Consider the following 66,067-nt stretch of genomic DNA (forward strand, 5'->3'; position numbering starts at 1 on the left):
CTGATGCATTGTATTCCTCTCTGAATTTCCACCTGATTGCGTCACGGCCAGGATTGTACAAACAATATTACCAATTCTCTATCGGATAAATTCTCCTTTCTCCATCTTATTTCCTTGTCCTCATTGTATGCCCTGGCTACTACAAAAAATATCTATATTTCCCATATTGTTTGCCTGCTCTCCCTGTGGCCAGAAGCAGCCTTGTCCAACATTGTTAAGCTTCCTCACTTTGAAAAATGCACCCTGCTTTGCATTCTTGCACCTCCTTTGTCGATCTGGTGAGAAATCTCTGAATTATTCCTTCGTCTCGGATTCCATCTTTTCCCCAAATCCTGTGGCTGAGATCCAGATGGCTCTGGATCTGCTCTTTAGCTTCTGGGACAGCATTGGAGCAGAGCTCAGTCACTCTTCAGCTTCAGGGACAGCATTGGAGCAGAGCTCAGTCACTCTTTAGCTTCTGGGACAGCATTGGAGCAGAGCTCAGTCACTCTTCAGCTTCAGGGACAGCATTGGAGCAGAGCTCAGTCACTCTTCAGCTTCAGGGACAGCATTGGAGCAGAGCTCAGTCACTCTTCAGCTTCAGGGACAGCATTGGAGCAGAGCTCAGTCACTCTTTAGCTTCTGGGACAGCATTGGAGCAGAGCTCAGTCACTCTTCAGCTTCAGGGACAGCATTGGAGCAGAGCTCAGTCACTCTTTAGCTTCTGGGACAGCATTGGAGCAGAGCTCAGTCACTCTTCAGCTTCAGGGACAGCATTGGAGCAGAGCTCAGTCACTCTTCAGCTTCTGGGACAGCATTGGAGCAGAGCTCAGTCACTCTTCAGCTTCTGGGACAGCATTGGAGCAGAGCTCAGTCACTCTTTAGCTTCTGGGACAGCATTGGAGCAGAGCTCAGTCACTCTTCAGCTTCTGAGACAGCATTGGAGCAGAGCTCAGTCACTCTTCAGCTTCAGGGACAGCATTGGAGCAGAGCTCAGTCACTCTTTAGCTTCTGGGACAGCATTGCTGCAGAGCTCAGTCACTCTTTAGCTTCTGGGACAGCATTGGAGCAGAGCTCAGTCACTCTTCAGCTTCTGAGACAGCATTGGAGCAGAGCTCAGTCACTCTTCAGCTTCTGGGACAGCATTGGAGCAGAGCTCAGTCACTCTTTAGCTTCTGAGACAGCATTGGAGCAGAGCTCAGTCACTCTTTAGCTTCTGAGACAGCATTGGAGCAGAGCTCAGTCACTCTTTAGCTTCTGAGACAGCATTGGAGCAGAGCTCAGTCACTCTTTAGCTTCTGGGACAGCATTGGAGCAGAGCTCAGTCACTCTTTAGCTTCTGAGACAGCATTGGAGCAGAGCTCAGTCACTCTTCAGCTTCTGGGACAGCATTGGAGCAGAGCTCAGTCACTCTTCAGCTTCTGAGACAGCATTGGAGCAGAGCTCAGTCACTCTTCAGCTTCAGGGACAGCATTGGAGCAGAGCTCAGTCACTCTTCAGCTTCTGGGACAGCATTGGAGCAGAGCTCAGTCACTCTTCAGCTTCTGGGACAGCATTGGAGCAGAGCTCAGTCACTCTTCAGCTTCTGGGACAGCATTGCAGAAGAGCTCAGTCACTCTCTGTCTCAGATCATCCTCCAGTCCTGTGGCACCATCTTAAACTCCACTAGCTGTGATATCTCTCGGCTTCATGTACTTTGTCAAACAATTCTGTTGTATGTCATCTTTGTCAAAAAATCTTTCATTGTATTCTGATTATGAGTTATACATTTTGACTATCCACCAGGTTGCTCTGAATAACAATTAATGGTGATGTATCTGATAATATTTAGCCATTCAAATGTCGTTTTACAGGTCTTCATTGCTCTCAGGTTCTCTGGCCTGAAAGTTCCCATCTTCTGTTTCTCCTAGAGCGGACAGCGGTCCCTCGACAGAGAACAACACGGTCTGTGAACGTGTGGTAGATGTTATTGTCTCTGGCCTAAAGTAATATGATTCTGTCCCAGGCGTGATAATTCCACCCAGCAGTCCTGGTTCTGGTAAAACTCCCAATTCTGCAGCAGCCACTGTCTAGCACAGTGTACACTCTCAGAAATAAAGGTGCAAAAAGTGCCTTGTCACTGGGGCGATACCTTGGTGTCGGTATATAGAAGAGTACCCCTAGCCAGTGTAGGGGTCCTCGCACGCGACTCCAAATTATGTAGGGTCCTCGCACGGGCCGCCAAATAACGCAGGGATTTTACTCTCTACGAAACCGGGGCGCCAGTTAAACGTTGTGTAGCAGTATAACTGCAAAAAGTAATCAGTCTCATAAAATTACTATTATCAGAAATATCTAACCACAAATGTAGTATTTTAATTAATAATTAAAATAACCAATATTAATGATTAAACGATAACCTGAAGGTTGGAAGTTCTTCGAAAGACTGCTTTAACTCAGCTCTCATGTCTATGCGATTCCAAAACGGACACCGGGGTTTAATAAAATATATTTATTAAACAAACATACAAACACATAACAGATAAACTAACGAGAATTTAGTTGGGTAAATTAGTAGATTAAGTTAGGGCGTGTATGTGTGTGTGTGTGGGCGCGCGCGAGCGTGCGTGTCGCTTGAACAAAGGAAAGGTGGGAGTAGCTAGCTTGAGTAAGCTAGAGTCTGGGTATGGTAATGAGTTAGAGTTAGCTGTGAGATGGGACTACTTGAGTAGTTTTACTCTATATATGCGCAAAAGAAGGCGAATCAATTCACGTACATATATATGTAGCTAACCAAACACATTACAATAGTAGGATGGTAAATATTGAAACACAGATTCACAAAAACAGTTAAGACTAAACTAAACACTGGCTATGCCTGAATGTTTGTTCTCTTACTGAGTCCATACGCATTGGATCCAAAAGACGTGCTGTCCTTATGGTGCTGTGAATGCGTGTCCTGGAGAGATGCGCAGGCTGGGGCGTCTTAGCCGCGCGCTGTCGTCTGGTCCGCTCGGTTGCTGGAAGGATGTTCGTTGGTCCCTTTTCCGGGTGGAAAAGTTCGTTGCTGTTGTTCTTTGGTGAGCTTTGCAGGGGTAAACTGATGTAGCGTTCCGCGTAGGTACCGCGAGGTAACTGGGTGTGTCCGTAGGCCTGGTAGTGCGCTGTGCAGCATTCAGCCTCTGTCCGAGTCTCGGAGCAGATGAGCTGAAGCGAATGGCCACAAAGGGTGCGTCGAAGAGAAGAAACAGAAGAGGCAGAAGAAGCAGAAGAGAGATCCCAAGAACGTGTCTTGCTCTTATACGGGACCGTTTATTGCTCCCGCCATTACGGGATTGGCTGAACCAAGTCAGACGTCATTCGTGGTGGACGTCGCGGAATTTTCCTGTGGGAATGTGGAAGTTGTAGTCCCTACACCAGCAATATATAATTAATTTGTACCTTTTTTGATTGGAAAACAAATTTCAGGGTCAATTTTGGCAATGTGATCTGTGAAGCAAAAATTATACCTCCACTGTCTCTTTGTTTCTGAGAGAACTTACCCCTGCCCTGTTTTTAGTGGGCAGCCATTCAGAGATCTGTAGCCTAGTGGTTAAGGTACATAACTGGGACCTGGAAGTTTGGTGGTTCAAGCCCACGATAAGGTACACACAGCTGTTGGGCCCTTGAGCAAGGCCCTTAACCGACATTGCTCCAGGGGGATTCTCCCCTGCTTAGTCTCATCACATACAAGTCACTTTGGATTAAAGTGTCAGCTAAATAACAACAAATTTTTATTATTATTATTATTATTATTATTATTATTATCGGGCCTGTTCAGGTCAGAAGAGCAGGACACGTGGCCCTGTTCCAAACTGCTGCTCACACTCTATCTGCGCCTTCTCAACAAAATGTGTGTGAGGGCAAGACACACATTGCAGATGACATGGTTTATCTCAAACACTGTCCACCTCGGCAGGACAGGAACAGAACACGGGAGACATTGGCTCAGGCGGTAAGAGCAGTCGTCTCATTGGCTCAGGCGGTAAGAGCAGTCGTCTCATTGGCTCAGGCGGTAAGAGCAGTCGTTTCATTGGCTCAGGCGGTAAGAGCAGTCGTCTCATTGGCTCAGGCGGTAAGAGCAGTCGTTTCATTGGCTCAGGCGGTAAGAGCAGTCGTCTCATTGGCTCAGGAGGTAAGAGCAGTCGTCTCATTGGCTCAGGAGGTAAGAGCAGTCATCTCATTGGCTCAGGCGGTAAGAGCAGTCATTTCATTGGCTCAGGCGGTAAGAGCAGTCGTCTCATTGGCTCAGGCGGTAAGAGCAGTCGTCTCATTGGCTCAGGCGGTAAGAGCAGTCGTCTCATTGGCTCAGGCGGTAAGAGCAGTCGTCTCATTGGCTCAGGCGGTAAGAGCAGTCGTCTCATTGGCTCAGGCGGTAAGAGCAGTCATCTCATTGGTTTAGGCGGTAAGAGCAGTCGTTTCATTGGCTCAGGCGGTAAGAGCAGTCGTCTCATTGACTCAGACTCAGTCGTCTGGCAGTCGGAGGGTTGCCGGTTTGATCCCTCCCTGGGTATGTCACAGTGCCCCTGAGCAAGACGCCTAACCCCTTAATGCTCCTGACGAGCTGGTTGGTGCCTTGCATGGCAGCCAATCGCTGTTGGTGTGTGAGTGTGTGTATGAATGTTGCCCTCCCCCTCTTCCTCTTCCTCTCTCTCTCCCTCCCTCCCTCCCCCTCTCTCCCCCTCTTCCTCGCCCTCTCCCTCCCTCTCTCTCCCCCTCTTCCTCTCCCTCCCCCCTCTCCCCCTCCCTCCTCTCTCTCTCCCTCCCCCTCTCTCCCCTCTCTCCCTCCCTCTCCCTCACTCCCTCTCCCTCTCTCCCCGTCTCCCTCCCTCTCCCCCTCTCCCTCTCCCTTTCTCCCCCTCTCCCTCTCTCCCCTCTCTCCCTCCCTCTCCCCCTCTCCCTGTCTCCCCTCTCTCCCCCTCTCTCTCCCTCTCTCCCTCTCTCCCTCTCTCTCTCCCTCCCTCTCTCCCCGGTGGTGAAGCCTGATGTCCTCTCAGAAGAGGGGTAAAAAGAGCAGCACTCTGGAGTGACTCCACTGGTGTATTTATTACACTCAACACATAACACACACACACCATTGTACTTACAATACATCAAGGAACATCTTTAAAAACTCTTTAACTTCTGAAAAATATACAGTGAAATCGTTTCATAAGGTCCCCCTTGTATCTAAAGCGTCTCTGTGTGAGAAACTGTACTTCTCTCTTCCTGTTTGACAAACCTGTTTATCAGTGACATCACTTCCTGCAGGGGGCAGCATTGTGCCACTGAGGTCTGAGTGGCTCATCTGACAGCAGTTTCACACCAGCCCTGCTCTCCAGATTCTTTGAGGAGATGCACTTATTTATTTATTCATTTATTCCTTTATTTAATTATGTTGCATTCAAGATACGGATGGTGCAGTGGGTAGCACTGCCGCCTCACAGCAAGGAGGTCCTGGGTTCAAATCCCCGTCGGCCAGGGCCTCTCTGTGCGGAGTTTGCCTCTCTGTGCGGAGTTTGCATGTTCTCCCCGTGTTTACGTGGGTTTCCTCCGGGTGCTCTGGTTTCCTCCCACAGTCCAAAGACATGCAGGTTAGGCTGATTGGAGAGTCTAAATTGCCCATAGGTATGAGTGTGTGAGTGAATGGTGTGTGTGCCCTGCGATGGACTGGCGACCTGTCCAGGGTGTATTCCTGCCTTTCGCCCAATGTATGCTGGGATAGGCTCCAGCCCCACTGAGACCCTGTTCAGGATAAGCGGGTTCAGGTAATGGATGGATGGATGGATGGATGAATGAATGAATGTTGCATTCAATTTGTTATTCGGTATTCGTAATAATCCACATATATTAATAGTATCAAATAATAGTATCTGTAATAGTAGTATCTAATAGTATATATTAATAGTATCAAATAATAGTATCTGCTAATAATAATAGTATTATTACTATTACTATTATTACTATTACTAATAGTATTAATAATAGTAGTTACTACTGCTAATAATAATAATCATAATAATAAGATATATTATTATTATTATAAATTGAGAGTTGGGAATGATTTTTGATGTGCTTCAGGCATGTTGGTCTCTGGGATGACAGTCAGCAGGCAGTGTTCAGGGTGGGGTGAGAGAGAAATAGAGATTGCTACATTTAACAGTACGGTAGCAAAGCAGTTTGGATTTTTAAAACACCGGGGGCTTCTGACGATGCCCAGGGATCCCATACAGTCTATTAAACTGGCTATACTGTAAACTCCAGCTACCGTCAGATCATGCGGGTTGAGGTCATGTAAATGTAAGCTAAAGACAACATATCTGTAATCATTTAACTGATGATTTGTGAAGATAAAATTTAGCATGTCCCTTATCTGACTCAAGTCCCCAGGTGCTGTGCTTGTGGCTCCTGTAGTCACTGCAGCATAGCTGTGTGATCAGTAATCAGCCCGGGGGTAATCAGTAATCAGCCCGGGGGTAATCAGTAATCAGCCCGGGGAGAAATCAGTAATCAGCCCGTGGGTAATCAGTAATCAGCCCGGGGGTAATCAGCAATCAGCCCGGGCGTAGTCAGTAATCAGCCCGGGGGTAATCAGTAATCAGCCCGGGGGGAAATCAGTAATCAGCCCGGGGGTAATCAGTAATCAGCCCGGGGGTAATCAGTAATCAGCCCGGGGGTAATCAGTAATCAGCCCAGGGGTAATCAGTAATCAGCCCGTGGGTAATCAGTAATCAGCCCGGGGGTAATCAGTAATCAGCCCGGGGATAATCAGTAATCAGCCCGGGGGTAATCAGTAATCAGCCCGTGGGTAATCAGTAATCAGCCCGGGGGTAATCAGTATTCAGGCCTTGGGTAATCCGTAATCAGCCCGTGGGTAATCAGTAATCAGCCCGGGGGTAATCAGCAATCAGCCCGGGCGTAGTCAGTAATCAGCCCGGGGGTAATCAGTAATCAGCCCGGGGGGAAATCAGTAATCAGCCCGGGGGTAATCAGTAATCAGCCCGGGGGTAATCAGTAATCAGCCCGGGGGTAATCAGTAATCAGCCCAGGGGTAATCAGTAATCAGCCCGTGGGTAATCAGTAATCAGCCCGGGGGTAATCAGTAATCAGCCCGGGGATAATCAGTAATCAGCCCGGGGGTAATCAGTAATCAGCCCGTGGGTAATCAGTAATCAGCCCGGGGGTAATCCGTAATCAGGCCTTGGGTAATCCGTAATCAGGCCTTGGGTAATCCGTAATCAGCCCGGGCGTAATCAGTGATCAGCCCGGGTGAAATCAGTAATCAGCCCGTGGGTAATCAGTAATCAGCCCGGGGGTAATCAATAATCAGCCCGGGGGTAATCAGTAATCAGCCCGGGGGTAATCAGTAATCAGCCGGGGGGTAATCAGTAATCAGCCCGGGGGTAATCAGTAATCAGCCCGTGGGAAATCAGTAATCAGCCCGTGGGTAATCAGTAATCAGCCCGGGGGTAATCAGTAATCAGCCCGGGGGTAATCAGTAATCAGCCTGTGGGTAATCAGTAATCAGCCTGTGGGTAATCAGTAATCAGCCGGGGGGTAATCAGTAATCAGCCGGGGGGTAATCAGTAATCAGCCCGGGGGTAATCAGTAATCAGCCCGGGCGTAATCAGTGATCAGCCCGGGTGAAATCAGTAATCAGCCCGTGGGTAATCAGTAATCAGCCCGGGGGTAATCAGTAATCAGCCCGGGGGTAATCAGTAATCAGCCCGGGGGTAATCAGTAATCAGCCGGGGGGTAATCAGTAATCAGCCCGGGGGTAATCAGTAATCAGCCCGTGGGTAATCAGTAATCAGCCCGTGGGTAATCAGTAATCAGCCCGGGGGTAATCAGTAATCAGCCCGGGGGTAATCAGTAATCAGCCCGGGGGTAATCAGTAATCAGCCTGTGGGTAATCAGTAATCAGCCGGGGGGTAATCAGTAATCAGCCGGGGGGTAATCAGTAATCAGCCCGGGGGTAATCAGTAATCAGCCCGGGGGTAATCAGTAATCAGCCCGGGGGTAATCAGTAATCAGCCCGGGGGTAATCAGTAATCAGCCCGGGGGTAATCAGTAATCAGCCCGGGGGTAATCAGTAATCAGCCCGGGGGTAATCAGTAATCAGCCCGTGGGTAATCAGTAATCAGCCCGGGGGTAATCAGTAATCAGCCCGTGGGTAATCAGTAATCAGCCCGGGGGTAATCAGTAATCAGCCCGTGGGTAATCAGTGATCAGCCCGGGGGTAATCAGTAATCAGCCCGGGGGTAATCAGTAATCAGCCCGTGGGTAATCAGTAATCAGCCCGTGGGTAATCAGTAATCAGCCCGTGGGTAATCAGTAATCAGCCCGTGGGTAATCAGTAATCAGCCCGTGGGTAATCAGTAATCAGCCCGTGGGTAATCAATGATCAGCCCGGGGGTAATCAGTAATCAGCCCGTGGGTAATCAGTAATCAGCCCGGGGGTAATCAGTAATCAGCCCGGGGGTAATCAGTAATCAGCCCGGGGGTAATCAGTAATCAGCCTGTGGGTAATCAGTAATCAGCCCGTGGGTAATCAGTGATCAGCCCGTGGGTAATCAGTAATCAGCCCGTGGGTAATCAGTAATCAGCCCGGGGGTAATCAGTAATCAGCCCGGGGGTAATCAGTAATCAGCCCGGGGGTAATCAGTAATCAGCCCGGGGGTAATCAGTAATCAGCCCGGGGGTAATCAGTAATCAGCCCGTGGGTAATCAGTAATCAGCCCGTGGGTAATCAGTAATCAGCCCGGGGGTAATCAGTAATCAGCCCATGGGTAATCAGTAATAGGCCTGGGGGTAATCAGTAATCAGCCCGGGGGTAATCAGTAATCAGCCCGTGGGTAATCAGTAATCAGCCCGTGGGTAATCAGTAATCAGCCCGGGGGTAATCAGTAATCAGCCTGGGGGTAATCAGTAATCAGCCCGTGGGTAATCAGTAATCAGCCCGGGGGTAATCAGTAATCAGCCTGGGGGTAATCAGTAATCAGCCCGTGGGTAATCAGTAATCAGCCCGGGGGTAATCAGTAATCAGCCTGGGGGTAATCAGTGATCAGCCTGGGGGTAATCAGTAATCAGCCCGTGGGTAATCAGTAATCAGCCCGGGGGTAATCAGTAATCAGCCCGGGGGTAATCAGTAATCAGCCCGGGGGTAATCAGTAATCAGCCCGGGGGTAATCAGTAATCAGGCTGTGGGTAATCAGTAATCAGCCCGTGGGTAATCAGTAATCAGCCCGTGGGTAATCAGTGGGTGACGTCACAGGCACTTGGTCCATATTATTCTCCGGTCTCACGCTGGTGTTGCATCTCGTCTCTTCTTCTTTGGTTTTTGTTCCTCCAGGAGCTCCCGCTGGCCGTTCTCCAGACGCCAGACTGTTTCTGCGGCTACGCCACCGCTGCGTTCTCCCTCCAGGAGCCGGCCGAAGACTCGCTCTGCACCGCGGCCAACGGCAGCAACCCCGCAGAGTTCTGCCAGGTGTACCAGACACCTGTGCAAGGTGAGCGTGGGCCTGAAACCGGGGCCACAGCGCAAGGCCCTGTCAGTACGGTCAGAGAGTCATGTGTTCTCACATCTCATAGCCTACTGCTCGCTTTATCATAGGCTTATAGATTCATCATTGAGACGGGTGCGTGGGGGGTTTGGACCCAAAATGCACGACTCAGAAACAGTTGTGTAATAAAGTCCCGTCAGGGAGCGTAGTCAAAAACAAGCAATGTTCATACACGTAAATATCCAGCCAGAAAACCAAAGCGCTGTACCGAGGGAGAAGGCAGTCTCGTAGTCGGTACACCATGCAAAAAGTCCGGTAGCCAGGAAAGCTGTCAGCAGGGCAGAAGTACAGGCAGACGGTATGCTGGCTCAGGATCAATGACGGTGCAAGAGTCAAGACCGAAGTCTGCTCCGCGGGGCAAAAGTACAAAAAAAACAGCAGGCAAAGATGTGGTACAGGCAGGCAATGGTCAACAAAACAGATGTCAATAATCTTTGGTCGGTAAACAGGCTTGGATCGTAACGAGTAGAAAATGGCTTGGTATAACCGCTCAAAAGAATGCACAACAAACAAACAAACAATTTCGCACAGACATGACATGAAACTGAGCTTTTATGCAGGTGTAGACAGGTGTAGACAACTAGCTTGAGAGCAGCAAGAGAATGGAAATTAGGAGTGGAGGATTGACAAGTTAACGAGGTAATTAGTAATCGTTAGTAATAAACCTATCCTTCTCTAGCATTAGTAAATTAGTAAATGACATGCACAAGAAACGTAAGGTAACATGAACACATGATTAGTATGTTAGTATTACCCAATCCTGATCTAGCATTAGTAGATTTAGTAAATAGACAAGGGAAATTGAAACAATTAGGGTGTGAGTGACAGAAAGGGAGAGAGAGAAAGCAGGAATGCAAGGTTTGCAGAAAGACACGAAAAAGTGTATGCTAAATCAATGAACAGTACAACATAACATGGAACATAAATTGTGACATAACATTTGCAAAACAATGACAATAAACTATATAACATGACATGGCAAGATTAAGAATAAATGGTAACAAGAACTAAACATGAAACATAACATGACATGACAATGAAATGTAACAAGAAATAAAACATAAAAACGTGGTGAGGCTAGACTAACATAATATGTGACATGACAATAACGTAACTAAGACAATGACTAAACATAAAACATGACATGACAAACATGAAACGTGACAATCATGACGCACGATCTGCGTGAAGACGCACGAGAGCGGCAGGCACGAGATGGAGATGTACGACGCCGCCGTGCTGCTGATCCGCAACCCGTACCGCTGCCTGCTGGCCGAGTTCAACCGCAAGTGTGCAGGACACATGGGCTACGCCTCCGAGCAGCACTGGAGGGGCCAAGGTACTGTGTGTGTGTGTGTGTGTGTGAGTGTGTGTGTGTGTGTGTGTGTGTGTGAGTGTGTGTGTGTGTGAGTGTGAGTGAGTGAGTGAGTGAGTGAGTGAGTGAGTGAGTGAGTGAGAGTGAGTCTCCAGTTTGGTGTGTGTTCCATCCGTTTTGCATGTGAAGCGTGTGCTTGTGGGTGTGTGGTTGCAGCACTGTGCACACGTGTGTAACATATCTGCAGCGTGTTGTGTAGGCTGTGTGTGTGAGCGCCTGCCTCTCCCTGCAGAGTGGCCGGAGTTTGTGGGCAGCTACGCCCCCTGGTGGGCGTCCCATGTGCTGGACTGGCTGCGCTTCAGCCGCAGGCTGCTGGTGCTGCACTACGAGGAGCTGCAGGGGGCGCTGTTCCCCACGCTGCACACACTCACCTCCTTCCTCAACACCAGCGTGAGCCCAGAGAGGCTGCTCTGCACCGAGATCAACCAGGACGGCCACTTCAAACGCCCAGCCGGCCGCCAGCGCCCCCTCCACCCCTTCACCCCGGAGATGAGGCGGCTCATCGACGGCTACATCCGGACCGTGGACCAGGCCCTCCGGGAGAGGAACCACTCCGGCCTGCCTTCAGAGTACCTGCCCAGATGATGAGGGCCTCAGTCAGCCACCCTCCTCATTACACTGCAGTACAGTATTACAGTACACTACAGTACAGTACAGTATTACATTACACTACAGTACAATACAGCATTACAGTACACTACAGTACAGTACAGTACAATAGATTACATTACATTACACTACATTACAGTCCAGTACGAGATTACACTACATTACAGTACAGTACATGAGATTACACTACATTACACTACAGTACAGTACAGTATTACAGTACAGTACAGTACAATAGATTACATTACATTACATTACACCACATTACAGTACACTACAGTACAGTACAGTATTACATTACACTACAGTACAGTACAGCATTACATTACACTACATTACAGTACAGTACAGTACAATAGATTACATTACATTACATTACATTACACTACAGTACAGTACAGTATTACATTAACTACAGTACAGTACAGTATTACATTACACTACAGTACAGTACAGTACAATTGATTACATTACACTACATTACATTACACTACATTACAGTACAGTATTACATTACACTACAGTACAGTACAGTACAATTGATTACATTACATTACAGTACACTACAGTACAGTACGAGATTACACTACATTACAGTACAGAACATGAGATTACACTACATTACAGTACAGTACATGAGATTACACTACATTACAGTACAGTACGAGATTACACTACATTACAGTACAGTACATGAGATTACACTACATTACAGTACAGTACGAGATTACACTACATTACAGTACAGTACATGAGATTACGCTACATTACAGTACAGTACGAGATTACACTACATTACAGTACAGTACATGAGATTACACTACATTACAGTACAGTACATGAGATTACACTACATTACAGTACAGTACATTAGATTACTTTACAATACTTTACATTACATTACAAGACTCTACATTACATTAGAGGTATTTGGCAAACACTCTCATCCAGAGAAATGTGCAGCAGAGTGCATAACCATAACCAGGGACAAGTGTGCCGAAGGACCCTAGAGGGAAGTACAGTGCCAAGTGCTCGGAGTGACCACAGAGATGAGGACTTCATCTGATGAGATGGTCACTGGCCCTTTTTTGGGGGTGTGCTCTTGTGTATGAGGATGCTGGTGTAAGATGGTACAGTGACCCCCATGGAAGAGTCATCCATGGGTCACTGTTCTGTGATAGAAAAATGCCCTCTTGTTGAAACATGACCTTATAAAATGATGAAATGTAAGCATTCAATTTCATAAACTGTGAAGGTTTGTATACTATGGGAAACTGACCCCAATCCAAAATCCTATGAACCGTCAGAGACATTCCTGAGACTGTTCCTTATTAATCCACTGGGAGAACTTTCCGGATTGTTGGCCCCATGGCAGAAATGTCATTTGTCTGTCCTTTGGTGTACCACATGCATGTGTGTATGCCTATGACCGAAGACTGCCACCAACATGAGTGTTGCACCTAACTCCCCAGATATCCTCAATTAACACACTTTCATTTTGTATCACTTTTATCTTTTACTCAAAAGAATTTTGTTCTGTTGCGTACATTCCTGTTCCTCCTTTCCTGAACATTTGCATCTGTAACACATCTCTGCCTCACACTGTGATCTGACTCCTACTCTGCCTCACACTGTGATCTGACTCCTACTCTGCCTCACACTGTGATCTGACTCCTACTCTGCCTCACACTGTGATCTGACTCCTACTCTGCCTCACACTGTGATCTGACTCTTACGGGAAGACACACACATCTGTGATTGTCCAGCCACCACAGATGACACCGGATGAGTGGGCAGACATTACTTAGATGAGAGACCGTACATGTCATGGACAAAACTCACAGAAATCATTTGTATAATCCTGCCAAACACCCAACTCTTCAGGTGCCTGATGGAAGGTGGGGGTGGGGGTGGGGGTGGGAGATGCACAGATGGGTCCACTGGGACGTTGTGTGTCACTGGTGCGTTGTGTGTCACTGATGTGTTGTGTGTCACTGATGTGTTGTGTGTCACTGATGCGTTGTGTGTCACTGATGTGTTGTGTGTCACTGATGTGTTGTGTGTCACTGATGTGTTGTGTGTCACTGATGCGTTGACAGAAAGCAACAGGGAAACACTAAGGGAAGGAGACGTCACAGGAAAGAGAGGTTGAAGGTAAGGCTGGGTGATATATCAAATATTAAAGGTACAATAGGCAAGAGTTTTGTGTTAAAACATTGTTACAAGACCATTGTAAATCCAATCCTATCATTGAAAAAGGCTCACTGACATGTTGACTCACCCTCTGCCTGTGTTTATAGTCCTTAAATTTGGGTTTCAAAATATGCAGTTCACGGGCCGGCACTATGTTCCAAAAAATGGTACAGCTGTACAACAGTTCAAGCTCATTGGTGGAAAATTGGTTCTAATTGTCACAGCCAATGGCGTTTCAACGTCAGTGTTCACAGGGAAGAGGGAGGGATCAACAGTGTTGTGGTTTGAGCGTATTTGTTTCTGCAATTCCTCTCTTGACCGTTAGGAGTCCAAGATTACCTATTGTACCTTTAATACGGTATTCAGTATAATTTTGTAGGGGATACAGAATTAAGCTACATCAAGAATTTCACTTTTTTTATGCGGCTAAATTATAGTGTGATTGGAGTGTGCATAGTAGATGTGCAGTGGGCTCCAGAATTATTGGAACCCCTGACTGGCAAAGCAAAAAAAAGAAAAAAACAGTGGTAGGAACCCCAGGAAAGTGGTGGAGAATCTGCTCTACATTGGGGGTAATGGGAGGTATAGGGGTTCATCAGTACTCTGCCACTGTGGACACAGTATCCATAAAGTGAGGCTTTCCCATACCTCACATTTAGCACCTTTACCTTACTCCAGACCTGTCTCCTTTGTGAATTCAACAGGCTGACGAGAGCTGGCTTGTGTTGTCATTAACATACTATTTAATGTGCATAATACAGTTAATGTTTCGAAACATCCCTGTCATGTATCGTCCCAGAGACCCAAATTAAGACCAAGGAGTATCCAAAAACATTGTCTTTATTACAGTCCAAGTCACAAGCCATGAGATCACCAAATCGAGATGCAAGAAGGAAAGTACTAAACAAAAACAGGGGTCAAAATCCAGGAAATCAGAGGGCTGAGGTTCAAAAGGGCTAGGCAAAAACAAAGTTGACAAAAGCAGAAAATGAATATCAAAAACCAAATAATCAGATGTTCAAACAAATCAAAGGGGCAAGGCAAACTCGAAAAAAGGGGTGTCTTCAGGAATCTCAATAAATCCAGGCTCACAAGGAATCAGCAACTGAAATATGATCAATATTCTGACAAAGTTTCTAGCAGAGACTGGGGTTTAAATACATGAAGGGAGGTGACATACTAGGTGGGGCATGGGAGTGAGGAGGGCTTAACAAATAAACCACAGGTGAGGGACATAATTGGGTTGTAATACAATAACAAGGGGAAACGAAAACGTGGACTGGATACACACAGACCCACATGTAATACAAACGGCTCCGGATTAGGGAGTGGGCACGTAGTGATAACGGTATAACTTCACTGAATCAAAGCAAATAATCAGTGATAGAATCTAAACTGGAGATAACGTTAGTCTGTTAGTTACGTTATTAAATCTAATTTACCCAAAACCTAGGGACTGTTAGTTAGACAGACAGTGTGTTAATATAGTTAGTACTGTACAATATCTATGTTAGTTGTTATTAGTACGTTAGTGCTATCTACAACATGAACTAGTGAAAAAGCAGGAAGTAAGACAAAAAGCGAGGCTGAGAAGGAATCGTTGAAACCTGGAAATTTCTGGAACCACCTGAATAGTGCAGCACGCAGACAGGGGAGTGACTAGGGCTCAGAAACATACAGACACAGACATCACAGGGGAAGACAAATGCAATGTAATGGATGACAAATATCCAGATATGAATAATAATAAATAACAAGAAGAACAAATAAACATGACACTCCCTCCCCCAGACGCACATGAACAACTGCCTAATTCCTGAAATATGATGCATCTGTGACTGAAAAGCTGTTTTTAGTGGGCAGCCAGTCAGAGATCTGTAGCCTAGTGGTTAAGGTACATTACTGGGACCTGGAAGTTTGGTGGTTCAAGCCCACAATAAGGTACACACAGCTGTTGGGCCCTTGAGCAAGGCCCTTAACCCGACATTGCTCCAGGGGGATTCTCCCCTGCTTAGTCTCATCACATACAAGTCACTTTGGGTTAAAGTGTCAGCTAAATATCAAGAAATTATTATTATTATGATTATTATGATTATTATGATTATTATTATTATTATTATCTGGCCTGTTCAGGTCAGAAGAGCAGGACACGTGGTCCTGTTCCAAACTGCTGCTCACACTCTATCTGCGCCTTCTCAACAAAATGTGTGTGTGGGCAAGACACACATTGCAGATGACATGGTTTACCTCAAACACTGACCCCATCGGGAGGACAGGAACACAGAACACGGGCGACATTGGCTCAGGCGGTAAGAGCAGTCGTCTCATTGGCTCAGGCGGTAAGAGCAGTCGTCTCATTGGCTCAGGCGGTAAGAGCAGTCGTCTCATTGGCTCAGGCGGTAAGAGCAGTCGTCTCATTGGCTCAGGCGGTAAGAGCAGTCGTCTCATTGGCTCAGGCGGTAAGAGCAGTCGTCTGGCAGTCGGAGGGTTGCCGGTTTGATCCCTCCCTGGGTATGTCACAGTGCCCCTGAGCAAGACGCCTAACCCCTTAATGCTCCTGATGAGCTGGTTGGTGCCTTGCATGGCAGCAAATCGCTGTTGTTGTGTGAGTGTGAGTATAAATGCTGCCCTCCCCCTCTTCCTCTTCCTCTCTCTCTCCCCCTCCCTCCCTCTCTCTCCCTCTCTCTCCCCCTCCCTCCCTCTCTGTCCCCTTCCCTCTCTCCCCTCCCTCCCTCCCTCCCCCTCTCTCCCCTCCCTCCCTCTCCCCCCTCTCCCTCCCCCCTCTCCCCTCTCTCCCTCCCCCTCTCTCCCCTCTCTCCCCCTCTTCCTCCCCCTCTCTCCCTCCCCCTCTCTCCCCTCTCTCCCTCTTCCTCCACCTCTCTCCCTCCCCCCTCTCTCCCCTCTCTCTCTCCCCCTCTTCCTCTCTCTCTCCCTCCCCCCCTCCCTCCCCTCTCTCCCCCTCTTCCTCTCTCTCCCTCCCTCCCCCTCTCTCCCCCTCTTCCTCTCTCTCTCTCTCTCTCTCTCCCCCTCCCTCCCTCCCTCTCCCCCCTCTCCCCTCTCTCCCTCCCCCTCTCTCCCCTCTCTCCCCCTCTTCCTCCCCCTCTCTCCCTCCCCCTCTCTCCCCTCTCTTCCTCCACCTCTCTCCCTCCCCCCTCTCTCCCCTCTCTCTCTCCCCCTCTTCCTCTCTCTCTCCCTCCCTCCCCCTCTCTCTCCCTCTCTCCCCCTCTTCCTCTCTCCCTCTCTCCCCCTCCCTCCCCCTCTTCCTCTCTCTCCCTCCCTCCCCCTCTCCCCCCTCTCTCTCTCCCCTCTCTCTCTTCCTCTCTCTCTCCCTCCTCTCTCTCCCTCCCTCTCTCCCCCTCTTCCTCTCTCCCTTCCTCTCCCTCTCTTCCTCTCTCTCCCTCTCTCTCTCCCGGTGGTGAAGCCTGATGTCCTCTTAGAAGAGGGGTAAAAATAGACAGGTTGCAAGAGAGCAGCAGTCTGGAGTGACTCCACTGGTGTATTTATTACACTTATTATAATCATCACACACACCAGTGTACTTACAATACCACCATTTAACACAGGAGTTACTCATTACACACACACACACACACACACACACACACACCAGTGTACTTATAATACCACCATTTAACACAGGAATTACTCAGCAATAACATTAACATTATATCAAAGAAATTAGACATTTTACACACTATAGAATGTTTGCATTAACATTTCAAAGAATGAACAATATTTTGTTTTTGATGTGCCATTTGTTTCTGACAAATTGTATATTAAACATGTCCAGATGTGATGAAATGCAGCCCTGTTATTTCAGCACAATCCCACAGTTCTATTTTACACTCACAGACACCTTCAGTGGACAGATCTGCATCCTGTGAGTCGATGGTCTAAAGAATGGAAACAGTCTCTCAGTGAAGGAGTGTTTAAAAGTGTAGAGAGGAGTGTTGTTACTGGGGTCAGAGAATGACACCTCCCCCCTGTCCCAGTCCAGCTGCACTCTGACCCTCTGGAGGTCCCTCTGCACAGTGAGGCGTTTAGGTGTGGAGGTCAGGGCTCCGTATTCCCCACTGCAGTACTGCACTATACCCCACACTCCTCCTGTTGGGCTCAGAGCCACACCCCCTTTCCTGCTGATGGACTCTTTAACCACACCCACCACCCAGACCCCACCCCCCACTTCTACATCCCAGCAGTGTCTCCCTGAGCTGAATCCCTCAGAGCCCAGCACACACCACCCCCAATCAACTCTCTCTGGATTACCAGGAACCTGCTGTCCCTCATCACTGTCTCTCACACTGGTCAGATCCTCAGACAGTGAGAGGGTGGGATGTGCTGTGTTTGGGTCCAGAGTCACAGGAGCTGAAGGGACAGAGAATGAGACGTCAGCACTGATCTGCACAAAGAGAAACCGTCAGACACAATGGGCTGAACAAAGGACTTAATAAAACCGTTGGGCTAATTACCATATATCTTTAAAGTGCGAAAAGAAAACGTTTAACCTACGTATTATTCCTTTAATTGTTTTGTTATTTATCATTTCTTACAAAATATGTTTATTTCACATTTAAGTGTGCATTTGCACATATGTGTGCAGAAGAACAGGACACATCTTGTCCAGAAAGCTGGGCTAGGTTCCCCCTCCCTGCTCAAACTCTGCTTTCAGGCCGAGAGTCAAAAGAATAACAAGGTACTAACAACGGCGGTTTGTATTAAACCTATAGAACTTGATTGTACAAATGTATGATGTATGATCAGTTAAAATGAATGACAGTTAAATGCCTGTATTAATTACATGTGACTAACCCTATGCTCTGTGCCATTCCCATGGCAATGAGTCATTCTTCAGGAATTTAGCTGGACCTACTGATGAGGGAGAGGTGTAAGTGGTATTTGGAGGTAAATTCCCTCCTGGGTAATGCGTATTGAAAATAAACTCACCATGTCAGACACTGAGTAAGTTATCAGTAAAACTCTGAGTTACACTGGGGGGCTGCTGGCATTGAGCCAGTATCAACAGCCCCTCCTTCCCATGACGAGTTTTAAAAATACTATAAAGATCTGTATGACCATTGTCTTGTGCATTGCTCTTCTGGACCAGAATATTATCGCCGTAAGACAAATTATTCACCAGCCCTGGACTCTTTTCCCGAGAATCAATCTAACAGGCTCCTGATTATATAAACTGGGTTTCACAAGAACAACATTATAGCCTCAGATACATGTGTGAGAGATGCACCAGAACTAAAGGATAATATTTCATAAGTCACACATTGTATAATCCCTGTAAGAGGGAGCAAAGCCTGTCAGTGTTTGTGTAGCTCCTTTCCTTCCCCTTAAATACAGCATCACTCTTAAAGCAGCATTTTATTATGAGCATCAGTGAGATTAAGGACTGGTGCTCAGTCTCTTCACTCCAGGGCTCTTACACAGACAGGACCAATATGACTCTGACTGGCTTCATCAGCTTGTGGAAAGGGTGCTGAAGATTCCCCCTGTACAGTGACAATGTGGAGCTCCCTGCTCCCAGTACTCACTGTGTTGAACAGTCCCCAGCATCTTCTCCCACACTCTGTACTTCAGATTGCCCAGGTGCTTGGCCACATCAATCAGCGCTCCTGAGACCTTCTCTGGATCCCCCAGTGTGCACTGGGCTCTGCAATAATATTCAGGAGTCACTTGTGCAGTGGGCGTGGCTTCATTACCATAGAAGATTATCAGCAGCAACATCAGATCTTCATTCTGTAAGAAAATGGCTCCATCCCTCCCAGCGTTCTGCCACACAACCCCACTGAGAGACACACACTCACAGCCCCACTGAGAAACACACACTCACAGCCCCACTGAGAGACACACACTCACAGCCCCACTGAGAGACACACACTCACAGCCCCACTGAGAGACACACACTCACAGTCCCACTGAGAGACACACACTCAAAGCCCCACTGAGAGACACACACTCACAGCCCCACTGAGAGACACACACTCACAGCCCCACTGAGAAACACACACTCACAGCTCCACTGAGAGACACACACTCACAGCCCCACTGAGAGACACACACTCACAGCCCCACTGAGAGACACACACTCACAGCCCCACCCCACTGGGAGACACACACTCACAGCCCCACTGAGAGACACACACTCACAGCTCCACTGAGAGACACACACTCACAGCCCCACTGAGAGACACACACTCACAGCCCCACTGAGAGACACACACTCACAGCCCCACTGAGAGACACACACTCACAGCCTGACCCCACTGAGAGACACACACTCACAGCTCCACTGAGAGACACACACTAACAGCCCCACTGAGAGACACACACTCACAGCCCCACTGAGAGACACACACTCACAGCCCCACTGAGAGACACACACTCACAGCCCCACTGAGAGACACACACTCACAGCCCCACTGAGAGACACACACTCACAGGATCTGATGAGAGAGGATGGAGTTTGCTTACCTGATTTGTGTGTCCTTGTAGCTCTGAAATAAGGAGAGTGAATTATTGTCACTATCGTCCATACTCAGTCCATTAATACTGTGTTAGAAACCACATATCTGATTGTAGACTACTGAACATGCTTTCGATGTGATGTAAGATATGTTGTGTTCAGACCAAAAAAAGGAACAATTCCTTCCTTTTCATTGATATTTGTCATTCTTAATAATAATGAATTTAAATCACATAAAATATATTTCATATGTAGGTTAAGTGAGGGTTCTAGCACACAATACCACTTGTGTTCACTATTCAAAGTGCTGAACATCTTAACAAGGATATTGTTTGTTGGAGCCTCTGGATTCTCATTATGCTTAATCCTCGCTTCCCCGACAATGACATAGAACAATAACAATAACATGCTTTAGCATTCTTATACATGTGTACAGAGTGTGTGTGATGAGCTGCTTTAACATGGTTATATATGTGTACAGAGTGTGTGTGATGAGCTGCTTTAGTGTGGGTGTAGCAGGTTGATGATAAAAGGATACTATAATTCACATAATTGATAAAACCTTGAAGAGATTTGATGATATTCGCTAGTTTACATGAAATGGTGCTTTAGAGAATACTGTAACAATGATTTTGTATCAATGTTTGCGAGCATTAACAGCAGTTTGTATCGAGTCCTACAGACGCAGAGAGAACAGGTCTTACCTGCAGGAATGAGATGTCTTCAGCTCCCAGCTCCTGTTCTATGGCTCTGATCTGTTCTGAAAGGGTTGATATCTCTTCTGTCATCTTCTCAATCTTCTTCTTCATCATCTGACTCTTCTGCTCCTCTTCCTCCCTCAGTGCAGTGATCCTGGCTGCCTCTTCCTCTTTTAGGTACTGCTGGAGTTTCTCAAACACCATCTTTATCTGTCTCTCTGTGTGCTGGGCCTGGCTCTGGAATAAACATTATTCACCATCATTTCAGCACAATCCAGTGCTGCATTTTCAACACTGTGATTTAAAGGCCTCAGTACAGTACCTTGATGTGCTCTGCTGTTTGATCACAGACTAGTTTCACTGCATTAAAGGCTTCTAGCTTCTTCTGCAGTGGTGCTAGTGCAGTCCTGAGTTCCTCCTGGAAATAAATGACAGAGTCCACACTTTACTGAGGAACCAGACCTACAGTCTGCCTACACAGACAGCACAACAGCCCCTGCCCAGACAGAGGAGAGCCAGAATGGAGACTCAGGTCACAGCTTGTGTAGAAACACTGTGCTCACTGAGACACATATCAGTGCACTGCCTCTATGTCAGGGCATGCCAGGTACAGAAGTTTTGGGGCCCCCTGTTCAAAAGGCCTTTTACAATGAATATCGAAGTGAACTGAAGCAATTTCTTCACATTTTAAAGTAAGACTATTTATTTACATTTTTTACAGTTTCAAAATAATAAAGAAAAGAAAAAAGGCCCTGTCAGTTAGTACTTCTCGGGCAACAGGTGGTAAACGCTTCCTGTCGCCAGTTAAGAGTCTCTAAATTCTTGCTTTTGGAATTTTTCCCCATTCTTCATGGCAGAACACCTCTCGCTCAGAAATATTCTTCGGCCTCCTTGCATGTACAGCATGTTTGAGATCTCTCCACAGTCTGGGGACTGTGGTGGCTGTTCCAAAACCTCCATCTGTCTTTATTCGAGGTCCTTCATGGTTGATTTTGAGCTATGATTTGGATCATTATCTTTCTGGAACACCCAACCTCTCTTCAACTTCAATGTCTGGACTCACTCCTGAACATTAGCCTCTCAAATTTATTTGTATTTGGTGGAATCCATTCTTCCTTCCACCCACACAATGTCCTGTGCCCCCAGCTGCCACACAACCCCCGAAGCATAATGGATCCACCTCTATGCTTCACAGTTGGCAAGGTGCTCTTCTCTACAAAGGCTTCACCCTTTTTTCTCCAAACATATCTTCTTTGATGGTGGCCAAAAAGCACATTGTGCCAGAAGGCATCAGGTTTTTCTTTCTGGCAACTCCGCCATGTAGGTCTTTGTTGTCTAAAGTACGTTGTGTGAGGTATGATGTACAGTGGGCTCAAGAATTATTGGCACCCCTCACCAGCAATGCACAAACAAGGCTTAAAAAAAAAAGAATAATATAATTATAGAGAAAGGTAATACACCAACATGTGCCAAATACTGTACTTTATTAATGTTCCAATGGAAACAACCAAAATCATAACAATCATTTAATAAAAAATAAATTTCAACAAAATCAAGGTTTCAGAATTATTGGCACCCTTCACCTAGTACTTAGTGCAACCACCTCTGGCAAGGATAACAGCATGGAGTCTCTTCCTGTAATTTTTGACAAGATTAAGGAACACATTTGGAGGGATTTTGGACCATTCCTCTTTGCATATCCTTTCAAGATCCTTCACGTTCTTGGGTTTGTGCTTATCAACTGACCTCTTCAACTCAGCCCACAGGTTTTCGATTGGATTGAGGTCTGGTGACTGAGATGGCCATTGCAGAACGTTGATTTTGTTGTCACGGAACCATTTCTGTGTGGATCTTGAGGTGTGTTTTGGGTCATTGTCTTGTTGGAAAGTCCACCTACGACCAAGTCCCAGACTTCTGGCAGAGAGAACCAGATTTTCAGCCAAAATTGCCTGATACTTGCTGGAATTCATTATGCCATCAATCCTAACCAGTGCCCCTGGAACTCTGGAATTAAAACAGCCCCAAAACATGACTGACCCACCACCATATTTCACTGTGGGTATGAGGTGCTTCTCCTTGTATGCATTTCTGTTCCTACGCCAAACATACCGATGCTGTATCTCACCAAAACGTTCAATTTTGGTCTCATCTTGTGGTCAGAAAAGGCTTTCTTCTGGCAACCCTTCCAATGAGGCTGTGGTTATGGAGGTGGCGTCTGATGGTGCTTTTTGAAACCTGGTGACCCCAAGATGCCACCAAGGCCTGCAATTCTTTCATTGTGATCCTTGGGGATTTTGTTGCTTCTCTCACCATTCTCCTCAGTATTCTGGGGGGCAAGATGCAGTTGCGTCCTCTACCCATGAGATTTTCAACAGTTCCATATCTTTTGAACTTTTTTATAATTGCTCTGACAGTGCTCAGTGGTATATTCAATCGTTCGTGAATTTTCTTGTTGCAATAACCACGTTTATGAAGGTCTATGACCATCTGCCTCTTTTGAACGGCCAATTCTTTTGTTTTCTTCATGGTGTTGGATGACAAAGGGATATTGCATGTGTGTTACCTCATTTTTATACCCTAGTGAAACAGGAAGTGATGTAATCACTCAATACAGTTCCTTAACACATAGATAAACTTGATATAAGTGGAATTTAATACCTGGTTTAATTTTGGTAGGTGTTATTTACAATAATATTTAAGGGTGCCAATAATTATGAAACATTGATTTGGAGGAAATTGATTTTTAATTAAATCAGTAAATGATTTTTGTTGGTTCCATTGAAACATTAATATAGCACAGTATTTATCACCTGTTGGTATTTCGAGTTTGTCTATAAATATATTATTTAGAATTTCTTTGAGTATTGTTTGTTCATTTTCTGTCAGGGGTGCCAATAATTTTTGAGCCTACTGTACGTGCTGTGACAGGTTCTACCCAAACCGGCTTAATTTGTCAGTCAGACCAAATGCAGCCAACTTCAGACTTCCTTTCGACTATTTAATCAACATTTGCAGGTAGAAATTGTTGCATTATGAACATTTAAATTCTGTTCTCAAACATTTACCTTATAATCTTCGGAAGCCTCCTGAACTGGGAGCATAATATGAGTTCTATGTTTTTTTGAAGTTTGACAGACAACACAGACAGGTGTTTGATCATCCAGACAGAAGAGTTTGAGTTTCTCACTGTGCAGACTGCAGAGCACTTCAGATCCTGCTTCAGCTTTCTGACTTCTCTCCTTTAAGAACGCCTCACAGGTATTCCTCAGAGACCGGTTAACGGGAGGATGTTCCTTAGAAGATCTTCTCCTGCAAACTGGGCACTCCTGAGATCCCTTCTGATCCCAGTACTGCTGCAGACAGGCCTTACAGAAGCTGTGACTGCAACTCAGAAGAACAGGATCCCTGAAGATTTCAGAGCACACAGGACAGGAGAGCTCCTCTTCCAGGAGAGAGGATCCAGATGCCATTCTGTCTCCGTCTGTTCTGAGCTCAGTAATGGCTTCTGCTAAATCTGTAGTTTAGTTTCACTTTCCTTCACTGCTGTTAAAAATTAAATGTCTTTAAATGAATACCAAATCTCTGCTCTCCCCTGTCTATATTTATTCATCAAGGAACATCTTTAAAAACTCTTTAACTTCTGAAAAATATACAGTGAAATCGTTTCATAAGGTCCCCCGTGTATCTAAAGCGTCTGTGTGTGAGAAACTGTACTTCTCTCTTCCTGTTTGACAAACCTGTTGATTAGTGACATCACTTCCTGCAGGGGGCAGCATTGTGGGTCTGAGTGGCTGATCTGACAGCAGTTTCACATCAGCCCTGCTCTCCAGATTCTTTGAGGAGATGCACTTATTTATTTATTAATTTATTCCTTTATTTAATTCTGTCACATTCAAGATACGGATGGTTCAGTGGGTAGCACTGCCGCCTCACAGCAAGGAGGTCCTGGGTGTGTGGCCTTAACTGCCACCTGATTCAGGGCCTTGGCTACGTCAATCCTGCGTGTGCTCAGGTCGTTGGTCCCCGTGTGGATCAGGATGTGTTTGGCCTCTCCCAGTCTTTGCTGTGACAGTAGTTCCAGGGCAGTCTGTATTGTTGGGTAGCAAAGCTTCATAACCTTTCTCCCAGGGAATAGCCGCCTTTTGTTGAGGTATTTGCCATTGGAGTCACACAGAATTATAACTTCAGCCTCAGTGTTGCTAGAATAGATTCTGTATTCATTCAACCTCCAGGTGTAAAAACTAAGGAAATGAACCACAGAAAACTATGTTTTAAGTGAAATGTTTACATTTGCTGAAAGCCTCAAAAGACAGGAAATGAAATTGATCAGCCCTAATGCTAACATTAGCCTGCTCTCAAGGTATCAGCACAGATCTTTGAAACATTAGTTGTATATATTACATACAAATCATAAAATGCATTCCTCCATTTTCTTGGTGGTTTGTGAATGACACAATCATTGAGTGACTGTGAATGCAGAGTAGTTACCCATGCACTACATTACATTCATGGCATTTGGTAGATGCTTTTATCCAAAGTGACTTTTATCCAAAGTGATAGTTGGTTAGACTAAGCACGAGACAATCCTCCCCTGGAGCAATGGAGAGTTAAGGGCCTTGCTCAAGGGCCCAACGGCTGTGCGGATCTTATTGTGGCTATAATGGGGTTTGAACCACCGACCTTGCGGGTCCCAGTCATATACCTTAACCATTACGCTACAGGCCGCCCATGCTGTTGTTTTATTGGTCAATTACTTTTGGACAAATATGAATAATTATGTATCGGCCCATATACGTACATACTGTCGGCTATATATATCTGCTTCTGCACTTTTATCCAGAATGACTTACAGTAGGCCTGTATGAATGAGATCATAGCAATATGCAAATTGGTCAATTTTTGTTGAGAAGCATTTTAAAGACACAATGTGTAAGAGTTTTGTGTTAAAACATTGTTACAAGACCATTGTAAATCCCTTCCTATCATTGAAAAAGGCTCACTGACATGTTGACTCACCCTCTGCCTGTGTTTATAGTAATTAAATTTGGGTTTAAAAGTGTACATTTGTCGGGCTGTCACTCTGTATCAAAACATAGTACAGCTGTACAACAATTCAAGCTCATTGGTTGAAAATTAGTTCTAACTACCACAGCCAATGGCGTGGGGGCTTATTCTCGTGTAGCTGCCCACATTGCACTCCAGACAAGCATCACTGAAATGTATCACTGTATACTATTGCTTATTATCCAAGCGAAGACTACAAATCTAATTCTTAAACCATACCAGTTTGTTATCGGTAGCAACAAGCAAATTAGCTGTAGTTAGCTTGAAGAATTTACAAATATCCCCTCTTACACTAAAATATAGGCAATACAAACATAGTCACAATTGCACAAGCGTAGTGCTTCAGGTGGATATTTGTAAATTCTGGAAGCCAACTAGTAATACTATTACTATTAGCTAATAGCTAATAGCTGGTATTGTTTTTTAGGCCAGACCAGATAAGCAATAGTATACAGAGTTCAATCATCCGTGTTTAGCCAAACCTTTATTTCACTCAACTGTAAGTTACAGTTGCATTGTTGGTGGTGGACTATCATATCTTAGTTATATAGCCAGCTAGTTACGTAGCCAACTAACTTACTTGCTCACAATATAGTTGGTTAGCTCAAGTGAAAACTTCAAAAAGACAAAACATATAGTGTTGTGCAGCACACTAAAGTAAAATTTTCATAAACTCACCTGTTCGGCGAACATTTCCTTACGAGAACATTACGAAAAGACAGCAGGCTCTGTTGCGTTTGTCATTGTCAGCTTTCCAAAACAGTGCATGAGAGCACTGAACTGTATAATAACGCTTTATATTACACGTTATATTCATAGATTGTGGGAAGCTTAAACAGTGTTGTGGTCTGAGGTTGTTTGTTGTTACAATTCTTCTCTTGACCGTTAGGAGTTCGAAATTACCTATCGTACCTTTCAGTTTTTTTCAAGAAATGCAAATTTGCTGATATCCAATATCCAATTTGTTCTCCAGGAAGTGGCACATATGGTGATATCAAGCTTATGAGACCAATTCAAACACAGTGCAAAATACATGGGTTTAAGTGCTCAAAAGTCCTCGAAAACTTTACTGTAGCGGCCCCTATTGGCTAAATTCTTTATGCAGGATCCAGGATCTGGTTTTGCTGTGAGAAGTTATTCACATCTTTGTGATAAGGCACACCCACATCACTTTTCATTGGCTCTTTCTTCAGCCATTTTGTAACATATCAAAATTATGAATAATCATTTGAAGCAGTCCAGTAAATGTTTGTAGGAGAATACGCATTTTTCAATAAATGCAAATTAGTTAAAATCCTATATGGCAGACTTGGTGGATTATTGAGGCAAATGAGTTTTCAGGCAGAGACATGTATGCTCATTACAGCAGTTCATACATAGTGAGAAATACTTATGTTGAAGTGCTCGAAAGTTTAATATCTTAGTGTAGCACCCCCTATTGGCCAATTCTCACAAAGTTATGTATGCTGGGACAAAGTGATCAGTAGTACACATTTCAAGATGACTGAACCTTGGAGTGCTGAACTGTGATTGGTTGATGGTGGCCATGTTTTTTGAAGTTTCATATATTGCCTGTCTGGACCTGTGGCCAAGACACAGCATAGACAATGTCAAGCTATTTGATGATTAGGTTTTTGAGTTACGCCAATTTTCACATTTTCCCCCAAACTGCTGCTCACACTCTATCTGCGCCTTCTCAACAAAATGTGTGTGTGGGCAAGACACACATTGCAGATGACATGGTTTACCTCAAACACTGTCCGCCTCGGCAGGACAGGAACACAGAACACGGGCAACATTGGCTCAGGCGGTAAGAGCAGTCGTCTCATTGGCTCAGGCGGTAAGAGCAGTCGTCTCATTGGCTCAGGCGGTAAGAGCAGTCGTCTCATTGGCTCAGGCGGTACGAGCAGTCCTCTCATTGGCTGAGGCGGTAAGAGCAGTCGTCTCATTGGCTGAGGCGGTAAGAGCAGTCGTCTCATTGGCTCAGGCGGTAAGAGCAGTCGTCTCATTGGCTCAGGCGGTAAGAGCAGTCGTCTCATTGGCTCAGGCGGTAAGAGCAGTCGTCTCATTGGCTCAGGCGGTAAGAGCAGTCGTCTCATTGGCTCAGGCGGTAAGAGCAGTCGTCTCATTGACTCAGACTCAGTCATCTGGCAGTCGAAGGGTTGCCGGTTTGATCCCTCCCTGGGTATGTCACAGTGCCCCTGAGCAAGACACCTAACCCCTTAATGCTCCTGACGAGCTGGTTGGTGCCTTGCATGGCAGCCAATCGCTGTTGGTGTGAGAGTGTGTGTATGAATGTTGCCCTCCCCCTCTTCTTCTTCCTCTCTCTCTCCCTCCCTCCCTCCCCCTCTCTCCCCCTCTTCCTCGCCCTCTCCCTCTCCCTCCCTCTCTCTCCCCCTCTTCCTCTCCCTCCCCCCCTCCCCCTCCCTCCTCTCTCTCTCCCTCCCCCTCTCTCCCCTCTCTCCCTCCCTCTCCCTCTCTCCCTCTCTCTCCTCTCCCTCCCTCACTCCCTCTCCCTCTCTCCCCGTCTCCCTCCCTCTCCCCCTCTCCCTCTCTCCCTCTCCCTTTCTCCCCCTCTCCCTCTCTCCCCTCTCTCCCTCCCTCTCCCCCTCTCCCTCTCTCCCCTCTCTCCCTCCCTCTCCCCCTCTCCCTCTCTCCCCTCTCTCCCCCTCTCTCTCCCTCTCTCCCTCTCTCTCTCCCTCCCTCTCTCCCCGGTGGTGAAGCCTGATGTCCTCTCAGAAGAGGGGTAAAAAGAGCAGCACTCTGGAGTGACTCCACTGGTGTATTTAGACACACACCATTGTACTTACAATACATCAAGGAACATCTTTAAAAACTCTTTAACTTCTGAAAAATATACAGTGAAATCGTTTCATAAGGTCCCCCTTGTATCTATTTAATTATGTTGCATTCAAGATACGGATGGTGCAGTGGGTAGCACTGCCGCCTCACAGCAAGGAGGTCCTGGGTTCGAATCCCCATCGGCCAGGGCCTCTCTGTGCGGAGTTTGCATGTGCATGTGTTTACGTGGGTTTCCTCCGGGTACTCTGGTTTCCTCCCACAGTCCAAAGACATGCAGGTTAGGCTGATTGGAGAGTCTAAATTGCCCATAGGTATGAGTGTGTGAGTGAATGGTGTGTGTGCCCTGTGATGGACTGGCGACCTGTCCAGGGTGTATTCCTGCCTTTCGCCCAATGTATGCTGGGATAGGCTCCAGCCCCACTGCGACCCTGTTCAGGATAAGCGGGTTCAGGTAATGGATGGATGGATGGATGGATGGATGGATGAATGAATGAATGTTGCATTCAATTTGTTATTTGGTATTCGTAATAATCCACATATATTAATAGTATCAAATAATAGTATCTGTAATAGTAGTATCTAATAGTATATATTAATAGTATCTGCTAATAATAATAGTATTATTACTATTACTATTATTACTATTACTAATAGTATTAATAATAGTAGTTACTACTGCTAATAATAATCATAATAATAATAAGATATATTATTATTATTATAAATTGAGAGTTGGGAATGATATTTGATGTGCTTCAGGCATGTTGGTCTCTGGGATGACAGTCAGCAGGCAGTGTTCAGGGTGGGGTGAGAGAGAAATAGAGATTGCTACATTTAACAGTACGGTAGCAAAGCAGTTTGGATTTTTAAAACACTGGGGGCTTCTGACGATGCCCAGGGATCCCATACAGCCGGTCTATTAAACTGGCTTTACTGTAAACTCCAGCTACCGTCAGATCATGCGGGTTGAGGTCATGTAAATGTAAGCTAAAGATAACATATCTGTAATAATTTAACTGATGATTTGTGCAGATAAAATTTAGCATGTCCCTTATCTGACTCAAGTCCCCAGGTGCTGTGCTTGTGGCTCCTGCAGTCACTGCAGCATAGCAGTGTGATCAGTAATCAGCCCGGGGGTAATCAGTGATCAGCCCGGGGGTAATCAGTGATCAGCCCGGGGGTAATCTAATCAGCCCAGGGGTAATCAGTAATCAGCCCGGGGGTAATCAGTAATCAGCCCGGGGGTAATCTAATCAGCCCAGGGGTAATCAGTAATCAGCCCGGGGGTAATCAGTAATCAGCCCGGGGGTAATCAGTAATCAGCCCGGGGGTAATCAGTGATCAGCCCGGGGGTAATCAGTAATCAGCCCGGGGGTAATCAGTAATCAGCCCATGGGTAATCAGTAATCAGCCCGGGGGTAATCAGTAATCAGCCCGGGGGTAATCAGTAATCAGCCCGGGGGTAATCAGTAATCAGCCCGGGGGTAATCAGTGATCAGCCCGGGGGTAATCAGTAATCAGCCCGGGGGTAATCAGTAATCAGCCCATGGGTAATCAGTAATCAGCCGGGGGTAATCGGTAATCAGCCCGTGGGTAATCAGTAATCAGCCCATGGGTAATCAGTAATCAGCCCGGGGGTAATCAGTAATCAGCCCGTGGGTAATCGATAATCAGCTCGGGGGTAATCAGTAATCAGCCCGGGGGTAATCAGTAATCAGCCCGGGGGTAATCAGTAATCAGCCCGGGGGTAATCAGTAATCAGCCCGGGGGTAATCAGTGATCAGCCCGGGGGTAATCAGTAATCAGCCCGGGGGTAATCAGTAATCAGCCCATGGGTAATCAGTAATCAGCCCGGGGGTAATCAGTAATCAGCCCAGGGGTAATCAGTAATCAGCCCGGGGGTAATCAGTAATCAGCCCGGGGGTAATCAGTGATCAGCCCGGGGGTAATCAGTAATCAGCCCGGGGGTAATCAGTAATCAGCCCATGGGTAATCAGTAATCAGCCCGGGGGTAATCGGTAATCAGCCCGTGGGTAATCAGTAATCAGCCCATGGGTAATCAGTAATCAGCCCGGGGGTAATCAGTAATCAGCCCGTGGGTAATCGATAATCAGCTCGGGGGTAATCAGTAATCAGCCCGGGGGTAATCAGTAATCAGCCCGGGGGTAATCAGTAATCAGCCCGGGGGTAATCAGTAATCAGCCCGGGGGTAATCAGTAATCAGCCCGTGGGTAATCAGTAATCAGCCCGGGGGTAATCAGTAATCAGCCCGGGGGTAATCAGTAATCAGCCCGTGGGTAATCAGTAATCAGCCCGGGGGTAATCAGTAATCAGCCCGGGGGTAATCAGTGATCAGCCCGTGGGTAATCAGTAATCAGCCCGGGGGTAATCAGTAATCAGCCCGGGGGTAATCAGTAATCAGCCCGGGGGTAATCAGTAATCAGCCCGGGGGTCATCAGTAATCAGCCCGGGGGTAATCAGTAATCAGCCCGGGGGTAATCAGTAATCAGCTTGTGGGTAATCAGTGATCAGCCCGGGGGTAATCAGTGATCAGCCCGGGGGTAATCAGTAATCAGCCCGGGGGTAATCAGTAATCAGCCCGGGGGTAATCAGTAATCAGCCCGTGGGTAATCAGTAATCAGCCCGGGGGTAATCAGTAATCAGGCTGTGGGTAATCAGTAATCAGCCCGGGGGTAATCAGTAATCAGCCCGGGGGTAATCAGTGGGTGACGTCACAGGCACTTGGTCCATATTATTCTCCGGTCTCACGCTGGTGTTGCGTCTCGTCTCTTCTTCTTTGGTTTTGGTTCCTCCAGGAGCTCCCGCTGGCCGTTCTCCAGACGCCAGACTGTTTCTGCGGCTACGCCACCGCTGCGTTCTCCCTCCAGGAGCCGGCCCAAGACTCACTCTGCACCGCGGCCAACGGCAGCGACCCCGCGGAGTTCTGCCAGGTGTACCAGACACCTGTGCAAGGTGAGCGTGGGCCTGAAACCGGGGCCACAGCGCAAGGCCCTGTCAGTACGGTCAGAGAGTCATGTGTTCTCACATCTCATAGCCTACTGCTCGCTTATCATAGACTTATAGATTCATCATTGAGACGGGTGCGTGGGGGGTTTGGACCCAAAATGCACGACTCAGAAACAGTAGTGTAGTAAAGTCCCGTCAGGGCTTTATTTGGGGAATATCCAGAGAGCGTAGTCAAAAACAAGCAATGTTCATACACGTAAATATCCAGGCAGAAAACCAAAGCGCAGTACCGAGGGAGAAGGCAGTCTCGTAGTCTGTACACCATGCAAAAAGTCCGGTAGCCAGGAAAGCTGTCAGCGGGGCAGAAGTACAGGCAGACGGTATGCTGGCTCAGGGTCAATGACGGTGCAAGAGTCAAGACCGAAGTCTGCTCCGCAGGGCAAAAGTACAAAAAAAACAGTAGGCAAAGATGTGGTACAGGCAGGCAATGGTCAACAAAACACAAGTCAATAATCTTTGGTCGGTAAACAGGCTTGGATCGTAACAAGTAGAAAATGGCTTGGTATAACCGCTCAAAAGAATGCACTGACAAACAGGAGGCAAACAATTTCACACAGACATGACATGAAACTGAGCTTTTATGCAGGTGTAGACAGGTGTAGACAATTAGCTTGAGAGCAGCAAGAGAATGGAAATCAGGTGTGGAGGATTGACAAGTTAACGAGGTAATTAGTAATTGTTAGTAATAAACCTATCCTGCCCTAGCATTAGTAAATTAGTAAATGACATGCACAAGAAACGTAAGGTAACATGAACACATGATTAGTATGTTAGTATTACCCAATTCTGATCTAGCATTAGTAGATTTAGTAAATAGACAAGGGAAATTGAGACAATTAGGGTGTGAGTGACAGAAAGGGAGAGAGAGAAAGCAGGAATGCAAGGTTTGCAGAAAGACACGAAAAAGTGTATGCTAAATCAATGAACAGTACAACATAACATGGAACATAAATTGTGACATAACATTTGCAAAACAATGACAATAAACTATATAACATGACATGGCAACATTAAGAAATAAATGGTAACAAGAACTAAACATGAAACATAACATGACATGACAATGAAACGTAACACGAAATAAAACATAAAAACGTGGTTAGGCTAGACTAACATAATATGTGACATGACAATAACGTAACTAAGACAATGACTAAACATAAAACATGACATGACAAACATGAAACGTGACAATCATAGACTTATCGAGAAGAATGCTAGTTGGTAAGTTGTTGTACTCTTCAAGGGTTCACGTTGTATCTGTATGGTCACGCTGGGACTCGGAACTGTGCTTTCCTCTGGGGTCCTGAATGTATTTGTGCCTGGGTTTGATTTGCACTTCCTTGTACCCTGCTCTGGATGCTAAATGCCTTTAATGTAATGTAATGTAATAAAGAATGAACATTGTATGCAATGTCCTACCCCAAAGTTTTTAGTCTCTGTCGGTGGTTTGTTCCTATGCTGCAATACAGCCCAAAGCAGTAGCTATACCCTGTTGACCGCTTGGCTACCTATCTGTAAATTTAACTTTTGTTTTTGTTGTGGTACTTCCATACTCATTTCCCAGTGTCTTGTAAGCTTGACATGTGAGCATACTGTATATTCGACTTTTATGGGTGCTGCCTACCACAAAATTGTAAACATGGGCCTTTATTGTATTTGACTGCATGAATAGAAGCAGTAGAATAGCACAAAGGAGTCACTGTACTGCGAAGTGAATGTTTCCTGAGTACATCTGGTCCTGAGAGGGGCCTAGTGTACAGGGCCAGTGACCACGGGCCAGTGGGTTCTCTCTCAGACTCCAGGTGGGTTCTCTCTCAGACTCCAGGTGGGTTCTCTCTCAGACTCCAGGTGGGTTCTCTCTCAGACTCCAGATGGGTTCTCTCCCAGACTCCAGGTGGGTTCTCTCTCAGACTCCAGGTGGGTTCTCTCTCAGACTCCAGGTGGGTTCTCTCTCAGACTCCAGGTGGGTTCTCTCTCAGACTCCAGATGGGTTCTCTCTCAGACTCCAGATGGGTTCTCTCTCAGACTCCAGGTGGGTTCTCTCTCAGACTCCAGATGGGTTCTCTCCCAGACTCCAGGTGGGTTCTCTCTCAGACTCCAGATGGGTTCTCTCCCAGACTCCAGATGGGTTCTCTCCCAGACTCCAGGTGGGTTCTCTCTCAGACTCCAGGTGGGTTCTCTCTCAGACTCCAGATGGGTTCTCTCTCAGACTCCAGGTGGGTTCTCTCTCAGACTCCAGATGGGTTCTCTCTCAGACTCCAGGTGGGTTCTCTCTCAGACTCAGTGTGAGTGTGTGTGTGTGTGTGTGTGTGTGTGTGAGTGTGAGTGTGAGTGTGAGAGTGAGAGTGAGAGTGAGAGTGAGAGTGAGAGTGAGTGAGTGAGTGAGTGAGTCTCCAGTTTGATGTGTGTTCCATCCGTTTTGCATGTGAAGCGTGTGCTTGTGGGTGTGTGGTTGCAGCACTGAGCACACGTGTGTAACATATCTGCAGTGTGTTGTGTAGGCTGTGTGTGTGAGTGTGTGTGAGTGTGTGAGTGAGTGTGTGTGTGAGTGTGTGTGTGCCGGACACATGGGCTACGCCTCCGAGCAGCACTGGAGGGGCCAAGGTACTGTGTGTGAGTGTGTGTGTGTGAGTGTGTGAGTGTGTGAGTGTGTGTGTGAGTGTGTGAGTGTGTGAGTGTGTGAGTGTGTGAGTGTGAGTGTGTGTGTGAGTCTCCAGTTTGATGTGTGTTCCATCCGGTTTGCATGTGAAGCGTGTGCTTGTGGGTGTGTGGTTGCAGCACTGAGCACACGTGTGTAACATATCTGCAGCGTGTTGTGTAGGCTGTGTGTGTGAGCGCCTGCCTCTCCCTGCAGAGTGGCCGGAGTTTGTGGGCAGCTACGCCCCCTGGTGGGCGTCCCATGTGCTGGACTGGCTGCGCTTCAGCCGCAGGCTGCTGGTGCTGCACTACGAGGAGCTGCAGGGGGCGCTGTTCCCCACGCTGCACACACTCACCTCCTTCCTCAACACCAGCGTGAGCCCAGAGAGGCTGCTCTGCACCGAGATCAACCAGGACGGCCACTTCAAACGCCCAGCCGGCCGCCAGCGCCCCCTCCACCCCTTCACCCCGGAGATGAGGCGGCTCATCGACGGCTACATCCGGACCGTGGACCAGGCCCTCCGGGAGAGGAACCACTCCGGCCTGCCTTCAGAGTACCTGCCCAGATGATGAGGGCCTCACTCAGCCACCCTCCTCATTATACTGCAGCACAGCATTACGGTACACTACAGTACAGTACAGTACAATAGATTACATTACATTACACTACACTACAGTACAGTACAGTATTACAGTACACTACAGTACAGTACAGTATTACAATACACTACAGTACAGTACAGTACAATAGATTACATTACATTACACTACAGTACAATACAGTGTTACAGTACACTACAGTACAGTACAGTACAATAGATTACAATACACTACATTACATTACACTACAGTACAGTACAGTACAATAGATTACATTACATTACATTACACTACATTACAGTACAGTATGAGATTACACTACATTACAGTCCAGTACGAGATTACACTACATTACAGTCCAGTATGAGATTACACTACATTACAGTACAGTACGAGATTACACTACATTACAGGACAGTACGAGATTACACTACATTACAGGACAGTACATGAGATTACACTACATTACACTACATTACAGTACAGTACAATAAATTACATTACACTACATTGCACTACAGTACATGAGATTACACTACATTACAGGACAGTACATTAGATTACTTTACAATACTTTACATTACATTACAAGACTCTACATTACATTAGAGGCATTTGGCAAACACTCTTATCCAGAGAAATGTGCAGCAGAGTGCATAACCATAACCAGGGACAAGTGTGCTGAAGGACCCTAGAGGGAAGTACAGTGCCAAGTGCTCGGAGTGACCACAGAGATGAGGACTTCATCTGATGAGATGGCCACCGGCCCTTTTTTGGGGGTGTTCTCTTGTGTATGAGGATGCTGGTGTAAGATGGTACAGTGACCCCCATGGAAGAGTCATCCATGGGTCACTGTTCTGTGATAGAAAAATGCCCTCTTGTTGAAACATGACCTTATAAAATGATGAAATGTAAGCATTCAATTTCATAAACTGTGAAGGTTTGTATACTATGGGAAACTGACCCCAATCCGAAATCCTATGAACCGTCAGAGACATTCCTGAGACTGTTTCCTTATTAATCCACTGGGAGAACTTTCCGGATTGTTGGCCCCATGGCAGAAATGTCATTTGTCTGTCCTTTGGTGTACCACATGCATGTGTGTATGCCTATGACTGAAGACTGCCACCAACATGAGTGTTGCACCTAACTCCCCAGATATCCTCAATTAACACACTTTCATTTTGTATCACTTTTATCTTTTACTCAAAAGAAAATTGTCTTCTGTTGCGTACATTCCTGTTCCTCCTTTCCTGAACATTTGCATCTGTAACACATCTCTGCCTCACACTGTGATCTGACTCCTACTCTGCCTCACACTGTGATCTGACTCCTACTCTGCCTCATACTGTGATCTGACTCCTACTCTGCCTCACACTGTGATCTGACTCCTACTCTGCCTCACACTGTGATCTGACTCCTACTCTGCCTCACACTGTGATCTGACTCCTACAGGAAGACACACACATCTGTGATTGTCCAGCCACCACAGATGACACCGGATGAGTGGGCAGACATTACTTAGATGAGAGACCGTAGATGTCATGGACAAAACTCACAGAAATCATTTCTATAATCCTGCCAAACACCCAACTCTTCAGGTTCCTGATGGAAGGTGGGGGTGGGAGTGGGAGATGCACAGATGGGTCCACTGGGACGTTGTGTGTCACTGATGTGTTGTGTGTCACTGATGCGTTGTGTTGTGTGTGTCACTGATGGATGTGTTGTGTGTGTCACTGATGGATGTGTTGTGTGTGTCACTGATGGATGTGTTGTGTGTGTCACTGATGGATGTGTTGTGTGTGTCACTGATGGATGTGTTGTGTGTCACTGATGGATGTGTTGTGTGTCGCTGATGCATTGTGTGTCACTGGTGTGTTGTGTGTCACTGGTGCGTTGTGTGTGTCACTGATGTGTTGTGTGTCACTGATGCGTTGTGTGTCACTGATGTGTTGACAGAAAGCAACAGGGAAACACTAAGGGAAGGAGACGTCACAGGAAATAGGTTGAAGGTAAGGCTGGGTGATATATAAAATATTAAAGGTACAATAGGCAAGAGTTTTGTGTTAAAACATTGTTACAAGACCATTGTAAATCCAACCCTATCATTGAAAAAGGCTCACTGACATGTTGACTCACCCTCTGCCTGTGTTTATAGTCCTTAAATTTGGGTTTCAAAATATGCAGTTGACGGGCCGGCACTATGTTCCAAAAAATGGTACAGCTGTACAACAGTTCAAGCTCATTGGTGGAAAATTGGTTCTAATTGTCACAGCCAATGGCGTTTCAACGTCAGTGTTCACAGGGAAGGGGGAGGGATCAACAGTGTTGTGGTTTGAGCGTATTTGCTGCTGCAAGTCCTCTCTTGACCGTTAGGAGTCCGAAATTACCTATTGTACCTTTAATGCGGTATTCAGTATCATTTTGTAGGGGATACAGAATTAAGCTACATCAAGAATTTCACTTTGTGCTATACTGTGCGTGTTTATGCGGCCAAATTAGAGTGTGATTGGAGTGTGCATAGTAGATGTGCAGTGGGCTCCAGAATTATTGGAACCCCTGACTGGCAAAGCAAAAAAAAGAAAAACAGTGGTAGGAACCCCAGGAAAGTGGTGGAGAATTTGCTCTACATTGGGGGTAATGGGAGGTATAGGGGTTCATCAGTACTCTGCCACTGTGGACACAGTATCCATAAAGTGAGGCTTTCCCATACCTCACATTTAGCACCTTTACCTTACTCCAGACCTGTCTCCTTTGTGAATTCAACAGGCTGACGAGAGCTGGCTCATGTTGTCATGAACATACTATTTAATGTGCATAATACAGTTCATGTTTCGAAACATCCCTGTTACGTATCGTCCCAGAGACCCAAACGAAGACCAAGGAGTATCCAAAAACATTGTCTTTATTACAGTCCAAGTCACAAGCCATGAGATCACAAGACACGGTGCCAAATCGAGATGCAAAAAGGAAAGTAGTAAACAAAAACGGGTCAAAATCCAGGAAATCAGAGGGCTGAGGTTCAAAAGGGCTAGGCAAAAACAAAGTTGACAAAAGCAGAAAATGAATATCAAAAACCAAATAATCAGATGTTCAAACAAATCAAAGGGGCAAGGCAAACTCGAAAAAAGGGGTGTCTTCAGGAATCTCAATAAATCAGGCTTACAAGGAATCAGCAACTGAAATATGATCAATATTCTGACAAAGTTTCTAGCAGAGACTGGGGTTTAAATACATGAAGGGAAGTGACATACTAGGTGGGGCACGGGAGTGAGGAGGGCTTAACAAATAAACCACAGGTGAGGGACATAATTGGGTTGTAATACAATAATAAGGGGAAACGAAAACGTGGACTGGATACACACAGACCCACATGTAATACAAACGGCTCCGGATTAGGGAGTGGGCAATTGCACAGAGTTAAGAGACGTAGTGATAACGGTATAACTTCACTGAATCAAAGCAAGTAATCAGTGATAGAATCTAAACTGGAGATAACGTTAGTCTGTTAGTTACGTGATTAAATCTAATTTACCCAAAACCTAGGGACTGTTAGACCGACAGTGTGTTAATATAGTTACTAACAATATCTATGTTAGTTGTTATTAGTACGTTAGTGCTATCTACAACATGAACTAGTGAAAAAGCAGGAAGTAAGACAAAGCGAGGCTGAGAAGGAATCGTTGAAACCTGGAAATTTCCGGAACCACCTGAATAGTGCAGCACACAGATAGGGGAGTGACTAGGGCTCAGAAACATACAGACACAGACATCACAGGGGAAGACAAATACAATGTATTGTATGTAATGGATGACAAATATCCAGATATGAATAATAATAAATAACAAGAAGAACAAATAAACATTACACTCCCCCAGACACACATGAACAACTCCCTAATTCCTGAAATATGATGCATCTGTGACTGAAAAGCTGTTTTTAGTGGGCAGCCAGTCAGAGATCTGTAGCCTAGTGGTTAAGGTACATAACTGGGACCTGGAAGTTTGGTGGTTCAAGCCCACAATAAGGTACACACAGCTGTCGGGCCCTTGAGCAAGGCCCTTAACCCGACATTTCTCCAGGGGGATTCTCCCCTGCTTAGTCACATTACATACAAGTCACTTTGGATTAAAGTGTCAGCTAAATAACAACAAATTATTATTATTATTATTATTATTATTATCTGGCCTGTTCAGGTCAGAAGAGCAGGACACGTGGTCCTGTTCCAAACTGCTGCTCACACTCTATCTGTGCCTTCTCAACAAAATGTGTGTGTGGGCAAGACACACATTGCAGATGACATTGTTTACCTCAAACACTGTCCACCTCGACAGGACAGGGACACAGAACACGGGCAACATTGGCTCAGGCGGTAAGAGCAGTCGTCTCATTGGCTCAGGCGGTAAGAGCAGTCGTCTCATTGGCTCAGGCGGTAAGAGCAGTCGTCTCATTGGCTCAGGCGGTAAGTGCAGTCGTCTCATTGGCTCAGGCGGTAAGAGCAGTCGTCTCATTGGCTCAGGCGGTAAGAGCAGTCGTCTCATTGGCTCAGGCGGTAAGAGCAGTCGTCTCATTGGCTCAGGCGGTAAGAGCAGTCGTCTCATTGGCTCAGGCGGTAAGAGCAGTCGTCTCATTGGCTCAGTCGGTAAGAGCAGTCGTCTCATTGGCTCAGGCGGTAAGAGCAGTCGTCTCATTGGCTCAGGCGGTAAGAGCAGTCGTCTGGCAGTCGGAGGGTTGCCGGTGTGATCCCACCCTGGGTTTGTGAAAGTGCCCCTGAGCAAGATGCCTAACCCCTTAATGCTCCTGATGAGCTGGTTGGTGCCTTGCATGGCAGCCAATCGGTGTTGGTGTGTGAGTGTGAGTATGAATGCTGCCCTCCCCCTCTTCATCTTCCTCTCTCTCTCCCTCCCCCTCTCTCCCCCTCTTCCACTTCCTCTCTCTCTCCCTCCCCTTCTCTCCCCCTCTTCCACTTCCTCTCTCTCTCCCTCCCCCTCCCTCTCCCCCTCCTCTTCTCTCCCCCTCTTCCTCTTCCTCTGTCTCCCTCTCCCCCCCTCTCCCCCTCCCTCTCCCCCTCTCTCCCCCTTTAATTAGTTTCTTTGGGTTTGTCTTGACTTGTATCATTCTTTTCAGGTATATATTGATCTATAGCTGTGGTCTTACAGTAAATGTGTTGATGGAGGAAGGATCCATGTCAGTAATTGCATAGTCAACTACACTAGACCCAAGAGCTGAGCAGTATGTGAATCGACCTAATGAGTCCCCTTTCATCCTACCATTCAGGAAATACAGGCCTAGGCCTCGACAGAGGTGCACTAACTTCTTACCATATTGGTTGATGACAGAGTCAGGGTTGTGTCTAGGGTTGGCTGGGTTTTCTAAGTTTGGTGACATGATAAATTTGTTTTCTTTTGCACTAATTTCAACAATTTCATTTTCCAGGCCGGTTCTGGCATTGAAATCTCCACAGAGCAGCACATTCCCCTGAGCCTGAAAATGGCTGCACTCTGTTGTCAGGTTGCTGAAAAACTCTTCTCCCTCTTCCTCTTCCTCCCCTCTCTCCCCCTCTTCCTTTTCCTCCCTCTCTCCCCCTCTTCCTCTCTCTCCCTAACTCTCCCTCTCTTCCTCTCTCTCTCCCCCTCCCTTCCACCCCTCTCTCCCTCCCTCCCTCTCCCTCTCTTTCTCTCCCTCCATTCCCTCTCCCTCTCTTCCTCTTCCCCTCTCTCTCCCTCCCCCTCTTCCTCTCTCTCTCCCTCCCTTCCTCTCTCTCTCCCCCTCCCTTCCATCCCTCTCTCCCCCTCCCTCCCTCTCCCTCTCTTCTCACTCCCCCCTCCCCCTCTTCCTCTTCCTCTCTCTCCCCCTCCCTTCCTCCCCTCTCTCCCCTTCCCTCCCTCCCTCTCCCTCTCTTCTCTCCCTCCCCCCTCCCCTTCCCCCTCTTCCTCTCTCCCCCTCCCTCCCTCTCCCTCTCTTCTCTCCCTCCCCTCTCCCCTCTCCCACTTCCTCTCTCCCTCCCTCCCTCTCCCTCTCTTCCTCTCTCTCTCTCCCTCCCTCTCCCTCTCTTCCTCTCTCTCTCCCCCTCCCTTCCATCCCTCTCTCCCCCTCCCTCCCTCTCCCTCTCTTCTCTCACTCCCCCCTCCCCCTCTTCCTCTTCCTCTCTCCCCCTCCCTTCCTCCCCTCTCTCCCCCTCCCTCCCTCCCTCTCCCTCTCTTCTCTCCCTCCCCCCTCCCCTTCCCCCTCTTCCCCTCTCCCCCTCCCTCCCTCTCCCTCTCTTCTCTCCCTCCCCTCTCCCACTTCCTCTCTCCCTCCCTCCCTCTCCCTCTTCCTCTCTCTCTCTCCCTCTCCCTCTCTTCCTCTCTCCCTCCCTCTCCCTCTCTTCCTCTCTCTCTCCCTCCCTCTCCCTCTCTCTCTCCCTCTCTCTCCCTCTCTTCCTCTCTCTCCCTCCATTCCCTCTCCCTCTCTTCCTCCCTCCCTCTCTCTCTCCCTCCCTCTCCCTCTCTTCCTCTCTCTCCCTCCCTCTCCCTCTCTTCCTCTCTCTCCCTCCCTCTCTCCCTCCCTCCCTCTCTTCCTCTTCCCCTCTCTCCCTCCCTCTCCCTCTCTTCCTCTCTCTCCCTCCCTCTCTCCCTCCCTCCCTCTCTTCCTCTCTCTCCCTCCCTCTCTTCCTCTTCCTCTCTCTCCCTCCCTCTCCCTCTCTTCCTCTCTCTCCCTCCCTCTCTCCCCCTCTTCCTCTCTCCCTTCCTCTCCCTCTCTTCCTCTTTCTCTCCCTCTCTTCCTCTCTCTCCCTCCCTCTCTCCCCGGTGGTGAAGCCTGATGTTCTCTCAGAAGGTAAAAATAGACAGATGGAAAAGAGCAGCACTCTGGAGTGACACTGGTGTATTTATTGCACTCAACTCATCACACACACACCAGTGTACTTATAATACCACCATTTAACACAGGAGTTACTCATTACGCACACACACACACACACACACACACACACACCAGTGTACTTACAATACCACCATTACTCAGCAATAACATTAACGTTATATCAAAGAAATTAGAAATTTTACACACTATAGAATGTTTGCATTAACATTTCAAAGAATTAACAATATTTTGTTTTTGATGTGCCATTTGTTTCTGACAAATTGTATATTAAACATGTCCAGATGTGATGAAATACAGCCCTGTTATTTCAGCACAATCCCACAGTGCTATTTTACACTCACAGACACCTTCAGTGGACAGATCTGCATCCCGTGAGTAGACGGACTAAAGAATGGAAACAGTCTCTCAGTGAAGGAGTGTCTAAAAGTGTAGAGAGGAGTGTTGTTACGGAGGTCAGAGAACGACACCTCCCCCCTGTCCCAGTCCAGCTGCACTCTGACCCTCTGGAGGTCCCTCTGCACAGTGAGGGGTGTAGGTGGGGAGGTCAGGGCTCTGTATTCCCCACTCCTGTACTGCGCTATAACCCACACTCCTCCTGCTGGGCTCAGAGGCACACCCCCTTTCCTGCTGAAGGACTCTTTAACCACACCCACCAGCCAGTACACACCCCCCACTTCTACATCCCAGCAGTGTCTCCCTGAGCTGAATCCCTCAGAGCCCAGCACACACCACCCAGCAAATCTCTCTGGATTATCAGGAACCTGCTGACTCTCATCACTGTCTCTCACACTGGTCAGGTCCTCATACAGTGAGAGGGTGGGATGTGCTGTGTTTGGGTCCAGAGTCACAGGAGCTGAAGGGACAGAGAATGAGACGTCAGCACTGATCTGCACAAAGAGACACCGTCAGACACAATGGGCTGAATAAAGGACTTATAAAAGGACTTAATAATTACCATAGATCTTTAAAGTGCGAAAAGAAAACGTTTCCTTTAAGTGTTTTCTTATTTATCATTTATTACAAAATATGTTTATTTCACATTTAAGTGTGCATTTACACATATGTGTGCAGAAGAACAGGACACATCTTGTCCAGAAAGCTGGGCTAGGTTCCCCCTCCCTGCTCAAACTCTGCTTTCAGGCCGAGAGTCAAACATATATATTAAAGAAAAAGAAGGTACTAACAACGGCGGTTTGTATTAAACCTATAGAACCTGATTGTACAAATGTATGATGTATGATCAGTGAAAATGAATGACAGTTAAATGCCTGTATTAATTACATATGACTAACCCTATGCCCTGTGCCATTCCCATGGCAATGAGTCATTCTTCAGGAATTTAGCTGGACCTACTGATGAGGGAGAGGTGTAAGTGGTATTTGGAGGTAAATTCCCTCCTGGGTAATGAGTATTGAAAATAAACTCACCATGTCAGACACTGAGTAAGTTATCAGTAAAACTCTGAGTTACAGTGGGGGGCGCTGGCATTGAGCCAGTATCAACAGCCCCTCCATCCCATGATGAGTGTTTAAAATACTATAAAGATCTGTACGACCATTGTCTTGTGCATTGCTCTTCTGGACCAGAATATTATTGCCGTAAGACAAATTATTCACCAGCCCTGGACTCTTTTCCCGAGAATCGATCTAACAGGCTCCTAATTATATAAACTGGGTTTCACAAGAACAACACTATAGCCTCAGATACATGTGTGAGAGAAGATAATATTTCATAAGTCACACATTGTATAATCCCTGTAAGAGGGAGCAAAGCCTGTCAGTGTTTGTGTAGCTCCTGTCCTTCCCCTTAAATACAGTATCACTCTTAAAGCAGCATTGTATTATGAGCATCAGTGAGATTAAGGACTGGTGCTCAGTCTCTTCACTCCAGGGCTCTTACACAGACAGGACCAATATGACTCTGACTGGCTTCATCAGCTTGTGGAAAGGATGCTGAAGATTCCCCCTGTACAGTGACAATGTGGAGCTCCCTGCCCCCAGTACTCACTGTATTGAACAGTCCCCAGCATCTTCTCCAACACTCTGTACTTCAGATTGCCCAGGTGCTTGGCCACATCAATCAGCGCTCCTGAGACCTTCTCTGGATCCCCCAGGGTGCACTGGGCTCTGCAACAATATTCAGGAGTCACTTGTGCTGTGGGCGTGGCTTCATTACCATAGGAGATTATCAGCAGCATCATCAGATCTTCATTCTGTAAGAAAATGGCTCCATCCCTCCCAGCGTTCTGCCACACAGCCCCACTGAGAGACACACACTCACAGCCCCACTGAGAGACACACACTCACAGCCCCACTGAGAGACACACACTCACAGCCCCACTGAGAGACACACACTCACAGCCTGACCCCACTGAGAGACACACACTCACAGCCCCACTGAGAGACACACACTCACAGCCTGACCCCACTGAGAGACACACACTCACAGCCCCACTGAGAGACACACACTCACAGCCCCACTGAGAGACACACACTCACAGCCCCACTGAGAGACACACACTCACAGCCTGACCCCACTGAGAGACACACACTCACAGCCCCACTGAGAGACACACACTCACAGCCCCACTGAGAAACACACATTCACAGCCCCACTGAGAGACACACACTCACAGCCCCACTGAGAGACACACAGTCACAGCCCCACTGAGAGACACACACTCACAGGACCTGATGAGAGAGGATGGATTTTGCTTACCTGATTTGTGTGTCCTTGTAGCTCTGAAATAAGGAGAGTGAATTATTCTCACTATAGTCCATACTCAGTCCATTAATACTGTGTTAGAAACCACATATCTGATTGTAGACTTCTGAACATGCTTTAGATGTGATGTAAGATATGTTGTGTTCAGATTCAGGCCTTCAGAGGAACAGGGTGATTGGATGGGGTAATGCTGATGTCCTCTGACATCAGAGCCACACTGATACCCTAATCCAGGCCTGCAGTCTTTGGGCCTGACCTGCTGACCTCCTGCAGTCTCTGAAGAGACACCAGAACCAGGGCAATAAAAGGATACTATAATTCACATAATTGATAAAACCTTGAAGAGATTTGATGATATTTGCTCGTTTACGTGAAATGGTGCTTTAGAGAATACTGTAACAATGATTTTGTATCAATGTTTGCGAGCATTAACAGCAGTTTGTATAGAGTCCTACAGACGCAGAGTGAACAGGTCTTACCTGCAGGAATGAGATGTCTTCAGCTCCCAGCTCCTGTTCTATGGCTCTGATCTGTTCTGAAAGGGATGATATCTCTTCTGTCATCTTCTCAATCTTCTTCTTCATCAGCTGACTCTTCTGCTCCTCTTCCTCCCTCAGTGCAGTGATCCTGGCTGCCTCTTCCTCTTTTAGGTACTGCTGAAGTTTCTCAAACTCCATCTTTATCTGTCTCTCTGTGTGCTGGGCCTGGCTCTGGAATAAACATTATTCACCATCATTTCAGCACAATCCAGTGCTGCATTTTCAACACTGTGATTTAAAGGCCTCAGTACAGTACCTTGATGTGCTCTGCTGTTTGATCACAGACTAGTTTCACTGCATTAAAGGCTTTTAGCTTCTTCTGCAGTGGAGCCAGTGCAGTCCTGAGTTTCTCCTGGAAAGAAATGACAGAGTCCACACTTTACTGAGGAACCAGACCCACAGTCTGCCTACACAGACAGCACAACAGCCCCTGTCCAGACAGAGGAGAGCCAGAATGGAGACTCAGGTCACATCTTGTGTAGACACACTGTGCTCACTGAGACACATATCAGTGCACTGCCTCTATGACAGGACATGCCAGGTACAGAAGTTTTTGGGGGCCCCTGCTCAAAAGGCCTTTTACAATGAATATCTAAGTGAACTGAAGCAATTTCTTCACATTTTAAAGCAAGACTATTTATTTACATTTTTTACAGTTTCAAAATAATAAAGAAAAGAAAAAGGCCCTGTGCAAAGTTTGGGAACCCTGTCAGTTAGTACTTCGCAACTCCTCCTCGGGCAACTATAACAGGTGGTAGACGCTTCCTGTAGCCAGCTAAGAGTCTCTAAATTCTTGCTTTTGGAAATTTTCTGGAAAAAGAAAAGAGTCTGGAGAGAATTTTTCCCCATTATTCCTGGCAGAACACCTCTCGCTCAGAAATATTCTTCGGCCTCCTTGCATGTACAGCATGTTTGAGATCTCTCCACAGTCTGGGGACTGTGGTGGCTGTTCCAAAACCTTCATCCGTCTTTCTTCGAGGTTGATTTTGAGGTATGCTTTGGATCATTATATTGCTGGAACACCCAACCTCTCTTCAACTTCTGGACTGACTACTGAACATTCCATCCATCCATCCATCCATTATCTTCACCCGCTTATCCTGAACAGGGTCGCAGGGGGGCTGGAGCCTATCCCAGCATACATTGGGCAAAAGGCAGGAATACACCCTGGACAGGTCACCAGTCCATCGCAGCTACTGAACATTAGCCTCTCAAATGTATTTGTATTTGGTGGAATCCATTCTTCCTTCCACCCACACAATGTCCTGTGCCCCCAGCTGCCACACAACCCCAAAGCATAACGGATCCACCTCCATGCTTCACAGTTGGCAAGGTGCTCTTCTCTACAAAGGCTTCACCCTTTTTTCTCCAAACATATCTTCTTTGATGGTGGCCAAAAAGCACATTGTGCCAGAAAGCTTCAGGCTTTTCTTTCTGGCAACTCTGCCATGTAGGTCTTTGTTGTTTAAAGTATGTTGTGTGAGGTATGATGTACGTGATGTGACAGGTTCTACCCAAACCCAACTTCAGACTTCCTTTCGATTATTGAATCAACATTTGCAGGTGGAAATTGTTGCATTATGGTTTGTGTGTGTGTGTGTGTTTGTGTGTGTAAATAAAACAAATACAATAAAATATGGTCAGCCTCAGGAATGCATTAAACAAATATGTAGAAGACTGCAACATTGCATTACATTACAGAGATTACAACATTACTTATAAAATGGCAGCAATTCTAGCAATGTTACTATAAAATTATATATAATATATGCATTAGCTACTAACAACCTTACGCCACAAGGTGGCAGTCTAAGACCACAAATGACTACAGGGCTTTGGTCTGACAGACCATGTGACACAGTGAGAATGGGAAACATGGAGCAGTATTGTATACTCATTGCCAGCGGTATTAATGGATTTGGTCGAACGCAAGTATTATGCATTTCTCACCAAGTCTCGGGCCATTCTATTTGAAATCTTTTTTGGTCTTCCAGACCTTTCCTTGACTTCAACCATTTTGTAATAATGTTTCTGACAGTGGAAATAGGTCGTTTGAACATTGAGAGTTTTTATGTAGTCTTCTCCTTCTTGGTGGAAATTAACCATCTTCATCTGTTTCTAGGAACCCACGGTTATTAACACCAGACAGAACAGCCACTGTAGTTGGATACTTTATAAGTCATGGAGTTACTTCCAAATAAAAAGTTCAGAATAATCCAAAAGGGTCCCTTTCCTTTTTGTAAAAAGAGTAAAAAGATTCAAATAAAAAGCAATCTTGTTTAAATTTTGCCTCATGTTTAACTAACCATTTAGAGTTCAGGTTTGCTTTCAAACACATACAGATTTATTGTAACAGACATTTGAACCAGGGGTGCCCACATTTTTGCACACCATTGTAAATGGGTGTGACTGCAGATAGTTAAACCACTAATTTTCGGTATTTTTGGTGAAAATTAAATTCACAAAGGTTGTAAAATGAACTTGTCCCAAGTTTAATGTGCTGTATCCTTAGTCTCTTGTGACACAATAACCTGAGGCATGAACTTTGACCCCTTGCTGAGCACTGCTCCCTAACACAGCTCTGAGAATGTCTCCACACTCCTGCCCCTCCCCCCTGTCTCTCTCTGTCAGTCATGTGACATGTAGTTAGACGCTCAAACTGCAGTCAGGCCTGATAATTAAAATGGCTCCTTTTGCAGAACATAAACCTTTGGAAATAATGTTAATTATTTCTTAATTAGAAATTCTAAATCATTTTTAAAAAATGAAGAATCAAGATATGACTGTATTTCTGACACATTTCTTCATGTTTCCAGTTAAACAGAGAGCATTCTCCAAGCTCTCAGCAGATGATAGCACTAAAAATATAAACTTTCTAAACATCTGATAAATATTAATTAAATAAAAGTCTGTTCTCAAACATTTACCTTAAACTCTTCGGAAGCCTCCTGGACTGGTAGCATTACATGAGTTCTATGTTTTCTTGAAGTTTGACAGACAACACAGACAGGTGTTTGATCATCCAGACAGAAGAGTTTGAGTTTCTCACTGTGCAGACTGCAGAGCACTTCAGATCCTGCTTCAGCTCTCTGACTTCTCTCCTTTAAGAACGCCTCACAGGTATTCCTCAGAGACAGGTTACAGGGAGGATGTTCCTTAGAAGATCTTCTCCTGCAAACTGGGCACTCCCGAGATCCCTTCTGATCCCAGTACTGCTGCAGACAGGCCTTACAGAAGCTGTGACTGCAACTCAGAAGAACAGGATCCCTGAAGATTTCAGAGCACACAGGACAGGAGAGCTCCTCTTCCAGGAGAGAGGATCCAGATGCCATTCTGTCTCGCTCTGTTCTGAGCTCAGTAATGGCTTCTCCTAAATCTGTAGTTTAGTTTCACTTTCCTTCACTGCTGTTAAAAATGAAATGTCTTTAAATGAATACCAAATCTCTGCTCTCCCCTGTCTATATTTATCCATCAAGGAACATCTTTAAAAACTCTTTAACTTCTGAAAAATATACAGTGAAATCGTTTCATAAGGTCCCCCGTGTATCTAAAGCGTCTGTGTGTGAGAAACTGTACTTCTCTCTTCCTGTTTGACAAACCTGTTTATTAGTGACATCACTTCCTGCAGGGGGCAGCATTGTGCCACTGAGGTCTGAGTGGCTGATCTGACAGCAGTTTCACACCAGCCCTGCTCTCCAGATTCTTTGAGGACATGCACTTATTTATTTATTCATTTATTCCTTTATTTAATTCTGTCACATTCAAGATACGGATGGTGCAGTGGGTAGCACTGCCGCCTCACAGCAAGGAGGTCCTGGGTGTGTGGCCTTAACTGCCACCTGTTTCAGGGCCTTGGCTATGTCAATCCTGCGTGTGCTCAGGTCGGTGGTCCCCGTGTGGATCAGGATGTGTTTGGCCTCTCCCAGTCTTTGCTGTGACAGTAGTTCCAGGGCAGTCTGTGTTGTTGGGTAGCAAAGCTTCATAACCTTTCTCCCAGGGAATAGCCGCCTTTCATTGAGGTATTTGCCATTGGAGTCACACAGAATTATAACTTCAGCCTCAGTGTTGCTAGAATAGATTCTGTATTTATTCAACCTTCCGGTGTAAAAACTAAGGAAATGAACCACAGAAAACTATGTTTTAAGTGAAATATTTACATTTGCTGAAAGCCTCAAGACAGGAAATGAAATTGATCAGCCCTCATGCTAACATTAGCCTGCTCTCCATCAAGGTATCAGCACAGATCTTTGAAACATTAGTTGTATATATTACATACAAATCATAAAATGCATTCCTCCATTTTCTTGGTGGTTTGTGAATGACACAATCATTGAGTGACTGTGAATGCAGAGTAGTTAGCCATGCACTACATTACATTAATGGCATTTGGTAGATGCTTTTATCCAAAGTGACTTTTATCCAAAGTGATAGTTGGTTAGACTAAGCACGAGACAATCCTCCCCTGGAGCAATGGAGAGTTAAGGGCCTTGCTCAAGGGCCCAACGGCTGTGCGGATCTTATTGTGGCTATAATGGGGTTTGAACCACCGACCTTGCGGGTCCCAGTCATATACCTTAACCAGACAGGCTGCCCATGCTGTTGTTTTATTGGTCAATTACTTTTGGACAAATATGAATAATTATGTATCGGCCCATATACGTACATACTGTCGGCTATATATATCTGCTTCTGCACTTTTATCCAGAATGACTTACAGTAGGCCTGTATGAATGAGATCATAGCAATATGCAAATTGGTCAATTTTTGTTGAGAAGCATTTTAAAAATACAATATGTAAGAGTTTTGTGTTAAAACATTGTTACAAGACCATTGTAAATCCCTTCCTATCATTGAAAAAGGCTCACTGACATGTTGCCTCACCCTCTGCCTGTGTTTAAAGTAATTAAATTTGGGTTTAAAAGTGTACATTTGTCGGGCTGTCACTCTGTATCAAAACATAGTACAGCTGTACAACAATTCAAGCTCATTGGTTGAAAATGAGTTCTAACTACCACAGCCAATGGCGTGGGGGCTTATTCTCGTGTAGCTGCCCACATTGCACTCCAGACAAGCATCACTGAAATGTATCACTGTATACTATTGCTTATTATCCAAGCGAAGACTACAAATCTAATTCTTAAACCATACCAGTTTGTTATCGGTAGCAACAAGCAAATTAGCTGTAGTTAGCTTGAAGAATTTACAAATATCCCCACTTACACTAAAATATAGGCAATACGAACATAGTCACAATTGCACAAGCGTTGTGCTTCAGGTGGATATTTGTAAATTCTGTAAGCCAACTAGGAATACTATTACTATTACTAATAGCTAATAGCTGGTATTGTTTTTTAGGCCAGACAAGATAAGCAATAGTATACAGAGTTCAATCATCCGTTTTTAGCCAAACCTTTATTTCACTCAACTGTAAGTTACAGTTGCATTGTTGGTGGTGGACTATCATATCTTAGTTATATAGCCAGCTAGTTACGTAGCCAACTAACTTACTTGCTCACAATATAGTTGGTTAGCTCAAGTGGAGGCTCCTCCATAGAGGTGGAGGAGGCCTGGCCTCCCCAATAATTTGAGAGAAGAGAGAGATTTAAAAAAAACAATAAATATATTTATTTTATTTATTTATTTTAACAAAAAACATATTTTTTATTTTTTATATTCATATTATTTTAGTTTTGTTCATAAATCTAAATTGGCAATTCCCATGGCTAAAACCCAATATTGCAATTGTAAAGCAACAGGCCAGATTTCCCTATCAGTTTGTATTAAGGGAGGCCAGGCCTCCCCTAGGAAATGAGATTCTCATAGAAGTCAATGTAATGCATTTTTTTTCATGCCAATATGTGATTGGCCAGATCACTGAAAATGGGTGGGCAACGGAGGCCTGGCCTCACGATGCATTGTGTCCAGGGCTGAAAGATTGACATTTTGTTCGTCCAATCACATGCTACTGGTTCATTTGGAATCAACTATCCTTTCCTTTCCTATTCAACACAGAAGCCATTTTGAGAATTCGCTAGTCACTTCAGTCAAACAAACACTCGCCATAGTGGCTACGACTTGTAGCTTTTCAGGAAATTTAGAGAACACCCCTGGCTATCATCCCTGGAGTTTATAGCTCATTTGGCCAAACACTTTTGCTTAAAACTACCTCGGAAGTCGGCGAGATTCTAGCGCAATTTGAGATCTTGGGCTGGAGATATGCAGATTCCAGATACTAGGGAGTGAGAATGACATTCAATAGGTCATGTTAGACACCATTTGGGATTTATTGAACAGTTTTATTTTTAATGTAGTCCATTTCGTTTTATTACAAGTCAATTTAATAATCTTCCATATCAAATTACCGAATTGTTGCTCTGTGAGGAAATTCACGCTAAATACGAATAGAGTGCTGCCCTCTAGTGGATAACGTTAACGTTAGATAAAGCCAACTGGAACCATATTTTTACATATTTTATATTAAATATATTGAATAAAACTACATATGATAAAGAAAGTGTTATCTTATCTTTTTTATATGCTAAACTTGATTAAATTGGTGATTACATGTTGAAGCTGTAGAAGAATGAAAAATGTAAGCTAAACAAAATTGTTTTTAACTACATAATTAAAATTCCTGCCTTTTATACATGTTCACTTGGCATTTATATTACATCCAAATGTCATTTCTCAGCTTAATTATCAGGCAGGCTCATAGACTTACAGCAATGTCATTTCTTCAGGAAGGCACAAGGCTAAGGTCTGCACAATGAATTTCATCAGCCAGAACTTTCTGACTGTAGCTTACACTCCAAATAGTATGCCTTTGGCCAGCACAAAGACAGATAAGAGAACAGGGAACATTCCATCGCGAGTGAAGTGAGCAAGCGGAAAAAAATGGCCTCCTCAATTCTGGAAGTCACCAGCCTCCACTGGTTGAAGTGCTCGAAAGTTTAATATCTTAGTGTAGCACCCCCTATTGGCCAATTCTCACAAAGTTATGTATGCTGGGACAAAGTGATCAGTAGTACACATTTCAAGATGACTGAACCTTGGAGTGCTGAACTGTGATTGGTTGATGGTGGCCATGTTTTTTGAAGTTTCATATATTGCCTGTCTGGACCTGTGGCCAAAACACAGCATAGACGATGTCAAGCTATTTGATGATTAGGTTTTTGAGTTACGCCCATTTTCACATTTTCCCCTGTAACACTACCCATTGATGGGTGGCCATGTACATGCTTTGTTTTACCATTATTGTCTGGATCAGAATTTGCTTCCTGAAGTTATTAGCATTTTTGTGATAAGGCATGCCCACATCAGTTTTCATTGTTTATGCAGCCATATTGCAAATCAAAATTCATAATAATCATTTGAAGAAGCTCTATGGAGTTAGCACATAAAACATTGTAGAGATTTGTAGGAGATTACACATTTTTTATTTAGGGTTTTTTATTTATTTATTTATTTGTTTTAAAAAGCTAATTAGCAGAAAATCCAGTATGGCAACGTTGTTTTTAGAGCCAAGGAATATGAGGAAAAAAGAATTTAGAGAATAGGCCAATCCGTTTATAGCCCACAAAAGTAAAAATGATGACCTCATTCCTATAGTGCCATCATCTGGCCAATCCGGTTAAGCTCTGGAATGGAAACATGCCTGTCAAAATGTGTCGCTCTATTCACATTTAGGCTAGAAAAATAATAGATATACACTCACTGAGAACATAAGGAAGAGTTTTACTTTATTGTGCCTACTTATTAATGCAATTATCTGATCAGCCAATTGTGTGGTAGCAGAGCAATGCATACAATCATGCAAATATGGGTCAGGAGCTTCAGTTAATGTTCACATCAACCATCAGAATGGGGAAAAAAATGTGATCAAAGTAACTTTGACCGTGGAATGATTGTTGGTGGCAGAGAAGGTGGTTTGAGTGTCTCAGAAACTGCTGATCGCCTGGGATTTTCACGCACGCTAGTTTCTAGAGTTTTCAAAGAATGGTGCAAAAAGGTTCTGCAGACAGAAATGCCATGTTAATGAGAGAAGTCAGAGGAGAATGGCCAGACTGGTCAAAGCTGAGAGGAAGATGACAGTAATGCAAATAACCACACATTACAACAGTGGTATACAGAAGAGCATCTCTGAACACACAATGCATCATAACTAAGTGGATAGGCTACATCAAAAGATGACCATATGGCAAAGCCAATTTCTCTCCCCATATGTCATGCCCCCTTGACTTCTAAAATTTTTAATCAGATGAATTAGCATGTTTCCTGAATCAAACAACAGTCAGCCTTAAACCTTTTCCGAAATCAAAAAATAACTTTTCTTTTCCGGATACCGGTAACATTAATATTCAATAAGGATAAAGACATTTTAATGTATAAAATAGAAATAAATGTACAAATGTAAAATGAATGAACTACATTCATAACTGAAATGAACAATTTCCTACACAAAATCTCTATACTACTGATAAATTTTTACTTTGGTCTTAAGTAATGCCTACATTATCTTTAGAAAAATAAAAACATGGTCAAATTACAGTACTTATCATTTCAGTTTTTTACAATCATTTTCACACTTGTCTCAATACCATGTCCACTTCTTCTAAACTCTTCACACAGTGTGCTTTTGAAACACACACCTGAGCACATGAGTTAACATTTGGTGCAAAATGCACTTCAACCACCAAAACACTTCATATTTCACCCAAAAGTGACTTTCGCTGCCTTAACTATAGCATATGCTTTCTCTCATTAGACTACTTTGTCACTCAATGTACAATGAACTACAAAACACAAACAACTTGGAGCATTGCTAAATACATACATTATGTGTTTCCCTTTCCTCTATTTTTGCATCCACAAATATTTCAACCAAGTAGCTAAAGAAACTTTTGATCTGTTGGTTTGCCTCTCACAAAAGTTGGTTTGCCTCTCTTGACTGAGTGTGGTAAATTTACAGTAAACTGTAAATTAATGAATGTTTTACTATATTGGAAACCCAGAATAACAATTTTTACTGTGTAATGTAAAGCAATATATGATAAAGAAACAAATCACAAACGCAACAGTATTTTTCAGGGGGTTTACAGTATTTTGCCATTTGCTCACAGTGCAATATACTGTAGTTCAGAAAAGAAAAATACAATACAATCAATTACTCAAAATACATTACAGTCAATAACAAATACATACCAAAGAGCAATATTTTCACTATATACAGTAATTTCACATATATTGACTGCCTATGAGTATCAGAAGTCTACTGTTGGCCTGGCCCATCCATCCTGTCCTCTGCATTTGGCCATAAATTTTCATCAACATCACTCCGAATGTTATCTCTTGCTATACACATCATTTGCGTGCCTTATCCAGCCCTGGATGTGTTCCACTGTTATGTCCATACACCCAGCAGCCATTGCATCAAGAAGTGACATCTGGTCATGTGGGTAGTGGTCATAAACCTTCACATATACCTTCATAAACTTTCCTTGACACGCTCAAGTTCCTGTCAAAGGGGACAGTGTACAACCGTTTTATCCTGATCTGATGTTTCTGTAGCACTCTTGAAATGGTTGTAGTGCTTACACTGTCAATGTCTGGAAATATGTTGTCTGCGATTATGTTGTTTCATATTTCTCTTAGCCTGATGCTGTTGTTGACAATAGTGGAAAAATCTCTTCAGTCACAACTACATCTATATTTTCCATATATACATGCACATTTCAATGCAAGTATGACCTCTTTTGTATAGATGGTAACAAGGCTGCAAACAAAAAAACTTTTTGCTAAAATCAGAATGATTTGTCTTACGTATTTCAAGCATATAGTTTCAATTGTCGGTCAAAATGCAACATATTTCCATCCACAGTGATCAGAATTTTGTTGGGTTTTGAACTGAAAGTTAACTGTTTTGAACAGAGTATCTAAATGTCTGCAAAATTTGCTGTAGTTGTACAGACTCTTGCTGGTGGTGAACACTGACTGAGAGAGGTATTCATGAATTTTGGAAGAAGTGGTGATTGAATGCCTTTTGTATCAAAGCAATGCAAAAGTATACACAGTTTAGTTCAAATAGTTTATTGATATGGTGAATGTGTTAAGTGTTTTGACGTTATTGAGACAAGTGTGAAAACGATTGTAAAAAAACTGTACATTGGTAACAATTTTTGTTCTACTCCAGCAAGATCGTTTTCCTTAAATCTATGGATTTTGCATTCAATCAATTGCCTTCATTTGTCAAATGAAGAAAATAAATTCTTTCCACTCACCAAATCATGGCTTACGACAAGAGAAAAATTCAAACATATGTGTAATTATGTTATCCATCTTTTCACCAGTATAATTATGTCATCCAACCTTTCACCAGTAGATGGCACACATGTCCTAGTGTGTGCTATCCACCGGTTTAAGGATTAGTGAATTTAGGTGATTTACTCCAAAAAAACATATTTCAGACTTTTTACCCAACCAGATCTGAGTTAGAAATTTTAATTCATGAAATTTAAGCAAAATATGAATTTGTCATAATGATATTATTTACCTTTTCATAACCTTTACTGATGCATTGTATTCCTCTCTGAATTGCCACCTGATTGCATCACGGCCAGGACTTGTACAAACAATATTATCAATTCTCTATCGGCTAAATTCTCCTTTCTCCATCTTATTTCCTTGTCCTCATTGTATGCCCTGGCTACTACAAAACATATCTATATTTCCCATATTGTTTGCCTGCTCTACCTGTGGCCAGAAGCAGCCTTGTCCAACATTGTTAAGCTTCCTCACTTTGAAAAATGCACCCTGCTTTGCATTCTTGCACCTCCTTTGTCGATCTGGTGAGAAATCTCTGAATTATTCCTTCGCCTCGGATTCCATCTTTTCCCCAAATCCTGTGGCTGAGATCCAGATTGCTCTGGATCTGCTCTTTAGCTTCTGGGACAGCATTGGAGCAGAGCTCAGTCACTCTTCAGCTTCTGAGACAGCATTGGAGCAGAGCTCAGTCACTCTTCAGCTTCTGAGACAGCATTGGAGCAGAGCTCAGTCACTCTTCAGCTTCTGAGACAGCATTGGAGCAGAGCTCAGTCACTCTTTAGCTTCTGAGACAGCATTGGAGCAGAGCTCAGTCACTCTTTAGCTTCTGAGACAGCATTGGAGCAGAGCTCAGTCACTCTTCAGCTTCTGAGACAGCATTGGAGCAGAGCTCAGTCACTCTTCAGCTTCTGGGACAGCATTGGAGCAGAGCTCAGTCACTCTTCAGCTTCTGGGACAGCATTGGAGCAGAGCTCAGTCACTCTTTAGCTTCTGAGACAGCATTGGAGCAGAGCTCAGTCACTCTTCAGCTTCTGAGACAGCATTGGAGCAGAGCTCAGTCACTCTTCAGCTTCAGGGACAGCATTGGAGCAGAGCTCAGTCACTCTTTAGCTTCTGGGACAGCATTGGAGCAGAGCTCAGTCACTCTTTAGCTTCAGAGACAGCATTGGAGCAGAGCTCAGTCACTCTTTAGCTTCTGAGACAGCATTGGAGCAGAGCTCAGTCACTCTTTAGCTTCAGGGACAGCATTGGAGCAGAGCTCAGTCACTCTTCAGCTTCTGGGACAGCATTGGAGCAGAGCTCAGTCACTCTTCAGCTTCTGGGACAGCATTGGAGCAGAGCTCAGTCACTCTTCAGCTTCTGAGACAGCATTGGAGCAGAGCTCAGTCACTCTTTAGCTTCTGAGACAGCATTGGAGCAGAGCTCAGTCACTCTTTAGCTTCTGAGACAGCATTGGAGCAGTGCTGCACTCTCTGTCTCAGATCATCCTCCAGTCCTGTGGCACCATCTTAAACTCCACTAGCTGTGATATCTCTCAGCTTCATGTACTTTGTCAAACAATTCTGTTGTATGTCATCTTTGTCAAAAAATCTTTCATTGTATTCTGATTATGAGTTATACATTTTGACTATCCACCAGGTTGCTCTGAATAACAATTAATGGTGATTTATCTGATAATATTTAGCCATTCAAATAGTAAAATATATTTTACATGTCGTATAAGGGAAGAGCACAGATGTCATTTATTTTCTGGGTGCTGAAAATTGAAGGAAAGCATTAACTGTTAAGGACGACAGATTCAGGATTAGAGTTTCTAGATATCAGTATTATGCATTAGTACCTGTATCACTTACACTTGCAGGCACTCAAATTAAATGTGTTGCATGTTCTGACACAATCAAAACACTAGATGGCGACAAAGCTCTGCAAACTACCCCCTGAGACACAGCCCGGTCAAATGAGGCAACGCCTGATCCTCCCGACGCGAGGAGGGCAAATCAGCAGGTGGCAATGCTGCAAGGAGAATCAATGACACGATTTCAGCCATGGGACACACACAACCCTTTCATCAGTGTGGTCTAGTCATCTTCTGAGAAACATTTAAGGTTGTATCTGTAATTTAGACTAAGTCTGGCAGAAGATTCAGTGACATGGTAGCAGCGTTGGGAGTTTTCTGTGAATATAAATGAGATGCAGATGTATTATTTGTTTTCAAATAAGAAAACAGCTCTTTGTTTTCTTGCGCCGCCCTGCACCAACAGGAATGTTGCAATCAGTGAATTTGTTAGTCAAGCACCAATCGGTTGTTTGTAATATGCAGTATTTGAATAGCTCATTACTATAAGTAATTTAATTGGATTGAATCCAGGCTGGAAAACATTCTCATCTGAGGACTCCATTTATGGGATTGAATTTGCCAGACTTGATGGTTGAAAACGTAATGAACGGATAGCGCTCTAAAAATGGGTAATCCCCCAGTCGAATTTGACTTATCCCAGCCTATCCCAGAATTCCGAACTGAGGACGTTCCCTATGTGGGGACCAGTGCCTCTCCAGTATTCCAGACACAGTCAGCTGCAAACAGGAATGTGTGAGCGCAGCGAAACGGATCTCTCTCTGTCACTGCGGTCGCTTGGTCAGACCGCAGTCTATGAAAAGGACACTAAGACCTAAAAGAACTTCAAACATGACAGTGCTGCGTCAAAGCCAAACTTCAATGTCCGATTATCCTCGAAGTGGATTTTGGTACATTGTGTTATGGAGTACGTGTGTATTGTCAGTTTACCAGCCAATCCGCGTACGTGCCGTGGAGGCTGCCTCAGTGGCAGGAAGTGCCTGTGTTGAACAGAAAGCATGTAAAGGAGCCTAAGGTCTTATCTTTCAACTGGTGCTCCAGCCAAGCTGTCAACTGGCACTGTGCTCTGTCACTGAACTCCACATACAGTTTGACAACATGTACAATATGTGCAATACAGGGGGCTCAGAATTCCACACTGCTATCAGGACACTTTTTCTTCATTAATGACCACAGAGATAGAAACAGCTTCGCAGGCCTTGCAGCAGACACAGGGAGTAGACAGGATCCAGGCTTGACACAGTGCTGAATATTATCTGGCATCTACAACTCGGTCAATATTAAATATTTAAACACCTCTTCAGGACTTGAGTTTGAGACCTCTCCAGACAGTAGGTAACAGAGTCAAGACAGCCTGCTGTAATCATTATGTGTTCTTACGTTCTCATTTCTGCAGGTCTTCATTGCTCTCAGGTTCTCTGGCCTGAAAGTTCCCATCTTCTGTTTCTCCTAGAGCGGACAGTGGTCCCTCGACAGAGAACAACACGGTCTGTGAACGTGTGGTAGATGTTATTGTCTCTGGCCTAAAGTAATATGATTCTGTCCCAGGCGTGATAATTCCACCCAGCAGTCCTGGTTCTGCAGCAGCCACTGTCTAACACAGTGTACACTCTCAGAAATAAAGGTGCAAGAAGTGCCTTGTCACTGGGGCGATACCTTGCTGTAGGTATATAGAAGTGTACCCCTAGCCAGCAATATATAATTCATTTGTACCTTTTTTGATTGGAAAACTACTTTCAGGGTCAATTTTGGCAATGTGATCTCTGAAGCAAAAATTATACCTCCACCGTCTCTTTGTTCCTGAGATGCTTTCCACAGGCATACCGGCAGATGCGGTTTAATTTTAAAGGTTTTATTTTGTGTTCAAGTCAAAACCATCCCACACTGCAAAAGCATAGGTGTTAGAGCATCTTTAATAATACATTCTACTTAGATTTGTATACTGATAGATGGGAGGGACACTGAGTTGAACCATTTCTCGGACTCACAGTAGTGCTGTGTTCTGGGGGAGCTAGAGCCAGATAAATAGTTTTGGGCCCTGGACAGGGTGGCCCCTTTCCCAACATACCTGTTTCTGACATTATATATTGGCTTCCAGTTCATCATTGATGTACAGTATTTTACAAATTTGAAAATGAAGATATTGCTGAGCACTTGTATCACAAGAGCTTACAGAGCCTGCAGACAAAACAACAAAGAAGAAACAAGGCAACAAAAAAACTATTTAGAAAAGTAGATTTCAATAACTTTTTACGCATTTTTGTGTTTTTTTTTGTTATTGTAATAAGCACCAGTGGGAACCTGGCTGTCAGTCGTGCCTGTAAAACCCTGCTGGACTCCTGGGTCAGGAAGACTCAGCGCTTTGGATAAGATATAACAGCAGGGTGTTTTTCCTGCTCAAAGTGCCCTTTGTGTGGATCTGCACTCTGGCCCCGCCCGTGGTTGGAGAGGGTCAGCTGAGTTCAGCGCTGAACTCGTTTCCTGCCTGAAAGTTTGAATCGCCTTGTGCCCTGTCGTGTCCACTCTGAACCAGCAATCTATATATCAACCCAAATCAGTCCATCAATCAGAGTTTATCTCACAATTGAACAACCGTCACCCAGAACAGGGTAGGCCTGCACGCTGGCTAAGATGCGTGACTGGGACCCGCAAGCCCTGGTGTAGCCAAGAGAAGATCCACACAACTTGTGGGCCCTTGAGCAAGGCCCTTAACCCCACATTGTTCCAGGAGGGATTAACCCCTGCTTGGTCTCATCAAATGTTCCCTTTGGATAAGCTAAATAACTGTAATGCAATGTAACTTAACCCAGTGACATACCTAATGTAGGATCCATATGTAATGTAATGTAATGTAATGTGTAGCTAGGTGTGACTGTGAAAAGTGCCCCCCACTAGCCTGTGATATCGATGGTTCCCTCTAAACCAGTGGTCTCCAACCCTGGTCCTGGAGAGCTACTGGGTCTGCTGGTTTTCGTTCTTACCCTGCAATTAACTATAATCAACTGTAATTTTGTGAAAACAAAAAACAGCAGACCCAGTAGCTCTCCAGGACCAGGGTTGGAGACCCCTGCTCTAAACGCAGAGGAACTCTGAGAGGGAAACCTTGCCCTCTGTAATGTGTAGCTAGGTGTGACTGTGAGATCGATGGTTCCCTCTAAAGGCAGAGGAACTCTGAGAGGGAACCCTTGCCCTCTGTAATGTGTAGCTAGGTGTGACTGTGAGATCGATGGTTCCCTCTAAACGCAGAGGAACTCTGAGAGGGAACCCTTGCCCTCTCTGCTGTTTTCCCCTCGGTCAGGCCGACCGCTTCGCCTGGGTGAAGTCCAGGCGTTCGGCACCGCCCTCTTTCTTTGGAGGCTCTGCAGCGTGCCAGGTGGGCCAGCCCCTTACCTGTGGGGCTTGAGTTTCCGACATCCCCATTTTCAAACACAGGACACGGTGATTTCAGTCTCTTTTCACTGAAATAAACACAGCGGTCAGAGTGCTGCTCCTAGCACCACCACCATTTACTCCTGAACAAGGTATTTTCATGGGAAGAAAATATATCCTTTCTCTCTGTAGTTTGAACAAACACATTCCAGAAAGTTTTTAGCTGTTTTAAATTGGTGTTTATCCTTTATCTATGGATAACTGCTCCCTTTAAATAAATTTGTTATTCAAATTTAAGAATAACAAATAAGAACGGAGGACCTGGCTGGGTTCGTGTTTGGAAGAAAACCTTCCTTTCCTCTGCTCCCAACGGTGAATATTTAGGAAAAGTGGAAGGAAAGTCTCTCCTGAGATGTGGGAGGTACGGGCCAGGCCCAGCGATGTCAGAGCCCTTCCCAACAATTCCAGGAATGTTTACTTTCCAGATAAGTCCGTATCAGAGGGAAAACCATGGCACTGCAGAACCTGTTTCTCTTGGCTTGAGTGGAGCGACCTCCGGAAGGGTTTGGGAGAGGGGCCTGGCAGGGTAGACCCAGGGCAGCAGGGGATTCTGGGTAAAGATCGGCAGTGGGAACCAATGCGGGTGTGGTGGATAACTCACACCGCCTTTTTCCCATAACCCACCTGACCCAGGTTGTTGAACCTTCGCAAACATCAAACGTGAAAAAGCTAGGAAACCAGACGCCTATTCAACAGACCACAGCTCTTTCTTCCTGTCAGAAACCTTATCTGTGTCTTAGCCATTATTTTAGGGAGCAGGATGCTAAGGATCTGAACAACGGGTCTCCCTGCTGGTGCAGCGATAAAGCAGAGTTTATCAGAGATATAACGCGGCACGGTCAAACTCCTTAAAGAAGGCCAATTAACAATAAAAACTCCCTGCGTCAGGAGCCCGGGCGGAACAGACACAGAGCCAGTCCCAGAGCAGAGCACACATCTGCAGTCCCTGCGATCCAGAGACAGACATCGAGAGGCGGAATCCTGAGTCGGAAAGACATCGTTCCTGAAACGGGAATTGTGGCGGACTCGGTGGGAGTCGTTTTCGAGGCGTTCCTGATGCAGGTGAGACGAGTCTCGCATTGCCTCATTGTGTCTGTTACCGCCCCCCGCCCCCCCGCCGGCCCGGCGCATTAGGATTCCGCCCCTGTCGCCAGCCCTCCCGCCCCAGACAGCGTCTGCTGGCCCTCAGCCTGACAGAGAGATGGATGGCCCCTCCCCGCGGACTGCTCAGAGAGCATGCTGGGAAACCAGCTCTTTGTGTCCCCGCGGCATCGTCCCTCCCATTACCCCCACCCCCCCCCACCCCCCGACCGCTTTCAGCTCCGCCCGAGCCTCTCCTCTCCCGCTCCATCTCTTCTTCCTGGTTACGGGAACACTGCAAACGGGGACTCTGGCAACAGCGTGCCTCAGGTCTCCACTGCGCGCCTGAGTGTGTGTATGTGTGTGTGTAAGTGTGTGTGGGCGTGAGTGTGACTGTGTAGGTGAGTGTGTGAGTGTGTGTCTGGGTGTGTGTGTGTGTGGGTGTGTGCGTGTGTGTGTGTGTGGGTGTGTGCGTGTGACTGTGTAGGTGAGTGTGCGAGTGTGTGTGTTTGTGTTTGAACGTCTGTGAGTGTATGGGCGGGTAGGTGTGTGCATGAGTGCGAATGTGTTATGTAGGTGTGAGTGTGAGTGTGTGCGTGTTGTGTGGGTGTGTGCGTAAGTGTGTGCGTGAGCCTGAGAGTGTGTGTGTGTGTGTGTGTGCACTTTCTGATACCATATCAATACTTAAAAGCATTCATTAAAACTGACACACACTTCAATACTTTCTTGATAAAAGACAGACAAGAACAATTTCTTGAAATTATGATCATATTTATTGTTGTCTGGAAGATTACATGAGATTTTAAATATAGATGATTACATGAGATTTTAGTATAGAGCAAATCACAATTAATCACAGAAATCTACGATCACATAGTGGATATCATGCTATTGGAACAGGTTGAATCAGGTAGAATCAGGTCTTAACATGTATATGGGCATGAGAAGAGACTTGGTATGTGGTCCCTTCTATCTTCTCTCTGACCCTTCATGTTTGAAATGTGTCAGTTGGGCACAGGCAGGTAATGACATATGAAAGGGGTCGGAGGTCATCCCCATGGCCCTTGGGGGAGTCTGGAGGTCCCACCTCTAGTCTTGTCTCGTTATACTCACCTGAAGCAGTGAATTCAGCCCACAGCACCCCTGGAGTATGAGTCCCCCACAGCACCGCAGAGAGACCACACCCTGCAGGAGAAACACTCATCACTGCCCCACAGCTCCGCAGAGAGACCACACCCTGCAGGAGAAACACTCATCACTGCCCCACAGCTCCGCAGAGAGACCACACCCTGCAGGAGAAACACTCATCACTGCCCCACAGCTCCGCAGAGAGACCACACCCTGCAGGAGAAACACTCATCACTGCCCCACAGCTCCGCAGAGAGACCACACCCTGCAGGAGAAACACTCATCACTGCAGACCCCACAGCTCCACAGAGAGACCACACCCTGCAGGAGAAACACTCATCACTGCCCCACAGCTCCACAGAGAGACCACACCCTGCAGGAGAAACACTCATCACTGCCCCACAGCTCTGCAGAGAGACCACACCCTGCAGGAGAAACACTCATCACTGCAGACCCCACAGCTCCACAGAGAGACCACACCCTGCAGGAGAAACACTCATCACTGCCCCACAGCTCTGCAGAGAGACCACACCCTGCGGGAGAAACACTCATCACTGCCCCACAGCTCCGCAGAGAGACCACACCCTGCAGGAGAAACACTCATCACTGCCCCACAGCTCCACAGAGAGACCACACCCTGCAGGAGAAACACTCATCACTGCCCCACAGCTCCGCAGAGAGACCACACCCTGCAGGAGAAACACTCATCACTGCAGACCCCACAGCTCCACAGAGAGACCACACCCTGCAGGAGAAACACTCATCACTGCCCCACAGCTCCACAGAGAGACCACACCCTGCAGGAGAAACACTCATCACTGCAGACCCCACAGCTCCACAGAGAGACCACACCCTGCAGGAGAAACACTCATCACTGCCCCACAGCTCCACAGAGAGACCACACCCTGCAGGAGAAACACTCATCACTGCCCCACAGCTCTGCAGAGAGACCACACCCTGCAGGAGAAACACTCATCACTGCAGACCCCACAGCTCCACAGAGAGACCACACCCTGCAGGAGAAACACTCATCACTGCCCCACAGCTCTGCAGAGAGACCACACCGTGCGGGAGAAACACTCATCACTGCCCCACAGCTCCGCAGAGAGACCACACCCTGCAGGAGAAACACTCATCACTGCCCCACAGCTCCACAGAGAGACCACACCCTGCAGGAGAAACACTCATCACTGCAGGCCCCACAGTGGTGAGCCTACCCAGCTCCCAGCTCGACATGGTTTAGCTGGTTGACCAGTCCAGACCAGCTCCCAGCTCGACATGTTTTAGCTGGTTGACCAGTCCAGACCAGCTCCCAGCTCGACATGTTTTAGCTGGTTGACCAGTCCAGACCAGCTCCCAGCTCGACATGTTTTAGCTGGTTGACCAGTCCAGACCAGCTCCCAGCTCGACATGTTTTAGCTGGTTGACCAGTCCAGACCAGCTCCCAGCTCGACATGTTTTAGCTGGTTGACCAGTTCAGACCAGCTCCCAGCTCGACATGTTTTAGCTGCTTGACCAGTTCAGACCAGCTCCCAGCTCGACATGTTTTAGCTGGTTGACCAGTCCAGACCAGCTCCCAGCTCGACATGTTTTAGCTGGTTGACCAGTCCAGACCAGCTCCCAGCTCGACATGGTTTATCTGGTTGACCAGTTCAGACCAGCTCCAGCTCAACATGGTTTAGCTGGTTGACCAGTTCAGACCAGCTCCCAGCTCGACATGTTTTAGCTGGTTGACCAGTTCAGACCAGCTCCCAGCTCGACATGTTTTAGCTGGTTGACCAGTTCAGACCAGCTCCCAGCTCGACATGTTTTAGCTGGTTGACCAGTTCAGACCAGCTCCCAGCTCGACATGTTTTAGCTGCTTGACCAGTTCAGACCAGCTCCCAGCTCGACATGTTTTAGCTGGTTGACCAGTCCAGACCAGCTCCCAGCTCGACATGTTTTAGCTGGTTGACCAGTCCAGACCAGCTCCCAGCTCGACATGTTTTAGCTGGTTGACCAGTCCAGACCAGCTCCCAGCTCGACATGGTTTATCTGGTTGACCAGTTCAGACCAGCTCCAGCTCAACATGGTTTAGCTGGTTGACCAGTTCAGACTAGCTCCCAGCTCGACATGGTTTAGCTGGTTGACCAGTTCAGACTAGCTCCCAGCTCAACATGGTTTAGCTGGTTGACCAGTTCAGACCAGCTCCCAGCTCAACGTGGTTTAGCTGGTTCACCAGCTCATACCCAGCAAGACCAGCTTATGACCAGCTTGACCAGCTCAATTCTGAAGCTGGTCAAGCTGGTATAGCTGGATTTTACAGCAGGGTGCACTGTCAGTTGCATTTACATAGTATCTTTTGGGGTTTTTAACATAGCATTGAACAGGATAAGAGGCTAGAAGCACTGCTAACGAGTAGCACCTGCTTGGGTGATGTGTGGCAGCCATTTTGTGCTTTGCCTGGAGCCAGTGTACTTTGTGTACATTGCCATGTTTGTAGTATGTCATAAATATCATAAATGAACACAATTAAATGATACACGTTTACACAGTAACAGTTATTCAATGACATGCCTTATGCATTTAAAGTAGCAATATACAAGATTATTTTTGGTTGTTTTGGTGACATCTGCATTTGAAAGTGGTAATTACAATGGAATGCACCCATTCAAATATCAACTGTCGCCTGTGTTGTGAAGCAATTCAATAGCTACAAAAAAAAATAAAAGAATAAAAATAAAATAATAATAATATAAGACCCACATAGCTATTCTGATACAGTTCTGTGATAAAACCAAACCCTCCTGTATCAGAACTAGCCCAATGGAACATTATTTGTAATCAAACATCAGCTTTTCTTCAAACAGTTCTCCCCCAAACTCCAGGAGGCGCTACAGCCTGCAATCTGCTGCCTTCTTCCATATTAGTGCTGCCAGACATGTCAGGTTTACGGACAGAGGAACCAAAAGCAGACCCGACAAGAACGTAATCCAAAAAACAGGCAATGGTCGAAATCCAGGCAGACAGGTGCATGCAGGGCAGGCATAGTGTAAGGAGTTCAATAACAAAGGAGTTCAGTAACCAAGGAGTTCAATAACCAAGGAGTTCAATAACCAAGGAGACAGA

General features: G+C 45.7%; 4 protein-coding genes across 4 annotated transcripts; 2 read left to right on the plus strand and 2 right to left on the minus strand.

The window, feature by feature from the left end:
* Positions 1 to 10,742: 10,742 nt before the first annotated feature.
* On the plus strand, positions 10,743 to 11,515 carry LOC133107244 (sialate:O-sulfotransferase 1-like). Its single transcript, XM_061216202.1, has 2 exons — positions 10,743 to 10,878; positions 11,147 to 11,515. Exons 1-2 carry the CDS (start codon positions 10,755 to 10,757, stop codon positions 11,497 to 11,499), a joined length of 477 nt encoding a protein of 158 aa, XP_061072186.1. The 5' UTR covers positions 10,743 to 10,754; the 3' UTR covers positions 11,500 to 11,515.
* A 5,729-nt stretch (positions 11,516 to 17,244) lies between these two features.
* LOC133108754 (E3 ubiquitin-protein ligase TRIM35-like) lies at positions 17,245 to 24,607 on the minus strand. Its single transcript, XM_061218478.1, has 6 exons — positions 23,952 to 24,607; positions 21,209 to 21,304; positions 20,893 to 21,123; positions 20,197 to 20,219; positions 19,257 to 19,375; positions 17,245 to 18,081 (listed from the first exon to the last, which is right to left on the minus strand). Exons 1-6 carry the CDS (start codon positions 24,354 to 24,356, stop codon positions 17,552 to 17,554), a joined length of 1,404 nt encoding a protein of 467 aa, XP_061074462.1. The 5' UTR covers positions 24,357 to 24,607; the 3' UTR covers positions 17,245 to 17,551.
* A 9,742-nt stretch (positions 24,608 to 34,349) lies between these two features.
* On the plus strand, positions 34,350 to 35,033 carry LOC133108752 (sialate:O-sulfotransferase 1-like). Its single transcript, XM_061218475.1, has 2 exons — positions 34,350 to 34,386; positions 34,637 to 35,033. The coding sequence occupies exons 1-2, from the start codon at positions 34,350 to 34,352 to the stop codon at positions 34,987 to 34,989; spliced, it is 390 nt and encodes a 129-aa protein (XP_061074459.1). The 3' UTR covers positions 34,990 to 35,033.
* A 6,836-nt stretch (positions 35,034 to 41,869) lies between these two features.
* Positions 41,870 to 48,733, minus strand: LOC133108751 (E3 ubiquitin-protein ligase TRIM35-like). The gene is made up of 6 exons (XM_061218474.1): positions 48,075 to 48,733; positions 45,404 to 45,499; positions 45,088 to 45,318; positions 44,603 to 44,625; positions 43,892 to 44,010; positions 41,870 to 42,737 (listed from the first exon to the last, which is right to left on the minus strand). Exons 1-6 carry the CDS (start codon positions 48,477 to 48,479, stop codon positions 42,211 to 42,213), a joined length of 1,401 nt encoding a protein of 466 aa, XP_061074458.1. The 5' UTR covers positions 48,480 to 48,733; the 3' UTR covers positions 41,870 to 42,210.
* Positions 48,734 to 66,067: the final 17,334 nt, after the last annotated feature.

Source organism: Conger conger, chromosome 13 (assembly GCF_963514075.1).
Source record: "Conger conger chromosome 13, fConCon1.1, whole genome shotgun sequence".
NCBI lineage: Eukaryota > Metazoa > Chordata > Actinopteri > Anguilliformes > Congridae > Conger > Conger conger.

Excerpts from the sequence above, each read along its gene's own strand:
- LOC133107244 (XM_061216202.1), top strand. The coding sequence starts at position 10,755 with ATGGAGATGTACGACGCCGCCGTGCTGCTGATCCGCAACCCGTACCGC. Across the intron at positions 10,879-11,146 it reads GCAGCACTGGAGGGGCCAAG|AGTGGCCGGAGTTTGTGGGC; the intron begins GTACTGTGTGTG and ends CTCTCCCTGCAG.
- LOC133108754 (XM_061218478.1), bottom strand. The coding sequence starts at position 24,356 with ATGGCATCTGGATCCTCTCTCCTGGAAGAGGAGCTCTCCTGTCCTGTG. Across the intron at positions 21,305-23,951 it reads AGGCTTCCGAAGATTATAAG|GAGGAACTCAGGACTGCACT; the intron begins GTAAATGTTTGA and ends ATTTATTTCCAG. Across the intron at positions 20,220-20,892 it reads AAGACATCTCATTCCTGCAG|AGCTACAAGGACACACAAAT; the intron begins GTAAGACCTGTT and ends TCCTTATTTCAG.
- LOC133108752 (XM_061218475.1), top strand. The coding sequence starts at position 34,350 with ATGGGCTACGCCTCCGAGCAGCACTGGAGGGGCCAAG. Across the intron at positions 34,387-34,636 it reads GCAGCACTGGAGGGGCCAAG|AGTGGCCGGAGTTTGTGGGC; the intron begins GTACTGTGTGTG and ends CTCTCCCTGCAG.
- LOC133108751 (XM_061218474.1), bottom strand. The coding sequence starts at position 48,479 with ATGGCATCTGGATCCTCTCTCCTGGAAGAGGAGCTCTCCTGTCCTGTG. Across the intron at positions 44,626-45,087 it reads AAGACATCTCATTCCTGCAG|AGCTACAAGGACACACAAAT; the intron begins GTAAGACCTGTT and ends TCCTTATTTCAG. Across the intron at positions 44,011-44,602 it reads TACAAGGACACACAAATCAG|AGCCCAGTGCACCCTGGGGG; the intron begins GTAAGCAAAATC and ends ATATTGTTGCAG.